This window comes from Chlamydotis macqueenii, chromosome 7 (genome assembly GCF_036417535.1).
Source record: "Chlamydotis macqueenii isolate bChlMac1 chromosome 7, bChlMac1.mat, whole genome shotgun sequence".
Lineage (NCBI taxonomy): Eukaryota > Metazoa > Chordata > Aves > Otidiformes > Otididae > Chlamydotis > Chlamydotis macqueenii.
Window position 1 is genome coordinate 31,379,783 of NC_141562.1, and position 53,362 is coordinate 31,433,144.

At 40.1% G+C, this 53,362-nt stretch overlaps 1 protein-coding gene across 2 annotated transcripts; it reads left to right on the top strand.

The window, feature by feature from the left end:
• The first annotated feature begins 7,231 nt into the window (after positions 1-7,231).
• On the top strand, positions 7,232-35,912 carry TRUB1 (TruB pseudouridine synthase family member 1). Of its 2 annotated transcripts, XM_086752718.1 has the most exons (8): positions 7,232-7,388; positions 9,147-9,239; positions 12,797-12,852; positions 25,654-25,735; positions 31,435-31,507; positions 32,689-32,828; positions 33,952-34,008; positions 35,372-35,912. In XM_086752718.1, exons 1-8 carry the CDS (start codon positions 7,244-7,246, stop codon positions 35,584-35,586), a joined length of 861 nt encoding a protein of 286 aa, XP_086608844.1. In that variant the 5' UTR covers positions 7,232-7,243; the 3' UTR covers positions 35,587-35,912. The 2 variants fall into 2 exon arrangements, with proteins under 2 accessions (XP_086608844.1, XP_086608845.1); XM_086752719.1 differs by lacking the exon at positions 9,147-9,239.
• Positions 35,913-53,362: the final 17,450 nt, after the last annotated feature.

Consider the following 53,362-nt stretch of genomic DNA (forward strand, 5'->3'; position numbering starts at 1 on the left):
ATATTCTTACAAATCCTGCAGGATAAAACAGCCAATGAAAGAATTATACAAATACATGAAAACCTGAAAGAAATGTCAGAAAATTGGCAAATACTCAACTCCATTTTACTTTCCTATTTCAAATAAAAGTACAGGACTTCAGATGTGACAGTCTTATCTTAGGGTTGCTCATCATCCATGATCAAGGTATGGGATGGGATGGGATAACCCAGATGGAGTGGAATATTGATCTAGGTACCTGTGCTGGTCAAAATATTTATCACCTTGTTCACACAGACATGGCAAATATGGAACATTATTTTAATGGTGGCAACCTAGAATAAAAGAGCAGAATACTCATAGTGATCTTTTCGATCTCCTTATTTTTAACAAAGTATCTGTAAAATCAAAGTCTTTCTTTTCTCTGCAATTTTAAGTCCAACTTCACAAAAATAAAAAGCAGACATTAGCAATTTAATCTTACAGTTGATACTTAGCATCTTTACAGATGCCAAAGCCTAAACACTTGAAAGTTGAATAATTTATGACAAATGGAAGAATTTCTGTCAACAGTATTAGAACATGCATTAGAAATACACTTCACTGCCTGGAGCTGCTTGATTATTGATCCTAGAGTTCTCATTAGTGATGCAAGCAGCAGCCCCCGCCCATGGGCAACGGCTACTTCTGTTTGTTTGCACTTCTGAATTAATTGGAACTAATACATGGTTACTCGTGCTTATTTAGGGTGAGATTCTGCCAATAAAAGAGGATGGGGAGGCATGCTATGGTTGCTGTCATGCCAGCATGTTATCTTCCAGGCAAAACCTGCCAGAATGGCCACTGCCTCCTCTGGCTAGGGAACACAGCAAATACCTCCTCGGCTCAAATGTCATTATTGGCACAATGGATAGCAAATCTACAGCTTTGACCTTCTTATCATGGGTATTTGCTTGGGCTGATGATGTTTACAAGCCTCTCACAGCAAAGAAGGTGTTAAGCTAGGCAGATTCTAAGGAGCAGTTAAAAGGAGTGAATGATCAGGTGGAAGATGAACACGGGGAGTGTGTCTTTCTTTGAAAGAGTTAGAGCCAAAAGGACTGAATCTTCCTAAGGAAGAAAAGAAAGAAGGTGGCTTGGAGAAAATTGTCAGGTTAGGGTTATGTTAAGAAAGGCCAGTTTCTGCCTATGTGTGGAATGACTGTTGTCAAGGTGTCTCCAGTTAGAGGAGAGGTTTGTTGATTGAGGTCATGTCTAGGGGAGGTAGTCTACTTAAGTTCCCACTCTTCTTGGCAGGAAGAACCCGAGATACTTAGTCATTGCTCTTTGTAGTATTTCTGGACAGCCCCTCTTCTTCAGTGCGAGGAGAGATATTTATTTCTTCTTAAGAGCATACGGTAGACCAGAGATTTTAAGAAACTGTTACATTTTGGACTGTAACTCCAAGACCCTAATGTGGAGTGAACCTTCATCTCTGAGTTTCTTCTAACTGCCTTTTGTAGAAATGCTTTCAGCTGGCTGTTTACTTTCTTGCTGTTAGCCACTTGGTGTGGGCCATTCTTGGGATGGGTATGAAGACTTGTCAGACCGGGAGGAAGGACTAATAAGCAAATAATGATGTGTGCTATCCTACTTTTGCAGAGAATTATTCTTTGCCCCAGTAATATAACTTGTGTGCTTGTCCAGTAGACCCCCTAAAAGCATCCATGCAATGGAAGATGGAGGATGCAGGGAGAGAGAGAACAGTTATCAGGCATCAGGCAGCTTCACTTGCAATACATGAAGTATCAGGCAGTCAGGAAAGTGTGGTGAGTGCCAGAGACACCTGCTAGCATCTGTCCCCAGCTCTGATAATGCTGCTGCCTGACCTTATTGGTGCAGAAAGAGGCTCTACAGCCCAGGAGGTCAAGCTTTGAACCTCATAAAGAGATCAAAAAAGTAAATCAGGGGCTAAGAATTTTGGGAAGGAACAGAAAGCACAGCAGAAGGTCTTGTCATGCCATGCTATAAAGGCATAGTATGGCCATATTTTGACTGCTTAGTATAATACTGGTCACCCTATATCAAGAAGGATGTTGTAAAATCTAAAAATAGATGGAGAAGATAGTTACAATAATAATGAAGATTATAACCAACAAATAGCCCCTGTCCAAGGACTGACTAAACAGAAAGCTTCACAAAGATTTTACAGGATTCTTCACATTGAGAAGAGACAGATGAGGGGAGAGTGAGATATAATTTAAGGCCTTTCATATCATGAGAGAGATGGAGAAAATAAATTAGTGATTTTTTCATTTTTCATTGTGCTAGAACCAGGAGGTACCTAGTGCTAGTCAAGGTAGCTCAAAACAAAGGACAAAATAAATAGGACTCCTTCACACAATCTCCAACTAAGTTGAGAAAGTCATTGAGAAAGTAAGAGCTGAATGTACCTATGGCTTCAAAGCAATTGGGCAGATTAGACAATAGATGGAAGATTCATTGATAACAGTTAAATACAATAGTTCATATTGAAGCTTTGGCTAAAGACACCTCCAGTTGCTGACAACAAGAAGCTGGGTATGTAAGGGAAGAAGGGAACTCCTGGCAGTCTTCATTCTTATGCTCTCCCTAAGCATTTGTTACAGGCTTCCAGCTTCCAGGCTGAGGACCTGAACTGACCCAGATTTTTGTGTGGAGGAAATTGCTCTGCCACTGCTGAAGCCAGAGCATGTTCAAACTGGAAGTGCAGGAATGATTTGGAAGAGAAGCTCTTAACTCTCCACAGATGGGGGCTTCATAGGCTTTAGCTTTCTTTTGTCAAGAAAATGACACAATATTTATTTAAATTTGATGTCTCTTTAGTGTTAGATTTTCAAGGTGGCTTTTCTTCTGGAGCTGTCACCTGTTCCTGCACTCAGTGAGTACAGGAGGAAAAGAGGTTATTTGAGGTGCCGGAGCTCAGGTATTCTCTTTGCTGGGCATCCATCTCACAAACCGTTTCAGAGTCTATATGTGGGCCCACAAGCCATGAACAACTCACCAAAGTGCTGATTACGAACACATTTATCTAAATGCTGAAATTGTACAAATCCAGTTGAGAAAACAGATATATATTTGAACTAGTAGCGAAGCTACAAATCTATCTTTTATTTTTCCTGTCTCCCAGTATCTTCAATCCAAGATTGAATGTTTTCCAAGAAAACACACTTCAGTTCAACTCACACTGCTGATTTGTTTTCTAGCTGTGGCATTTAGCAGCTTCTCAGATTTAATAGCATCTAGGTCTTATTAACCTTATGTTCTGAATTTACAGAGGGGCAGGTTGCACTTGAATTGTCCATATAAACAATCCCTCATGTGATTCCTTCTTTCATATGCACATCTGGTGAGTTCTTCATTGTTCTTAATTAGGATGCAGCTTCTTGGAAAATTAGTACTTTGACAGCAACTATAACAAGAAACTGTGCAAATTTAAAGAAGAACTGAGAATTCCACTGAGACTTTTATTAGCAACAAAATCAAAGATCTGCAAAATGTATTTTGTTTTTCTTCCCATCAGTATCACTGAACCTTTTGATTCCAGACCATGCTTAGTCGTCTGTCATTACAGGAACGCTTGGGCATGTATCAGAGATTAAAAGTAACTTCCCAGTTCATAATAGATCTGTCCTTACTTACTAATGCAATATGTTTAGAAAGGGTCTGTAAGTAGCCATTGAAATCATACCTGTATCATATTTCTCCATAGCTCTACACCATTTGTGACCTACCAGTTATCAGGAAAAACTGCTGTTCTCTTGTTTAGCTAATTGCCGGAACTGCATTTCACATAAAGAAGGAGTTGCTAAAAACAATTGGATCCTAACATATTCTGTCCAGTTCGACTCAAATTGACACTGTAAATCTACATTAGATCAGCTAACCAAAACTTCTTCTTGTCTAAACTATTCTCAATTAAATATAATCCCTCTAATATCAAAGAAGCCAGAATAAAAGTGGAAAGAAAATATTCCTAAAAACAAACAAAAGCCTAGACATAAAATCCAAATTGGTGTAAACATCAACTACCGATCTTGTTCTGAACAAAATACAAAAATCTATTCATGAAATACTTACAGTTTAGGAACCTTTTCTCATGGGAAGAATGACTAACAAATATTGCCAAACCTAGGATTACTGTATCTCACGGGTAGTTATATCTTTCCCTTGCATGCAATAGTTGACATTCTTTTTTTCAAAAGTGCTGCAGTTCAACAAGACACTGAAGAACATACTTTTGTCCAGAACCACTCAAACATGATGAGTTATGTGCCTTGTGCCCATCTGAACGGGACCGAATGAACTAACAAGTTGAAGAGTTATTTATCTATGCCTTATTATCCAGACAGGTGGAACAGTTAGAGGAAAAATATTCCATTTCAGGCTTTGATAGTTCCTATTATAGACAAAATTCCACTAGCTGACAAGGGAATAGTTTACACATCTAAGACCTAAACTTTCAAACAGAAGAACATGAGCTGTGATTCATTGCAATTATTTGATCTGATTTATCTGTCTGTATCCACAGATGATAAAGTTGGAATCATAAAGTGAACACAAATACAGAAATGGCCTGCTGCTACTGAATCTACTTTAAAAACTGTAATGCAGCATCATTTTCTTCTGCATTGTGGTCTGTGAGCATTACCTCAGAAAAAGCCAGTCAAAAAGCATACAAAGAAGTGAGCATCTTTCTGGAGAAAGTAGAAGGAAATTGTGCATCTCCGTTCTGCACGAGCAAGTCTTCTGCAATAGCACTCATCTGCCGTTTGCACATACTACAATGACTACCCATTATCTCTTCTCGATAAAGCGTAACTGCAGCAGATCCTCAAGACATTACTTTATGCAATTCCAGTGACCTGAGAGCAGGATTTGGCCTGCCCCTACTAGACCTACCATGTTCTGTGCATAAAGCAACATCGTCCCTTCAGCCACTTACTGAGCCCCTTTATTAAGGTTGCAAATAAAGTCAGTAACCGTAATCATGTTTTTGGTTGTTGTGGATCCTGGCTTGGCTAGGAATCATTGGAGATAAACATCTCATTTCAAATAGGCTACTGAGCAGATGGTAATGACTTTTAATCACAAGCAACATGAGGCAAATCTGAAATAATGCCCTTGAGATGAACAGTTTGGTACGTCATTCCCACAATTTTGAATGCTGAATAACCTTGCCCCATGAAGAGAGCCATGTGTGATTTACGTACACTTATACTTCCATCTCACTAATGTACTGACAGTCATTAATAGTTTTTCACAATTCTTATTTTGGGCCCTTATCCAATGCCCGCTGAAGTCAAAGCAAACCTCTTCTCTCTAAGCTTTCAAAGGTTCCATCTGCTGCAATAACAAAGTGTTGTGTTTTAATTGCTGAGGCAGAAGTTTGGGAGACCTACAAGAACTTCCTGCTCAATACTAAAAATATGAGTAGGGGGGAGTTTATTTAGATACCTGAAATCCTGTCCTTAAAAAAAAAAAAAAAAAAAAGCTTCCTGTAATTTTTGGAAACAATACTGGGGATCTGACACTGACCTTCAGCTTATGTCTTGTGCCCGTGTCAGGTTAATTACATCATTTTAGACAATTCTCTGCTTAGGTCATTCCTGAGAAGGCAGTACAGGGAGTTTTTTCACAGGCCCCATCTGCCCTGCATTATTGGAGGTGAGGTGCTCTTTGCACAAAAGGACATCTTTACGCCAGTAGTGGAGCTTTCATTCCTGCATAATGTCCCTCTGATCCTTTGTGATGTTTTCAGAGCAGTCTGCTGGCCAAATGATACTCCTGGCCATGTCAGTGTGGCAGGTTTGCATTTCAGTCCTTGGGCAGCAATCTCCTTGCTCAGAAGCTTACTAACACCATTTCTTAATAGTCATGTTTAAATAGTTTTGCTTGAGCTCACTTACAGAGCAATCTGTGTTTAAGCTCTTTTTAGCAGGGAATTGGCAAGAATAGGTTGCAAATGATTGGCCTGATTAAACCACGTCTGCAAGAAAAACTCTGTCACAGTTTACAACATGCCTTCCACAACTCTGCTTAAATTTTAACTCCGTCAGTAGCAATTTAACTATTTTCCCGCTGACCTTTCACCCAAGTGTGGCTTTCCCATTTTACCTGCTGGAGAAGGATTCTGACACTACGCTGCCATGTCCTGCAAAGACGGCGTCTTGCAAAGACGGCCGCCTGTACCACTCACCAGGGAAAGCACCCTCACATCTTATGGTAGCAGCAAATATTTCCAGAGCCAGATTACAGCTATATAGATGAGATCTACGGAAACAAGGTGCCTAGTTAACAACAGGCACCAGAGGTGTGCAGGGGAGGCTGGTTGGCATTGCTGGTGACAGGATGCCGTTATCCATCTCACGGACAGACGCGGCGGTGGCAGCCTGCAGCTGGAAGCTCTGGGCCCCGTACAGCTGCTGCAGAAGGTGTGAGCGGGTACGGAGTGAGCCGCTGACTCCGGTACAGGCTGAAAAACCACACAGGGGCCTTGATCCTGCTCTGTGCAGGGGCAGCCATTGACTTCAGCAGGAAGATTTGCTTCTCTCAGGCTCTGGGAAGGCCTGGAAACACGCGTAGCCCCTGTAACAGTGTCTCTTCACGGTTTCATCTGCAGGCTGTAACAGATGAATAAATGAAATGCATGAATGAAACATCCAAGCTCTCGGTGCCTTGCTCGAGCACAGCTTCCTGAAATGCCTTGGGAGTGTTGTCAGAGAAATGAGTCTGTACAAACCACGCCTGCAGAAGAAAACGCACACACTGTACTTCGGTACGCAGGTGAGAGATCTGAGGGAAGCCTGCCTCCCCAGTGCTCTTACATGACACGTACAAGGGCAGGAAGATTAATGGGCTCAGCAACCAGTCAGCAGAATATAATTGATTCAAGCTGGGCAAGGAAGGTACAACGACAAAAGTTGTGATGGGTGAGGCATACTGGTTAGCGAACTTCCCTGCAACGCCTGCAACGAGCCCCCGTGTCTGGTGGAGCTCCCTAAAGCCACCTCGTTTGTACTTGAAGGGCTCCCAGCCGCAGAAGTCCCACTCGAGACACCCCACGGCCAGCCCTCCCCTAGGATGCGTCCCTGTTTGCGGTGGAGGTGCCCGTTTTGCCGCCCGCCGGCCCCCCATCACGGCCTCCCCGCCGCCGGACTACATATCCCAGCGGCCCCCGGGCGGGGCGGAAGGCGGGCGGTGGCGGCAGGACTGGCTGCCCGGGTCGGCGGGGCCTGCCGGGAGCATGGCTGCCAGGGAGGCGGGCGGCGTGGTGCTCGGGCAGACTGCAGATAAGCTGTTCTCTCTGAGTGGGCTGTTCGCTGTGTACAAGCCCAAGGGGCCCACCTCGGCCAGCGTGCTCAACCTCCTGAAGGAGCGGCTGCTGGCAGGTAGGAGGCCGGGCTGCGGGTCGAGGTGAGGGGCAGACTCCCCGAGTTGGGCCTGGAGGCCCGAGGTAGGGGCTTGGTGGTAGAGCGAGGAAATCGTGACAGGGAGGTGGCGTAGGCCCTGCTAGGGCAGGAGCACGCCGGCCCGAAGGGGACATACATTCAGCCCTGGAGTGTTTTGGCCAGGGACGCTCTGCCCGGCATGGCTGTGGGCTGGCCATCATCTGGGAGCCTCTGTGTTTGTTAGGGTGCCAGAACCACAACCCTTGCAAACGCTCTGTTTCTCAGCATTCAGAAACCTAAAGGAAAATTGGTTGGTTTTTTTTTTTTTTTTATTTTTGCTGGGTTTTGTTTGTTTGCTTGTTTGTTTGTTTGTGGTAGTTAACAGCCGTGGTGTGGCTCAGATTGGGGAATGGAGGCGTTCCTGGATATGTTCAGGCTTGCTGTGTGGAGCTGCAAGACTCAGTGTGTTGGTCATGCTGTATGGTGAGCTGTAAGGCCATATTCGCCACTTGCTCCTTTGGGGCAGGCGTCTGTTATCGCCTAAGGTGTGGCATGAAGTGAACGTTCCTTTTGAATGGGTATGAGACTTGCCCCGGCAGAAGGCTCCAGTCCTGTAGTGCACAATGAAGGGCATCCCAGCTGGCTTGGAGAGCTGCCGAGCGTGGTCTCAGGGTCAGCATGCACCCATTTGCCAGAATGGCTGTCAGCAGCATCTCTGCGGCACAGCAGTGGCAGGGTCCTCTGCTTCAGTCCCACCGCCTATTGCCATTTAAAAAAAAATAAAATTGCCAGATGAGTGAAAACCGCAGTGTTTTGAGGAATTTGAAAGTCCTGGACCCAGTCTGCAGAAACTGCTTTTTCTGAGTACAGGGAAGCCATGGTGTCAGATATTTGGGGAAAAAAAGTGTGATTGTTGCAAAAGTGTGAGGGACTGTGGCCTAGATTCTCTTTATAATGGATATGAGGACTTAATCATCTAGTCTGGGCTTTTGGCATTTGCTGATGAAGTGAGAACATACTTTCAGATTGGTCAGTGCTTATTTGGGCTGATTTACTTTGTAGTGAACTGTAGTGTAGGCGCAGGTGTCAATTCAGCTTTGTATGGAAGAGATTTAGCTGGATCATGTCTGATTTCCTCATGTGAAAGGCATAATGAAGAGATAATAGAAATAGGTAAGGGGAGCTTAGCACGTTTGTCATATTTAATACTAATAAGTAAGAGGCATTGAACTCTGCAAAATTCCTGGAGTCATCACCAGCATAGGAAGTATTGTGGGTTGAGATGCTCTGATGACTTGAAAGCAGCAGCGAGCGAGTTCAGTTCGTTGCAGGGTTTCCACAGGGCTTTGTACAAGCAAATAAACATGACCTGTTACATGGAATTAAATACAACAGGAATTGCTCAGATTATGTAGGATAAAATTTGTGTATAATAGATGGTTTTGGGTACTTTACTGCTAGTTCTTGCATGCTTTGTTAATGAAACTTCACAGGTTTTTCTAGTAGTATTTCCTGAACACCATTTATAACAATCTGTAAGACTTGATTAGAATTTAAGTGAAAATAGCTTGCGAATTGTTGGAAGTTGGGAATAGATCTAGATGAATCATTGGTCTCGTTCAGTACAGCAATTCCTGCACTGCTAATTCATAGTTTAAATAATTGGTTTTTATCTCCTCTAGCACTCTGGAAATATGTGCTATTTTTCCAATGTTCTAAGGTTATCCTGTAATGTGGCCTTTCAATTTCTGTTTTCAGAAGCTGGCGTGCAAACAAAAGGGAACAAAAGAAGTCAGCTTTTGAAAATGGGACATGGTGGAACTTTGGACAGTGCAGCGGCAGGAGTTCTGGGTAATGAAAAATATAAATACAGTAATCAAAAGATGATTTCAGGAAACATTTTCATGCCTACATGAAATCGGACGTGGAGGAACAATTTGGGATACAGATGGCAGACTTTGTGGTTTTGGGGGAAGGACAGGTTACTGTGGAAGAGTGGTCTGGGTTAAATTTCCTACATGCACATAAAGTGTTTCTTAACAGAAGGCTATCTCTGCACCAGCCCTCCTCCAACTCCTGAAATAACTTGTGTGTTATTACATGAAAATACAGACTCTTGTGTAATGAATTCTAAATTACCTCAGAAATTGATGGTCTTTTTTTACTTAAGCTGGGGATTTATAGTCATCATAATTTTCTAAAGTATTTGTTCCTAAACAATTGCTTTTTGGGGATTTTGAGGGAACCTTTTGGGTTGTAATACTCTCCAAATGAAAGATGTACAAGAGCAATTCAGCTGCTGCTTTTTTTGAGGCTCAGTATGGAAACAGTTTTTGCTTCCTGTCTTATCTTGCTTAATAAAGAAGAGTCATCAAAGAGATTTTGTCTTTTCGTTTTGATAACAATCTGTTTATCGAATTACTTTGTTCTATTAAGGAGCAGGATGTGTCAATTGCTGGTGTTGAAAACTCAGCTGTGAGTGTGATTATTCCCATATTATACATTCCCACCAGTAGTTTTGTGATAAGTAACATGCAAACTACAGTTTGCTTAAATCGTAGCCTTGTAGCACTACTTGGCTAGAAGAAATAACAACAATACTTTTTTTGGTATTGAAAATCAACAGGTGCAACTACTGAGTATACACTGGAAATAAATCCACTGAGTTTTGATGTAATGACTTCTCAGGAAGAGCTGTGATTCAACGGGGTGTTGTTTGTCGAGACTGTTGCTAGTAGAAACCTATAGGCTGGTAATTGTCTTTCTCTGTCACCCATGAATATTGCAAAAATGTAACATTCTTGGGCTAGAAGTAAGCTTATTTTGTTCCAATTTCCTGGGTGGCTCACCAGAGAATACTATGTATATTGCTGAAGTGGACATTTTCCTTTTACACAGATGTTCCCTTTGAGCATACTACTACTCATTGTGGGAAGTCAACAGCATTGATCCATAGGAGAAAAAAATCACTTGTGCTTCTTAATTGCTTCTACTGTTCTGTGATAGCCAGCAGTCTCCAAAGCCTGCTCCTGTGGCATGACAGAAAGTACTTGGGCTGGATGTGCTTGGTAAAGACAGAGATGTGCATCACCTTAATATGCTACAGGTCGATTAAAAAGGGCACAGGATCTTTCATTCCACTGCCATACAAAACACACAGAGAAAAATCGATGGTAGCTAGATTGGAAAGAACAAAACTGGAGAGGAGTGGGAGAGGGAATGTGCCCAGATTTCTTGTGGGTTCCGTTAAGGTAAGTTTAAGAGGGGAGGACACAACAGAAACAACAGAAACTTATTCAGAAAGTATGTGCTGCTTTTTGGCATGGGGTAGTGGGGCAGGAAGCTTTCTTTCCTCATGGACATAATAGAAGTATTTCTTTTTCTTAAACCTCTGACCTTTCTTTCTTGGTCTATACTGCTGTTTCCAAAATTCCGTGTACTACATATCTAGAACTTTATTCATGGGAACTAGTTGATACAGAGTTTTGCTTAGTGAGCCAAGCATACTGCAAATAACTGGGCAGTGCTTTTAATCAGAAAATAGGCTTTTGTATTTCTTTTCCTACTGACACCAGTTGTAGATGAGGAAGGACGTTGGAGACAGAGATCGGTGATCTATGGCTTGTGAGTGAAAGGCACCTTGAAAACCAGGTGGCATGTGATTGCCCTACACTGGTGGGAGCCTGGAGTGACTGCTGAGAGGAAAAATCTTTTGTCTGTCCTCATGTGTAGTTTCTGTTGCATTTGGAAAGTAGTGGGACCTGGAACTCAACTTCTACATCTCACTGTTAAATCTCATATTTTAGATACAAGAAGCAAGGGATTGTAGGTCAAGTCTTAGTGAGTATCTTCTTTTATTATCTGTCTAGAGCTGTAGTTCCAGTTTAGTATTTCTTGCTGTACAATGGGAATTGTAAATATTTGGCTTGTTTCTATGGGACGGTTTTAAATGATGCTTCCATAGTAGAAGAAAAGATGAAAAGGTATCAAAATTAAAACCTAGTGGTAAAGTTGCAGAGGAGAGCTATGATTACATCTTTTGAGAATGAGCACATTTCTGTAATATGTGCTCTACCTTATGTAAGGAAGATTGGAGGCCCTCTGTTCTAGGGGAGTCTAAGCCATTTATGAAAAGGTAGAGCTGCGTGAGTGATGCTAATTCTTTTGAAGCTGAAGTAGATATTATTTAAGCCAAATAGCAGATGCCATTCAAGAAGTGATTTAGAGGCTGGTAAATTTAAAGGTAAAAAAATTCAATTAAACCTTGTTACGCTCTATATCACCTTTCAATAATACACATGTTACACAAGCTGATGATTAATTGGGAAAATAGTTAGTGTCTTGTTCACAAAAGTGTTCAATGTCTCTTTAAAATTATTCTGTTGAATCTTGACGCTCCACAGCAAATTTCAGCTCAGCATTTGTGTTGAAGTGTAGGTGATGTCATCACATTGCAAGGGAAGTGCTTGGTTATAAAGTTTTATCTGTGTGCTTATCTCCTTTTCTCAGCCATGTTGCAGCTCTTTCCAATCTGGTGACTATGATAGGAACAGGCTGAACTGAAGATAGACGAAAGTGCAAGCACAGGGACATGTGTCACGAAAAACCCTCAGGAACAAGAGAAGTAATTGAGAATAAGAAGTAGTCTGAGTCTCAGGACGTAGAGACTGAAACTAATTCCCTTCTAAAACTTTCATAGTTTCCCATCTTCCTTCTGTTATTGTTTTTTGGATTGCTGTATGTGGAGAAAATCAATAGAAAAGATATTCAAGGAAAATACCTTGTTGTAAAAAGCTTTAAAATAAAATATAAAATAGAGCTCTTTTTTCCGTCTGCTGCTTTTATGAAAAGCTGACTGATTGTTGCTTTACAGAGTACTGGTTTAAGATTGAAAAGTCAGTGGTCTGTACATAGATAATAATAAGAGAGTTTGATTACAAAAGATTTTTGACAGAGGCAGTTGGGCCTTTTGGTGATTTTACTTTCTTGCTGTAAGCCTGATAAACAGTTTCATTATACTATCTTGGTCACTATCAGCCTTTAAAAGGGCTATTTACTTACAGTGAAGGCTGGATTCGTTACTAGGGAGCCGAAGCCTTCATCAAACCAGAGATGGAATTAATTGCACTATCTGTTTCTTTCATAATTAGAAGAGAAATAAATGTAAGGGTTAAATTAAAACACTTTAAGTAGATGAAGCTTATTTATTTTCTGCTTTAGACTGTTTTCCTTTCACTGGTCTGGTATTGTTTGAGCATCAAAGATACTTTCTCATAAGCACTGACACTATGCTAACATAGCACGAAAGGCTGTATTTCTGACTAGCATAATATTTAGTGATGAACGGTGCTGAATGAGGGAACTTCAGAGCAGTTGTTGAAGTGGCATTTCTCCTTCTGTCTTTGCAGTGGTTGGTATTGGAAAAGGAACAAAGATGCTGAGAACTATGTTGGCAGGTTCCAAGGTAAGGAGTGCTAAATGCCTTGTATTAGTGGGGTTTTTTTTGTTTGTTTGTTTATTTTCTTTTTTCTTCTAATGAGGTGCTGCATCAACATACAAATATCTCAACCATTGTGCATATTTAGTTTAAATGTGTGCTTCAGTTCCTCTTTGCATTTAGTCAGAAATTTGATATTAAGACTTTTACTTCTGGAATGATTATTTTAAAACCTTTGTTTGTCTTGTTTTTTTTTCTACAAAATGCTAATAAAGACCAAACTCCTATTTTACTGGAAGATAATAATAATCTATAATATCTAGTGTTTTCAACCAAAAAAAAGGAGAAAAACTATAATGAAGATGGCACGGTGAGTGCTGGTTTTGGGATGTAATTTTGTATGACGGTTCTGGTTTTTGTCATTTTCCTTACATGTAAATAACATAACTGTTATTTAGCTTGCAGTAACAGATGGTCTTTGTTTCTTTTCTCTCTTCTTAAATACCATGGGGCCCTAAGAGGCCCTTTTGGAATTAAGAGTGTTTTGCATTCGTGATAGTAGCTATCATTCCAGATTGCACCGTCCTGTAGATGGGTGCTCTACAAACACATGGATAGGAACATGTAGGAAGCCAAAGGTAACAAAAGCCCTGTGGCTGCACGAGGTAATCTGGACAAGAGCCTTGACAGACAGCAGTCTTGTTCATTGCTGCTTTTGATTAGTTGTCTATATCTTTGGTAAGTGCATTCCAGATTGTAGGTGTGACGTGCACAATCAAGTGCATGTACTTCCAAGAATAATATACCAGTGTTTATTCCTTATTTGCAAGAAAAATTCTATGGTTTGAGCCATTATTTTTAAATGAGAAGTATAGGTAAGAGAAATCAATTAAACCTTCTAGAGTTCATCTTATACTCAGGGAAAGTCAATAGTGGGCTCAGCAAATTGATAGCCTTTCTGATGCATTTTATTCTGCTACTTTTTCCCATTCTCTTCTGATCTGAACACTTAACCTCTGTATAGATACTGAACTGATAACTTGAGGTAGAATTTGATTTACAATCTTCATTTCAGCTCAAAGGAAAATAATTTGACAGACGAGAATACAACCAGGATAAAAAGACGTAGCTGTAGAGTCTGATCCAAAACTTACTGTAGTCAGTGTCAGTCTCTGCACTGACTGTAAAGGGTTTGCATTTGGTTTAGAGGACCAGATTTCAGAGGCATCTGCATTTTGGAACATGCAGTAAGCAGCTGGAGCTGGATTTACACTGGAAGTGTAAGCAGTTACCAAGAACTTTTAAGTTAAAAAATGGCATTGAGGTACTTCAGCTAAATTAAGTCATCATAGCTAAATGTGTGAAAACTGGTCACTTAAAAACATGTCAAGGAATTGAAGTATTTCTTAAGCTGATGTTCACAGTGGGAACAGCTGTAATGGATGAAATGGTTTCAACCTTTTTGGCAGAAGAGAGTATATGCAAGCTCCTTGGCAACTTCAGTGTGAAGTCCTGTAGCTTGTAGGAGTGTTACGTTGCCAAATGTTGTGCCCAGATTGCTCAAGAAGGCTTAAAGCTGCTGCTGAGGGACGTGGCAGGGAAACACAGAGGAGAAAAGGACAGTGAGGGCAGTCCGGTAAGCTACCCCAGCTAGAGCCAGCTGTTCTCACCTGGCTGTAGATTTGTGTAGACTGTGGGCACTTGATTCAATGAGGCAAGCAAAGTTAAATCCTTAGAGTAGATCAGCTCTTCTACTGCAACTGTTTGCGTATTCTGATGTGTTGCGGAGTGTGAGGTAGCTAACATCTGTACCAGTCATGAGCCGTCATTTGGAGCTTGTCTTGTCTCTGCTTTCCTATTGTCTATTTATACTTCAATAAATAAGGCACATAATAGTTTGAGAGGCTTAAGGAAGTTGAAAGATCTCCCACAGATATCTGCCTATTTGGTTTTTAGACCACACTGACAACAATGGCTCCTAATGTAGTGAGAGATCTCATACAGGTAAGTCCATGACTGTCTAAATAGGTTTGAGTATCTTTTTGCATCCCTTGCCATATGCTAGGAGTTTATACTTGTATTTAATCTTTTTTTTTTTTTTTTACCATTGTGGATTGCTAAAATGTTTGTTGAAGTGTGATGTTTTTTATTTTGTTCCTTTTATTAATATAAAAAAAATATTAATTAAATAAAGATTCAGATGAACTGTCTGAGCCTCTCTGGTTAGGATTTACTCTGTGGTTATAGGAATGTGTCTTGTAAAGAAATAGTTCAGTCTATCATTGTTGGCATCAGAGCTATGCTGAGTGGCCAAAACGTATGTTACTGCAGTAAACTCCATATGGTGGCTCTGCCAGAGATTGGATGATTTCTGATTTTTTTCCCAAACATTGTGTGAAACTTTCCTGACTCTGTGTGGCAGCTCTGAACATTATCAGTCAATTTGCAACTCATACGTATTACAGAAGGAGTGTTACTCTTTCAGTATAAATCTGGTTCTCCATTGGTTTGACCTCCTTGTGAATTAACTCAAAACAAATAAAAATGTGGAGCCAAGGGCAGTACCTACTTAGTGTTCCAGATTTCTCATTGAATTCTTAATATTTATCCAGAAATTAAAATATGTGCATGCTGGCTTAGGTTTTGTTTGTTTGCTTTATTTTGTTTCAAATGTTCCAAGTGAGGGTGAGAAGCTGAATCCTCTTGGATCTGAAATTTAAATACTGAACATTTAATATATGTTCCATAGGAATCACTTTTCCTTCTTGCATTCTGGGACTTTGACTCGGTCTTGCTTGGACTTTTTGCACTGCATTATTTTGAGAGGAGTTGTTTTCAAAATAAAATTAGTAGAAAGAGAAAATATTTTCTGCTTCACCAGTAAAATGAATATGATGGGAGTGGACCAATTTTTATTTTGGTAAATTGTTTCTGAACAAATCAGTCTTATGAGTGACTAGTCTGTGTCAAACACAATGTAAAAGTGTTTAATTTTTTTTTTAGGGGGGGAAATGCTAGTTGGCAGCACAGTTTCTGAAGCAGTAATCCTGTCTTAAGACCTCTCTTCTACCAGAATGTGCTGTTACATAGAAACAATGGGGGAGGTGATCGGGGACTCACCAGAGAAGAAAAAAAGGAAGAGTAATAAGCATTGAAATTCTTCATTATTCTAATACTTTCCATTTGGAGGAGATGTCTTCCAACATGTACAGCCTTTATTTTTAAGTGGGATAAACCAGAATAATTTAAATTTTCAGCCTCAGTTCTGTGCTTAGTTTGCATATTTTTCAGTGAGATAAGATGTGGGTTCACCCTAAGAGAATTTGAGTCCTGCTGCTGTGAATGAAGCCAGACCTTGGCCAAACATCAAACTGTGTTTGAAATTGCTGCCTCTTTACGAGCAGAAAGTATGGGCTTATTGGTTTGATCTGAGGATGCAATTTGCTGTCATGGTGCACATATAATCTGAAACTCTACGTGCTCGTTGACGTGAGGAGAATGGCCCCTGTATCCTATGATACATGGACTTGCCAGAGGAGGAATGGGTTCGAATTGCGTAAGAGAATTCCTGAGACACATGTAAGATACCTCTTGCAGCATGATTCTGGGATTAGTTTGTATATTGTAACAGTGTTTCTCTAGAGGGTGGGCACCAGATGCTGTGGAACAAAGTGTCCATAAAGAAGGTTGGTTTTTTTTACTTCCTATGATTATTGTACTGTCCAAAAATTAGACTTTAATTTGTATCCCTTAACTTCCAAATATAAAGGTTGCTAACTTTCTCCGTGAATTTTTTAATTGAGTCCTTAGCTTCCATCTTTTGGCAATAAGTTTAGTGAATTATTAATGCATTAAAAAGCACATCTAGTAGTTCTATAAGGAGCAGAACTAATGAACCCTTTTCTTGTGACCTCGTTTGTTTACAGCTCATTAGACACCAAAGTCCCATGTGGACTCTTGGTATCCAGTACAGTACAGTGGGGCTCCCTCTGGAGCTTTTTTCTTAGTGGAAGCTGTAATGTATGTATTTCCTCTACCCGGCTGTTTTCAGGAGGCTTATAAGAACTCGACATCTGAGACCTCTATTCTTCTGCCAACGTTTGTGTGTTTGCACATGAATATGCACATCACGATGGTGTAAGTGTTATTTCTTTGGAAGTCTTAATTTTATTTTTAAAAAGCCTCACTGGTTTTCTTCTTTTTTTTTTTTTTTTTTTAAATGTATTTCAAAAGCAGTTTGTGCTCCGGATTGTATATTTGACTTACAAGTGAAAGAAAATTGAGTTGACTTCCCTTTTGAAGAATCCTCTTGATGGTGTGTGCTCTTACTTTTAATCTTAAAAGTTTCTCTACATTATCTGAGCTCTTTGCTTCATTTTGCTCTTTTGGAGCCAGTAAAACCAACACTACTTATTCATACAGTCCATAGTGATGTGTTCTGTTTTCTTTTTCATATTCTGGTATTTTTAACATTTTTTGGAAGGGCAAGATTTGTGAGTAATGGTTATTTTTTTTTTTTTTTTTAGACTAATTGGTATAGCACAGGAAACTAGGCATTTGGATATGCAAGCCCTTTCTCAGATCTAAAATAGAAGCCGTGGACTTTAAAACTAAGTGTATTTCAGATTTGTTTAGGATTTAGTGAAGTAGATATCTTCTAGACCATTTCTGAAAGAAAAAGGAGTTAATCCTTGTGAGTGTGGTACACCAACAATTCTGGGTGGGCAAGCGGTTATAAGTAAGACCACGAGAGTGTTCCACGCAAGTGGGCTATATTTTATTACCTGCTTTAGTAAAATAGCATACAAGAACAATTTATCTCCTGTGTGGAGTAGTAAGGATTTGTTCACAACTGATCATCCAAGCCTCCAGTCACAAGGCGAGGGGGACTGTTATTGCTTGCGTGATTCTTCAGATCCCATCTTGCTTGTGTTCATCTGTGGTTTTAGTTGGGCTTTTTCTTCCGAACTGCAGTATTATCATATCCAACTGTCTATATTTGTCTTGGAGGAGTCAGATTGTTGGGTTAATGGTGGGACTTGATGATCTTTGAGATCTTTTTCAAACATAATGATTCTATGATTCAAGTAAAAATGGTTTGTTTGTTCTTTAGCCCTTTCCCCAGGAAATTTTTCATCTTCAGCATCTTATTTTTCACTCTGTGGTTCATGCCCTTGACATTCTCACACCTCTTTGTTTATCCCATCCACAATAACCAAGGGTCTGACTGAGTTTCTATTTGTATTGAGATAGGAGAGGTAACAAAAAAAGCGCATAGTATGAGACCTGCTCATTTAAGCAAAATGGATTGTAGCTACACAAAATGTCATTACTTTGCTTCTGTTCAAGCCCAAAGAAATTATTGTTTCCTTACAAGGGAAGTAGGAGAGGGAAGAAAGAGATAAGGTTCTCGCCTAGGGGAAAGAGAGAGCCTGGTAGATTATCCATTGTGGCATGTGAAGGGGTTAGTGTGAGGTAACGTTATAGTGTGCCATAAATCCAGTATCTCTATTGAGCCCATGCTTTTTTTTCTTAACCCAGTGGAGTTATGAATTTTAGTTCCCAGGCTTGTTTTGAAAGGTGTTTCCCTTGGGGAACAGGACTGGTAGATCAGAAATGGAGCAATTGTAGTATGAGAGATGTTAACCCACAGGCAGATGGATGCATTTCAGCCTTTGTAGACTGGCTAGTTGAATTCTTCCTGACAGATAGTGGTTGCTTGATTTCACCCATTTAATTAACACTTTGTGTGTTAGATGAAGTGTATTACATTCCTGAAATATAGGTATAGGACAGAAAAGTCTTGACGTTTCTGTTACATGGTACTAGTTAAGGTATTGTGCAAACGTTGAAGAAATACTTCTTTGTATGTTTGCACAATACAGTGCAAAGATGTCACGTCTATTAATAAAACTTGTCCTACTTATGTCTGTAGTCTGTAACAGCTATATCCAAGTAGCACTGTAATACTCTGCTTTTTTTTTTTTTTTAACCACCACTGACACCTGAGAGAGTTTTTCACAGAACCAGATCTTTCTGTTGTAATTCTACGACCTCGTTCGACAGCAGAGGAGGTTGGTTCAGAGACCCATCATTGTTTATGCAAACTTAGCATTGGTTTCTATTCTGTGTGTGTTATTTTACATTATTGACAACAAATTTCTTGTTCCCTGAATGCCTCAAGATATGAACTAGAGATCGGTGTCAGTTCATTAAAGTATGGTCATCTTCCTTATTTATTCACAAGGAAAATACTTATAGAAAAGAAAAGCTGGGAAAAAAACATGAATTATGTTGTTTTTGATGTGTCTTGAGAATGTGTAGAAGGTGTTATCAAAACTTGAAATGGTGTCTGTATAAAACAAGAGGCACTGAGAGAATGTTAAACCTGCGCAGTGGAGGATGCAGAAATTACTAAGTACTAAAGTGTTAGCTGGATAAAATGGTCAGAAATGTGCCCTTCACATGTTGCACACTGTCATCTTTAATCATCTATTACTGCAAAATATATGATAAATTCTTTAACCTGTTTTTTTTTGGTAGCAAATCGTAAGAAAAGAGTCTGATTTGAATATCTACACTTTCCTGCCCTACCCAATATCCCCGAAACAAAGTTGTAAAAGAAGCTATTAAATAGTATAGATGTATACTTTCCTGCAGTGATGCCATTAGTAAGGTGATTAACATGCTGTATATTCCTGGAGTCTCTTTTATGCTTGCCCCAGAGGCCTAGTCTATTAATAGCTCAGCTTCATGCTCTATTAATATTCACACTTTTTTTAAACTGTTGAAAGTCTTGAGGAGACTGCACCTATTATGCTGCAGATGCTTTTTCCTGCAAAAATGCAGAATATTTTAAGAGTGTGCTCTAGTGTGATTTTTCTGTTCTTCCATTCACAGGTCAGTGTCACCTTCTTTCCCCTTGGCTTTTCTATAATTGTGTATATGTCTGTGCTACATGTACAGTTCTTGCTTTCATTCATTAAAAAAAAAAAAATATCAAGACTGCAACATGGCAAAGCTTTTTTTTCTCTTTCTTAATAGTAATCACAAAGGGAAAAAAAAGATGTTAACAGATTTAAACTAGCCATTCTGCTTTGTTTGGCACTGCCTTTTAGATTTTACTGCATCTGAGCCTTAGCAGTGTCTTTGAATTCACCTAAAGGCTTGCATGCATTCCATTTTATCTGTGAATTTGTATGTACCTATGAAGTCTTACCCCTCTGGAAGGACTGTCTTATATTTGTGGGCAGAGAATTATGAATTTCCTTAAAACTCTGTTTCTCAGTTTCTCAAATAGAAGCTGAAGGTCGTCTTTCTTTATTTTATATAATCTGTAGGTGCTAGAAGACAGAATGAGGAAACAGGTAAAGAACAGTTATGAAGCTGAAGATGAAATTTCAGAGCCAACCTGAGACATTTTGGTGAGTGTGATAGGTTTCCACAGAGAGCAAGCATCAGAAAGGTTTGCATAAAGAGGCTGTGGGTTACAAGCAGCCACTTTAACAGTTGAGCCTGCATCCCCTCTTGGATGCTGTGAGCCTGTATTGTGTTTGTAAGTGACGTGTGGCTGTGGTGCTATCTCTGGTGACCTAGTGTTCCTGTTACTGTTGGGATTGTTCCCCCTCCCACTCCCTTTCCTGCCCTGCCTCTAACACCAAAATTTAAACTTGCTACAGTTTTTAGCTTCCACCTTAAAGCTTCTCTGAACTTCAGGTAAAGTATCTTTTGTGAGTTCCCCTGTGACAGGTGGTTCTAGTCCTTCACATTGAAAATCTAATAGTCTCATATGTTTGAACTTTTAAAATAAGCTGACATAAGAGGTCAGAAAATCCCGTTAGTCCAAGAGTAAAGATCAGATAGTTCTTCAGCAATGACAGTACAATTACAGCATCTAGCAGTAAATAGAATTTAGTGCAGGCTTAGAACAAAGTCAGCTTTTTCTTTTAGGAGAAAAAAAATGAATGTTAGAGAAGATAAGTTGTAATGTTTGTGTATATTAAAAGGACATGTTTGGTGCTGGATAATTTTGAATTTGTAAAATATGGAACTTCTCCCTCATCTTGCAGTCTTTATTTTGCCTCCATGCAACCTGCTTTTAAGAGATTAGGGCTCTGTGCTTTTAATATATTGGAATCTGCTTAGAGAGAGTGCTTTATTTTGGAAAACAATCGAAACTATGGCAACCATCATTTTTTTTCAGCTTATTTGTCTACCTCATGTACTCCTCTGGTTTGGTGGATGATTAGTATACTGGAAACCAGTGGTAGCTGCTAGTGTTATACAAGCAACAAATAGAAGTTATGTAAGTATTAAATCCAGAGCACCTTAGTTGTGCTTTAGAAATCATTATGCAGAAACTGAATGTCACTGTAAAACTGAGAGTTTAAGGCCTCTTCACTGTCTCAGTGGCCTAAGTCTACAAAAATGTAAGTACTCACACCAAACATACAGACCGAATGGGTTAGGCACAGTAGCAGAAATTCTGATCAGCACTTGCCTACTATATGCTTGCTCTGATCTCCTTCAGGTTCTTCAGAGCACTTGTTTTTTGGTTTTGTTTGTTTGGTTTGTTTCGGTTTATGTTTCCTTAAACTTGTCAGCCCCACACAGACCTAAGTTTACGTGCATTGACTTTCCATTTCTATTGAATACGGCTTCTCTTTCTCAGCTTTCAGTCTCTTGCACAGGGGACTGTAGCCTTTATTTATTTATTTTCCTTTTACACTTCTGTGTTCAGTTGTTGCTGTGATGAGAAAATGGGTCATCCTTGGATGAACTCTTACGAACTGCCTCTTCAAGAGAGCTTACTTGCCTGGGAAATTCTTGCAGTGGGAGCCATCTTAAAATCTTCCTGACAGCTACTAGTGACCTTATTTCATAATTACTTGTGTTTCTGTCTAGCTCTTCCAAAGTGTTGCTTCTCTATGTTAGAAAAAGCTTTTAAAACTTGTTATAATTTAAGATTTCAAGTCTCTGGCTTCTTTCCAAATAAAACTTTGATATATTAGCAGTTAAAACTGAGAAGTTCCATCCCATGGTCTGTCTGGCATTTGCACTGATAAGTGGGGCGGACAAGACTGGCTGTCAGCCCAGGGGCTTCAGCCTTCAGGAGCTCCCCTGGTGGGTTTTGCAGCTAATAGCTATGCTGGCTGTACAACCCCTCTAATGGGAGGAGATTCTTCTTTCTTCTCCTCCTCTTCCTCCTTTCACAGTTAAATATGTATTCTGATCAAGTCTTGCATTTTTCCCTCTCTTTTTATGGATTTCTCTGAAATTGGATATGAAATGAAAAAGCCAAATGATAGCTATTCTCTTACTAAAACATTATTGTAAACATCTTATGGTTTATTGTTTGTGAGAATTTTGACTGTGCCCTGTGGTTGTGACTCTCAAACAAAATTCCTTTTCCCAAGATCTGTCAGATTTATTAGAGGATTCGTAATTTGTTTCTTAGGGGTTCCTGTCATCTTGATCTTTTTTCCAGTCCTGGCTTTCATGGCATGTTTCTTTCTAGTCATGAGTGTGGTTGTCTTTTTGGTCTTGTTGAGGTAACATCCACCACGTCCTGGATTCTGTGTGACGGAGTTTTCACATTGCACCATCATTGACAAGAGAGCAGTGGTTTATCACTGTAAAGCATCTTCTTAAGGCTATCTCCTCACGAGTGTGAATGAGAGAGTTGCTCATACTTGAGGGCTTCTGATCACTTTGCTGCCTTTTGTCTGAGTTGCCGTAACATCAAGAAAATGGTTTTCTAGACAGCTGAGAGACATAGCCATTCCCTAATGCAGGACAGTTTTGGGAAGGCCTGTATGCCATCAGGGTTGTTGTACTGTTGTACAGTTTTGAGGCTCTGCTTTAGGACCGCACAGACCACCATTAGAAGTTGGAATTAATGCATGATGCTGCTGTGCTTGCAAGTTATGGGAATGCTTGATCTTGGCTTTTAATCTGCTACACTTGCATATTATGGGATTCCTTAGGAAAGCTGAGGTGCTGCTTTTAATCTTTAAATGGTGTGGGTCCTGGTCTCTTGAGATGAGTAAGGGGTGAGGACACAGGGGCTATTGATTGGCAGAGCGTTCTCTGACGAGCTACTGATACAGGGACGTTTCCTGTCACAGTCTGCACTTGCTAGGCTTTTCCACTGCTTGCAACACCTACTACCTTGTTTTTTTTTCTGTTTCGGGTTGAGTGGGTTGAAGGCAGCGTGGTTGTGAGCAGTTGCTGTCCGTGTTCCTGCAGTGATTTGTAATTTAAGAGTATAGGAAGAGTGCCCTTAGATGTAGTTTATGAAACTGAGAGAAATAAATGATTGCCCACACAGGTAAGAAAAGGTCAGCAAAGACTTATTAAATGACTCGGAATCCATTGGGCGCTTCTGAGGGCAGTGTGAGTTAGAGTCTGAAGAGAGTTAATGCTGAATGTTGACGCAAAATAAGAGGAACAATAGATTAAGTGTGGACTTTGATGTTATCTTCTACAAACTCCAGGTCCTGCATGCTCACAAAGGGGAAGTAAACTCTATTAAGTGGCTAGTAAGAATTATGATATATAATTGTAGATACCCAAGGGCACTCCAGAGACTAATCATAAACCAACTGTAATTCTTAATTTCCTGACCTGTTAAAGTTTTCTTTGTGGATTATTGTACCTCTGACTTGAGTCTTTTGTGACTCTTTAAAGGCTCCGGTAAGGAATGGGGATTTGTGACTAATTTTTAAGGACGCTCTTTTTACAAATTGGATGGCTTTTTATCTGTTTTGCAGAAATTAAAGGGGAAGTAAATTGTTGAGATTTGGGTTGTATTGTTCAGTTTGTATAAACAGATGATATTATCTCTCCATTGCTGGGAGCTCAAATATGACGTGTTATTGTAACAGACAGTCTCAAGCAAGATAGTCAAACCAGAATTAAGAGGAAGAAAGTAATTCAAACTGAAGTAGTATCAGTACTTTGATTTGGAAACCTCTGAAGATGATATGTGAGATCTCAGACTTTAAGATTTAGAGTTTTGCTGAACAGCTAAGATCATTCATCATGCTAGAATTATGAAGATCTGCTCACATGTTTTTATTAACCTCTAGAATAGTTGCTGAACAGTGTCTCTTTCTAGCTATGCTATTAAATGTTAAGAACTAGATCATTAAATTGAAAGCAGGCAATTTTATGGTGCTAAATGCAGATAATGTACTTGGAAGTTTATTTAAATATTTGTTGTGGAGCAGCTTTCATCCATTCTTATTTTCATTTATTTTCCATGAATTCCAAACGTATGTAAACTTAAATAATTTTATTTTGATATGCCTGATTTTGCAGAGCTGTCAGGGGATTCAGATATCTGCAGTATTTAGGAAAAAGGTAGCCTTAATGTGGTAAGCGAAGAGTACAGTTATTTTTATATTAAAGTCTGCAGTCCACTGCCTTTTGTCTGAGTATTCCTGCTGCTTCCATTTCATGGCAGTTGCTTGAAGAAATACATTCAAGTGACAGGTTGTCACACAGAACAAAATCAAGGCATGTCTTAGTACTCCCATTTTGTGGGTGTGATTTGTATGCCTACACTATTATTACTTGAGCTTGTTTGTACTTTGCAAGTACGTGAAATCCTGCTTGGATGTGTTCCAGTAAAATTTGGTCAACCAACTTTTAGAAGATATATCCTTTTATGACTTGGCTCAAATTTGCATTAGCCTAGTTGGGACTAAGTTCATTGAAACCTTACAGGGAGCTAGATGTGTGGAACACCTTGATTTTTCTCTCCCAGGCTGTGTAAATGCTTTCCTTTGAAGGCTCCTGGACTTAACATAGGACTGAAGGACATGGAATGGAACGGGGTGGGATACGCAATGCATCAAACTGCAAATTTTAATACCTGACAGTATCTCCAACTTGACCCAAACTCACGTTACAGAGTGGTGGCAGCTTTGTGAAAAGACATGGGGCAGCTGGTTCATGGAAAGCCTTTTGTCAACATGAGCAGATTCTGCTGTAGGCCCATAGCCTGGCAGTACTTAGGGTGAAAACATGAAAAAGGACATCAGGTGAAATGCAGTGAGGACAAGAGCTACTGTCCTGGTAACAGGTTAATTCCTTCTTACAAGCTACAAACACATACACTGAAGAATTCTTTAGAGAATAACTCTGTAAGGAAAAACCCTGAAACAGAAATATTTAGAGAACACATGATGAGCAGAGATATTACTCAGTGACCTTGCACTCCTTGTGCTGGTCACAGGGTCCTTACCAGATTCTGCATGTTCAAAACTCCAGTTTTAGACTATTGCATATCATTGCATTTTATGGCAGAACTGTTGTAATGCTTTGCCTTCTAAGTGGTGTTTTACTTGCAGAAGTAAAGGTCTTTGTTTTTTGTTGGTTTTTTTTGTTTGGTTTTTGTTTTGTTTTTTTTGTTTTGTTTTTAAATTGTGAAGGAACAGAAAAATTGTGTATGAAAGGTACTCTACATGCTTTGCTTAAACAGTGACATATGACACCCCACAGAGACTTTGATTTTACCACCCTATTATTTTCTTTATGGTATTGATGTATTTATAGTAAAAATTAGATTCCATATTGCTTCTTCGTGGGGTTTCTAAAACTGAAATTATAGGCACATGTAATGCAGGATTTAATTGTTATTTAGTTCCATGCCTTTTCATCTTTTGTTTACCCAAAGTTGCTGGATTGACTTATTCAGATAGTATTCTTCCTGTCTTGATTTGAAGTACTTGCAATCTTTCTTTTTTTTTTTAAAAAAAAACAAAAACAAAAACCAAACATCCTTGAACACATGGCTCACTAATCTCTCCTTTTCCTTCCCAGAAGTACACTGCCATTGGACTCCTAGGCAAAGCTACTGATACATTAGATGCTACAGGAAAAGTAACTGAAGAAAAACCTTATGGTAAGTGTAATATATCTATATGCTTAATGTGATTTGAAGGCATAAATGGTCTCTATCATAGAAAAGTGGAAGAGATGCTTGGGACTCTGTGAATTAAATTTAAGTGTGAAATCAAACCAAGATTATTTCACGTTCAACTTCAGTGATTATATAATTCAGACCAGCGTCGTGCAATTATGTCCACCACAAGTGTTCATTTCTGTTGGGGAAAAAAAAATCAAACCAGGCATTAGATTAGGAGGGAGAAAATAGAGTTGGGCAGGACTCTGTCATTTTAAATCTCTGACAGGCTGACAAATGACATGTTGTGTCCGGTAAAATTTTCCTCTCTCAGTGTATAGCCCTTTTAGTAACACCCTTCAGGGCCAGTGGAGGAATAAAGTACTTAGATCTTCCCTCGAGGATGCCCTTTTAACTACAGACTGCTCAACATGAAGTAAGGATGGCATCAACTACTTTCTACGTAAGTTCACCTACCAAATCTTGCTCTTGCTTGCAGTCTCTCTCCTAGCAACTTTAATAAATGAACTTTTCTGACCCAGAGACCACAGTGTAAGAGTTAAGGCTTCAGAACGAATTCTGACTGTGGTTTTGTTGGAGTGGACATTCCACAATACCCAAGGGGTCTTAGAAACAATGTAGGACTAATCAGGAACACACCAAACGTATTTGCCATTTAGTTCTTTCACAACCTGGGGAAAAAAAGAAAAACATTAGGTAACTGCTTGCTTACCAATTCTTGTAGATCCCACAGTGTTTGTGGTACCTGTAATAGGTACATGAAGTAAATGATCTTTTTTAATAGCATGATGAAAAAGGTAGCCTGGATTCCAGCCCTCAACCCCAATCTCCTTTCTTTTGCAGTTTTTCTTTTTGCACAAGGCAGGCAAGTGTGGCTTTCTTATCCACATTAACTTGATGGATCATTTTAAATAGTATTATTTACTAGGTAATGTTATTTAGAGATGTTGGATCATGTGCTTCTGCTTCAGGATCAAGTTCTAAGTCTCTCTCAGCTTCTGAAGGACTGAGCATCCACATGGTGTTAGAGTTGCCAACAGTCATCATGGTTGGAGAGAACACTTTCTTGGTTGTTATGTATACCTCTTAGAAAATGGAATGTTGTGGTTCCGTTGAATGAATACTACTCAGCGCAATGAATAGTATTCATTGTAGATACTAGCTCACATATAAACTGTGAAATATAATTTCAAGTAGATACAATTATCAAGTAGATACAACTCCCGTGGTCAGTTAATCTAAAAAAACCCAAACCTGTTTCTTGAAACACTGGTTTTGCTTTTTAATTTTGTGTTGTTTACTGCAGACAGAATCTAAAGTGTTGTTTTTGTGTGTGTCTTTCTTTCAGTGGCAGCTCTTATAGTAGTTCCCAGCTCTATGCCACCTCCTCTGCTATGGTGGCTTAGCTTTCTGTTAGACTGTGTGCTTGGGGAACTGATCTAGTTAAAAATACTCCCTTTTTTGAGTTGCTTATGTTTTTAAACTGAGATCAGTTGCATGATCCAGTTCATCATGCAGTCTCATGAAGAGCAGTATTGGCATTGCTGGGGCAGTGCAGTTTTGGGTGCTGGATGGTTTCTTTTTGCTGAATCTGACAGCTGAAAGAAATGCTTGTGAAATTGGTCTCAGTTGCTTTCCGTATTAGTGCAAATCGGTCAGATTTGAATTTTTCAGAAAGAAGAAAGAGCTACCATGCTACCTACGTATTTTGCATTTCTTCTCTTCGTCCTCTTCTAATAAAGCAGGTATTTCTCATCTTTTCCAGTGTCTTTTCCAAAGCAGCTTAGTCTTCTGCAGGATTCTCTGAGTGGCCCGCCATCCCTAATCCCTAAATCCCTAAATCTAATTTGTACTCCAAGAACAGACAAACCAGATATCTGAGCTGAATTTCAGCTTTCCTTTGATACCTACAAAGATCCTGGGAGAAGGAGAGCATCTGCTAGGGAACAGAAATCCTGGAGTGCCAGCAGCATCTGGGATTGGGCCTTAGTGGAGAGAAAATGGCACTAAACCAGCTTGCAGTATATATAAAACTCCTCTTGAATGACTCTGCTGGACCACAAGAGGAAAGTGCCTGCAGAAAGTTGTCAGCTATATTAACTCTAAGGAAGTGGTGCATTTTAGTCCTCAAAGTGTCCCTAGACAGCAGTTTAGAAAGCAAACTATGGTGCATTAAAGTTAGTCACAATGAAAAGATGTACTGAAGAGGTCTCTTTTGGGTTTCACTCCTCCTGAACTTTTCAGAGTTTTTTGTTTGTTTCTTATCAGACAATGAGTTTGCATTTCCACGTGAAATGAGATTATGGTTTCTTACTGCTTCCAGGCTATCGGATGCTGACTTTGGAAGCAAGTAGCATTTAGCATTCCTCTGATGCTTTCTTGGGAACATTAATGTTTGCCACCCTTTTTTAAAATGTTTGTAACTATGCACAGGAATGTGCATTCTGAAACCTGCTTCCTCCCAGCAGCCTACAGACTATATCCAGACATGGAGAACAAAATCCACAAGGATTTTCTGCAGGTCTCTGCTGATTATGCTGAAATATGTGTTTAATAGAGCTACATGAATAATTTGAACAAAGTAGTCCTTTCAGCACTCTGCTTATCTGTTTGCAAATAATTTATGCTGGGCCAGATTGAGTCAAGGTCATCTGCTATAGTTCTGCTGGGCTGTCAGGAATAATTCTTGTGTTCTGTTTTCATGTAGTTTGTTAATGAGTGCAGGGCAGTATCACCCTTCACTGGAGGCTTCTTGAGGCTGTGGCACAATTGGAACCTTCTGGTTTGGTAACTTTAATTAACTTGCTTTATGATTATAGCAGGAAAATCGATCAACAGTCACTAGTGTTCAGAAGCACAACTGTTCTTTAAAATTTTCATATTGGAAGCTAATAGACAAATTTTCAATGTTTTTAGAAGCATTGGAGGACTGAAGTTTTAGGTGCTTTGAGATGCTGGTAGAATTGTAAGGAATAGTCCACTGAAAGACACATAGCCTGTAAAGAGATCACATAACCCCACTGTCGGCTTAAAGGCTTAGCAAGAAACTTAGAAAACAGTGTTGAATTGAATGTATTCTAAATAGTGTACTCACAGAGCAGGTAAAAGCATTTTGTTCTAAGGCTGGCATTATTCCTGGGGCCTGTATGCAATTATCCCATGGGCCAGACCTTGACAATCCTCACTGAAATAATGGTGAAACAGAGTGGCAGCCTCCACACACCTCCCTGGAAGGACACAGAACAGCAGTTTTAAGTCCAGCTTCTAGCTGCTCCACGATACAGCAGATGAGGTTATTTGGTATTTGCAATGACGATATGGGGAGGAATAGGCTAACTCTTGGTAGCAAGGGCAGTGACTGATGTGTCCTGCAGAGAGGTCTCTCAACCCCTTACTCTCAAGGAGTGGAGAAGGGCAGTGAAATGGGGAACGTTTTGAAACTGTTGATGCTAATTAGCCTCTGTGAGTGTGTTCATATTTCATGTTTAATGGAGGGTTGCGTCCAAATGCTGCCCTAAACTTCCTAACCAGACAAGCTGTTAATCTACTAAATACAAGCCCACAGCTGGGTGAGGGAGACTGGTGGGCCAAGGGCCTGAAGGGAAACAGTTCTCCTTTGTAGCAGGACTGCCTTCCTCCCTACCTCTGCTGTGGGTGTAATGACTGTGGGAACTGAAAGGCGCTGGTTCCCAGTGTGGGCTGTGCGTCCTGCAGAGCCACAAGTCTAAACTGATGCCTGGGACAAATACACAGTTCAGACATCGTGAAATTGTTTTGGATGAGACTAATAGCACATTCTTTATGACTGAGAGCTGGATGAAAGCTCCACCAGCTTGTGTGTTGTTCTGGGAGAGAGCAAGAATCCTATACAGTCCAAAGGCAGTGCATGCTGGAAAAAAAAAAAGCACAGCACATGATTTTAGATTTTCAGAATGCAATACTATCCAGCTTATGCCACGATGTATCGCAGAAGACAAATATGGTTTATTTCAGATCTTAGCAAACCCATCTGTAAATATTTACTTTGATAATGCACCATACAACTTGGTTTGTTAATGGCTTAATACATCATTCCTCGCATGGGGAATTTTTTTTTTTCCTGAGGTAGAGATTGCCTATAGCATGAGTGATTTCCTCAGAGGCTAGATGTAACCTGTCAGTTGGGAATATGAGATCAGAGGAGAAACTGAACTCCAGTGTCTCATTAAATGACCTAGCCACAAACACAGCTTATGAGGTGAAAATTCAAAGAGAACCCCAAAGTGACACTTAGGCGTAGATCTTAAATACTAAATTCTAGCCCGAAGCAACCTGGGGTGCACAAGAAGACTGCCAGGATCACCAGCATGGAGCTGGGTCATGCTAACTTTCCACCATATAGATTTGTTGTAGTATGTTGCTAAACAAGAGTAATATGAACAGAAGATTGAAATAACCATCTAAGAAGCTCTTGAGAAGAAGATCCAGATGCACTAAACAATTGATTTTGTTGTTCCTACCCTGTATTCTGATGTACACTGGTCTCTTAGCATCTCTGAATGACTCTTGTGCCTTGCAGCCTTGCTGTAATGATGCTTTTTGAGGCAGTTGCTGGGGCCTAGGGGTGGCAACTGCTCTTGAGGCTGCAAAGTGTGCTTTGTGAAAGTGAGGTGCTGCATTGCCATGATCCAAAGCTGCTGTTGGAAGAGACGTCGTGTTTTTTTTACTTAAAGCATAAAGTATACCTGTTTTGTAAGGTTTGCAATTAAGTGTCTGTTCCAAAACATAATGAAGGCTTAACAAATAAATTTGGTTGGTTTATGTTCCAGGATGTTGTTGACTTAGCAGAGTGACACTGATTGAGTATAGCTTATGAGAAACGGGACTAGTCAAGTCCTAGACAGTAGAAATACACTGAAGTGCACTGAAGTGCATTGTGATTACAGATTTTACATTTGTACTCTAAACAAATTAAGGATGAATGTCATCTCTATTGAATAGCATTTCAAAGGACTCATGCAATCAGCTCCTTAGGTTACAGCCTTTTAATAAATGTGGGGCAGATGTGTATGTGTAGTCTTAAAAGAGAGTAGATTGCCTAAAGCAGCTATCTTTCTTTTACAGGATTTCTTCCATTAAATTACCTTATTTAATATATAACAGTACCCTGGTGTGCATTTGCAGGTTAGTTGTTTGATACAGAAATTTGTTGTGTTGTTCCAGATGCAGTAATTTTCTTCACTAAAAAAAAACCAAACATGATACTTTTGTTCTCTAATAATCTGTTGCATTTTTCCCTGCTCCTAAGGGCTCGTAAAGAGAAGTTGCCAAGGTTAGATTAGCATTTTATTCTTTTCGGTCCTTTAACGAAAATTAGAATGGGAGAAATTTTTTAGTTTTTGCATAGTTCCCAAGAAAAATTAATTTGCAGTCGCAAGAGAAAGAAATTGTAAAAGAAAACTGTATATTGGGATTTTTGCCCTTCTGAAAGTGACCAGACTGTCTTAATCACCTTGAACAGTTTGTTCCAGTCTTTTTGTGATAATTCACACTCCTACCTACATTCTGGTTTTTATCTCTTCTCTTTGGTGTTTTTCACCCAATCTACATTCAGATGTATCTGTTTGCAGCACATGATTGATGCCGTTAGTGCCACGTGAATAATCAATGCTAACACACTTACTGTTTTCTTTCTACAGACCAAATAACGAAAGGAGATCTCGAAAATGTGCTGCAAAAGTTCATAGGGGACATCATGCAGGTTCCTCCACTGTAAGTTTCCCACTGTTCAGACACTCTTGGCAGTTGTCTTCAGCTGTCATGACATGGAAACAGAAGTCAATTATCAGGAATAAAAAGACACGTTTTGTCAAGAGGATAGAGGCAAGGCAGACGTAGGAGTTCAACGTTTGCAACTGCAGATCATGCCCATTTCAACATCAAGCACAAATGATAACCTGGAGTCTGTTTTTTTTTTTTTTTTTATGGTAAATATAAAGTAGCAAAGCAGACTTAAATAGCTTTGCAGGGCTCGGTGGCTTCTATCCTGTCTTCCAATTAGAAAGGAAAGCTCTGAGTCTTTAATTTTAGTTGTGGGGGTAAGGGGAGGCTTTCTGACATCTCTGTGGAAGTGCCTTAAATAATTTCAAATCAGTTATCTGAAAACTTAAAGAGCATGAATGAGTGATTAGTGACTGAGCTTCCACAGCTTAGCAAATTTCTTTTAGTCAGGTGAGCCATAGTAGCTGGCAATATGCAAGCACTTAGCTTGTGACAGATGGCTGTTATGGTGATTTAAGCTAACATGCTTTCCTTTGCTTTTTGCAATGCGTTGGTTACTGTGGTTCCATTGAGAGCCCTGTAAGGTCAGTAATTCAGTAGCTATTCTGCTTCATGGACCTGTTTTAAATTACCCTTTTTTTTTTTTTTTTTTTTTTTTTTTTTTTTTTGTTCTGTGGTGGTCCCTTAAACACTCTAGAACAAGGCTACATAACTTGGCAGTTGCTCTTCAGGGAAGACCCTGGTGTGAGACAAATAAAGGTGCAAGGCAGAATTACACGAGTTGCCTGAGCAGCTCCCAGTGCCCAGCTCAACATACCGCTGAAACGTACACCCTGCAGATTTCTGAGAGACAGTATGTTTTACCCCCAATAGAAACCCTTTGTTTTCATAAACTACAAATTGAGAGATGAAACACCTCTAAATATGCACAGCAAGAGATAAATACAAGAACGTCTCTTGTTTTCCAGTTTATGTAGCTACTGGTGAATGAGATAATTCTGTGTCTAAGAGATTTCAGAAGCACTTACTAGGTTGGGGTTTTTTGTGAGCACTTGGAGAGAATTAGAAGGGTAAAATGTATGCTACTGTAGTACAATATTAACAGGATCTGGAGGATAGGAAGCTTGTTCTATTACAACCGTATAACATATTTTCATGCTCTATCTGATCAGCTATTCTGCTTTGAAGAAGGATGGAGAAAGGCTATCAACTCTGATGAAGAGAGGAGAAGCAGTTGAAGCAAAGCCTGCTCGGCCAGTAAAAGTGTACAGCCTCTCTCTCCAACAGTTCCAGCCACCACTGTTCACACTGGGTAAAGGCCAGAGATTATTACATAGAGTGATACTCCCAGCTTGTTAGTGTTTATTTACACTCAGAATGGGAATAAGATAGTGAAATGAGTTTTGTTTCCCTCAGCTTCTTATTCTGATGCGAGCCCATGTGCAGAGACTTTCACTTTACAGTAAAAGCACCATATTTTGCTTTTAAGTTAAGCTGATTATATGTAATCTTTCTGTGAGGGAAAAATCTGAGAGGCTGGTCAGGGGATTATTTGCATCTGTCCATGATTTCGCAACCTCCAGCTCACTCCTCCTTTCTCAGGTCTGCTTACTTCACTTTGCCCCTTCTTTTACCCAGATGCCCAGACCTGCTGGCATCTCTCCCAGGGCGCAGCAAGGACCAGTATTGGTTACTGTCAGACCTCTTTCTTGGTCGACGAGGGAAGATCTTACCCTTCCCTCTTGTCATACATGAAGAAACTTGGGTAGTATGTTAAGAAGCACAATAATAAATAAACCAAAAAGACTGTTGTGAATGTTTGCTGCTGTAAGGTCAAGATAATGTCTTGCATTGATCAGCCACCTAGTTGACCCATAGTCCTCTGATGGACCAGACGACGTATGATGAGCAGGTATGAGTGCCAGACCTCAGTGCTGTGTTCAACCCTTACTTCATGGTTAGGTGAATAGCAGCTGAGCACTTGTGGAGGGGGAAGGGAAGGCTTGAGAGAGCATGGAAAGTTAAAGGTGAATTTTAAAATTTTATTGGAGCTGCCAGTGTGGAGTATGTTAAAAACATTGATAGTCAGTTTAAACAATTGTTGAAATAACTCATTTTCATCATTAGAAATATGAAACGACCTTCTGAAATCTTTAAAATGAATAGGGCTGAAGCATTTGTTAACATACCACAGCAAGTACTTATTTTCTAGTGAGTTAGTTCAGTTGCCATTGTATTTGCTTTCCCTCCTGTCTAGCTTAGCAATCTCACCCGCACATATGTTACAGGATGAATAATTGATGTTGCATCCTATAAATATTTTATCACTGGGTTGTTTGCTTAGCACATTTTACATTTATGTGGGGGCATGGTTTCTATGTAAAGTAGATTTCACATGGCACTGGCAATTTACCATGTCACTATTAACATTCCAGATGTCGAATGTGGTGGTGGCTTTTATGTCAGGAGCCTGGTCAGTGACATTGGCAAAGGTAGGCACAAAAAATTCCATGATAGGTAAGGAATGATTGTGTCCGATTGTGGAAAAGAATTGTCTTTTTTTTTTTTGTATCTCTAGTAACTAGACCTATGTGTTATTTTGCAGAATTTAGTGCTATCACTTGTTTTTATGTACTAAGGTATTTTCCTGGGGAGCATGGGGGAATGAAGGCTAAATAATTGCCAGAGGACCTTGGGGGCTGGGGGATAAAAATGGAGCAAGTAATAGCACTGAGCAAGGTAATACAAGGCAAGGTGGGGTTTTTCTTTTTCCTCCTCCATATGTTAAAGCTAACTCAAATTAAAGATGAGAAGAAGAAAGACACTGTCTTTTTAAACATTATTCATCACATTTTGAAAGCAGATTGCACAGAACATAACCATGCACATAATAAACTTTATCTGCTGGAAAGACTTCTGTATTTGTGATGATTTTTCTAGTGCTTTCTTTTTTTTCTCCTTTACGTGAACTGGGAATGGTTTTGCCTTCCCACAGGGTTATTTGTCTTGCGCTTTTTATCTATCAAACTGCATGATGGAGAACAGATAACCTATTTCAAATTTTTAAAAAATGATATGTTTGCAGATCAAGAAAGCAAGTGATGTGGGATAACCCTGTGAATGTCAATGTTGTTGTTTGTGCTTAGGCAAGTCAAGGATTCTCTTTCTGTTACTGCTTTCTGAGCATACTGGCTTATGTTTAGTCCTTTAATGACAGACTAGGATAAAGTCTGTCCTCAGCTGGTTTCTTTTCAAAAATTTAAAATGTAGTAAAAATCTTCCTGCATCACAAAGGATGGGAGAAAATATTTTAATATACCTGTGCACTTAGAAGTCAGCTGTGGTTGCTTTTATGTTTTGTAGCCCCTCATTATGTAATTCTCTCCTACTGGTGTTTGTTTAACATATTAGAGCATTTTTAATAAATTTTTTTTTCTCCTTATCTTAGTTTATATTATCCTGATAGGCGGCACAGGATAAAAAGGTCAGAAATCCTTTCTGAGGGCGAGAAGTGCGAACACCTCAAAGTCTGTGGAAAAATAGCACGTCATCTTCTAAGTCTCTTGTGAATACAGAATGTTCTGCTTACATTTTATGTAATTATTTCCTCTCTTTTCACTTTGATTTAAATCTGGAAAACCTTTTGACAACTTTCTATCAGATTTTGAACTATTTACTCCACTGGAGATCTACTGAAATCAAAGGAATTCTTTGGCTCAAAGTTGAGTGAACTTCCTTCTCAAACAAAGCAGAATAATGTAGAAGGCTACATGTAAAAGTACATTTTAAGTGAGTTGCAAATAGTTAAACTTGACCATGTAATTTTTCAAAATCCTCTTTTCTCCTTTACTGTAGAACTCTCTACCTGTGCCACTATGCAAGAGCTGACCCGAACCAAGCAAGGGCCATTTACGCTAGAGGAGCACGCCCTTTATGAAGACAAATGGACAATTGATGAAATTGCACGATCCTTAGAGCATTGCACATCTCTTCTCCCAGGAGAGCCATCTCATAAAAAATTGAAGACAGAGCATCCTAGTGAAACTGCTGTGAGCTGTGAAGATAAGTGATAAGTTGGGTCAAGAAAAAAGACTGGATGATTGAGACATTTTAAGATTGGATTGGGATTGTTTTGCCTCCTGTGTAAATTTACAAGTCTGTACTGGGAGAGTGACAAACTGCAGTGCAAGAAAAACAATTCTTTTGTTTTCTGGGGTTAGAACATGTACTGAAAATATCCAGCGTTTGCTGTTTCCTGATCTGTTTATTTTCTTCCTCCTTGCACACTGTAAATGGGTCTGCCACTAATGTCGCATCTTCATAAACTTTTAAAGATCTTGTAGGGTGCAATACAGCTGTTGTTGCTAATCCCTCAATAAAAAATTATACACCTTAAGGTCTGATAAACGTGCTCCAAAAAAAAAAATTCTTTTTTTTTCTTCATAACTGCTTTTTGAACCCTGAAATAGCATGGTGACAAGACTGTAATAGCTTGAAGGATACAAGATTGTGGTGTGACAGTTTGCTTTCTTGAAATCCATTTCAGGAAATGTCCATTTTACTGTAGTTTTTCCTGTGCAGATTATTCTTTCAGACAAATGTTATCCAGGATGCATTAAATGTAGATGCTAATAGTTTACATTAAGTCTGAAATACCAATGTCAGTTAATAGTTTTAAGTATAAACAAGCCCTGAAGATGTCTGATAACAAGCGCTCTGAATAGTGCAATCATCATTACAGGTGTACATATCTTTTGCTGTATGGTGTCTCAGTTGGTGACCATCCATAATTTAAAGTACAATTCACTGTTATGCCCTTCATAGTGTTTATGGAATTTACTTTTGCTGTGTATTGCTTGAGCTGTCTCCCATGGATTGGGTAGAAGGCTGATGTGCTTCTGGGCTTTGAGTGATTGGGTCCTGACTAGAAGTTGTATGGGCAACAGAGGGATCCACCATCAGTGATCCTTGCTGGAACCTTTTTAATTTACTGGGGTAGTGAGGGTCTGTTCCGCAGTTCATGTAGTCAAGAGAATCTGATTGCACTGATTATTTTGCACCACTGCTTCCCTTGGGATTTTCAAAATGACTAAAAGGCAGTGGTCTGAAAATGCTAGCAAGCACCCTGGTTTGTTTCCATGTGTGTAATGGACTTATGTGTTCCCATACCAGTTAGTAGTGCTTCTGTTTTCCTCTTGTCCTAATGAGGAACATGAGTAGTTGAAACATGCGAGTGATACCTGAGAGAAAGCCCTGCTTTTGAAATTGTCACTGAAATAGCACCAGAAGAATGGACTGGCTGCTGTTACAGTTTGCTGCTGCTGGTCAAGTGGCCTGCTCTGGCTTTGCAAAGCTCCTGCTCCTTTGGGTTTTGGTTCTGGAGTACAGGGACTTGACTCCCTTACTCTGAGTGACTGAATGCTGTAAAGCCAAGAGTTTTTGCTTATATTAGAGTATATCTTTTACAGAGAGACGTGAAAATTTTATTTAATGATTTTATGTTAATGGCCTTGCTATTTTCTATGGTAAGCTACCTTGATAGCTAATTACCTCTGTTGCTTAAAAGAAGCTGTGTTTTATTCCCAACTTGACTTGAATCTCCACGTGCTGCATTTTATGTCTTTGTCTGCACCTTACAAAAAGCAATTTCTCTGTGTACTGCTATTATGTGAAATGATCAAATTCCAACCTTACTTTCAATCAGAGAAATGAAATATCCTGAAGTTTCTCATTGCAGGATACCTTTCCAGGTGTCTATAGGGTTTTTTTTTTTGTTTTCTGTACAATAAGAAACCAAAGTCTATGAAAGATTACCAAAGCTTTTGTTTAGAGGAAGGATAGAGTTTGTTTTATTGTTCAGTAAGCAGGCAGTTTTGTTCTTTTGCATATTCTTATAAAGAACTTAAGGGAAATGTTGAAAGTATCATAAGCAAATTGAAATGTTAGAGCACTTAATCAGCAGCATATTTAATGTACAATGTGGATAAGCAACCATTGTAAGAAATTCTGATTTCAGAAATGGGAGAAGAGAGTTATATTCAGTAAGAGAACAGTGGGAGATTTTAGTGGTGTTTTGGGGGTGGGTTTTTTGATAGTTTGGTTAGAAACAGAGAACAGATTATTTCCTGAAGAGATCAAATAAAGCAGAAAATTTCATTTTCCAGTATACTTATCTTTAATGATCAAAGACTATGATTGAAACACAGTTTCTCTTATGTCTAAATCTGTATTTTTCCAAGAACCTAATTTATGTTATCCCAGTGGTCTTCTAGATTAAGTTCTCATTTTATTTATCTTTCTGCTTTTTAAAAAAAAATAGCTCAGTGGATAATTCTATTAATAATTCTGTTAGTCTCCTTGTTTCATCTACAGGGATTTGTTTCTTTAAAAATTAGTGTAATTGAGAAATCTTTCTATGAATAGGGTACATATGTATACAGTGTTACAAGTGTCTAGCACATTTTTAATCTCATCTGTTTGTTTAATGCTCACCATGGCTTTCTTGCTATTCCATGTGAGACTCCCTGATATTTTTAATTTGAAAAGGAGAATTATATTTTCATCAGCTTTTAGGTTAGCTTGCAACTGGTCTGTTATAAATATTGCTAACAGATCTGTGATCCTGAGAAGACAGGGTTTGTCTCAGTCTAGTCAGTTGAGAGAAATGAAATGGCAATCAAAAGAAAGCAGCCTGTTGGCATCAGCAGGCTTTGGTTTAGGCTGCAAGTCCTAATGCATGTGGAGAGCATAGAGAGAGAAGGAATGCAGGTGTACACGTTCCGGAATGTGCATAAGGTGTGTAGATAGTGTTTCTAAAGACTGGAGATTTCTCAGTTTACAAATGCAACTTCCCTCAATGCATTTATTCTTCTGTAGCAAGTAGAGAGGCTTTCACCAGCTCTAGCTCTTCCCCTTCCCTCCCCTCCCCTGCCCCCCCAGGAACTCTTCTCATCTTCCCCCAACGTTAGGTTCCAGAAAAACAAGCAGAACTTATTTCTATCAAATTATGATGAACTTCTCCCCACGTAACTTGTACTGAACTACAGAAGCTATTTCACTCTCAAGTTACGTAGCAGTTATGTTTGGTTGTAGCTGTAAATGGCTGGATAGCACACAAAACTATGGCAGAGAGCTGATAGGTGTTCTTAGAAAAGAGTGCATAAAGTCATGAACAAATTACACAATAACAGCGTGTTTTAGGACCACTGATGAATGCCCCGTTGCAGGCCTAAACAGTTGAGCTATCTTTTCAAATGTTCAGACTCCTCTGGCTGCTTCCCTGTGCCTTTCCTAGGTGCTCAGCCTCACTTGGGCGCTTTTTCCTAGTGCCCTAGGGCTTTAGTGGGTCTCTGCCCCTTGAGCCGTTAGTCCCAATGCTTAGTAACAGGGAGGCCACTGAAAAATCTAGGAATAGCTTTTTTAGATATATTTTAATAAGTGTTTAACCCAGTATCTTGAAACTATCCAGATCTGGAAGTAAGTGTTGTGTTCCCATGGGAACCTAGGGAAATACTCATTTTATCTTCTTTATTGTTATTAATATGCATGTCCCTGAGATACCAGACTTCAGAATTGGACTATATCCACAGAAAAAAAACATGAGTTTTTTTCCAGAACAAAGTACCCTGTGATCCTGGATCTTGATTACTGATAGTCATAATATCTCAACATTAGGGGTTGTTTGGAGCGAGAGGAAAAGTGTGTATACAATATTTCTGAGACTAGTAGAATAGTTGGTACCGAGTGCCTAGTTGAGAGAAACAGTAGTTAATAGGAGTTTTATGCTAGTCTGGCCAGAAAATATGCATGTCTCTGTGATTTACCATTTAAAATATATCAGTGGCGCAGAAGGAAAGATTTGTCTCATTTTAATGAGCATTGTTCATGGAGTAAGTCCTGGTAGAAAAGCATGTCCTGCTTTTTGAGCTGATCATTGTCTGTCTTGAATTTGGACTTGTGATCTTCAGTCCATAGCAGTGTGCTACCATGATCTGGCCCTGACTCTGCCTCCAGTGCTGGTGCTGCTTCACTGAGATTGACAGGGGCTTCATAATTTATCTCCTTCTAATGTCTCTGCCTGGCTGACTCTCTTTGTTCCTTGTTTTAATGGTTATTTTTCTATACACTTCATAATATATTTCTGCTGCCAGCATGTTGAGCACTTTTAAAATGTTGGTTTTTTTAAGCAAAATCAATAGGATCCTCTTTTTTTTATATTAAACAAGTCTGAGCCATTAGCAAAATATTCTAGCAGTACCTTCATCAATAACTAAGCATTTAGCATCTTACCCTGTGGTTCTGTTTTTTATTTAGATATTTAGTAGAGAAAAAAAAAACTTTTAATAACTCCCCAAATTCTGGGATACCTTAGGATTTTATTTTTTAGTGTAATAAAGGGTGAAGTTGCTCTTCTGAGTGTGAATGGCTCTGAGACTTTAATGGCTAGGATCATTCTGTTTGCTTGGCAGAGTTAAGGAATCAGTTGGCAACAGTATTAATTTCATTAAAAAAGGCCTTAGAGACGCAAAGCCAGAGCGCGTGAGTGTGACTACAATATACAACCAGAGGGCAGTCATAGAGACGGTGAATGGATTCAGCCAGCCTGGGCGAAATTACTGTCCCATTAAAAAGCAGTCATTGTTTCTAATAGCCATGGGTTTAATTTGCTTCTTTGTGAGACCTGATTAAGTAAATCACCAATACTTAAGAGCATGTCAAACAAGCAGGGCTATCATCTGAGTGCTCGTCTCCACTCGGGAAGATGAGATGGCACATCTTTTCTTACTGTCTCTGAGATCAACTGCTGAGATCGTATAGGTGTTAAACAGGTGAAGCAACAAGTTGGTAATTGGGACCAGATGGTTTCAGTGCTCAGGACAAAAAATGGACTATATTGCAAGAAGGAAACCAAATTTTTTTTCCAGTTCTGCTTTTTGCTAAGCGTTGGAGACACTGCTATGGCTCAGAGAAAGCATCATCATGGCTGCTCGAGCCAAGCCTAACATTTTTGTTATGGGTGTGAATGTCTTGGACTTCAATCCTTGTCCCTCCTCACCTCTAGCTCAAAGAATTGGGGTTACATCAAAGCAGCAGCCTCTCCTCAACTTTTTTATGTCACATTGGTGTGTGTGCTGTGGATGCTGAAACAATCCTGTGCTGAAACTGTGGGCAGTAAAAGGGCTTGTGTAGCTTGTCCCAGGAGTTAACAATAACTGAGACTGAGTAGGATGAGAAATGAGGCAATGAAATTTGTAGTGTAAACATAGACATGTCTTTATAGCCTTCCTCTTACCAGATGTATTCACATTAGGTTACAGCTCTGTGTCTGGCCTTTTCACTTTGCATCCCATTAACTTACCTGCTGTTTGAGAAAGTTCGTCCTAAAACTCTCATCCTCTCTTTTGAATTCCTTTCCAGGTACACGTGGGCCTTGGGAAAGTGTGGAGCAAAAATGTGTAGCTTCTCGGGGGGCAGGAAAGCTGGTAACAAAGTAGAACTGAAAATGAGGTGTGCCTGATTGGTTTCTTACCCTGCCCTTCTCGTAAGAAAGATGTAGTCCTGCATGCTTTAGTGCCATTTCTCTGGGACACAGGATTATTTTAGATATTTCAGAATTAAGTACTTCAGTGTCAGATCTGCAGCTGAGTGCATGTATTAAACCCAAAATACATCATTTCACAGATGTCACACTACTTTTAATGGCTTCAGAACATGATTTTACAGCTTAAAAAGAAGGGAGTAGAGAAAGAACGGCAAGACGAAAATGCTTATTTCAGTTACGTTTTTGAAATAGATGAACTCATTTTAGGTAATCATGTAAGAAAATACATTAAGTATTCTATCCGAGAAAAGCTAAAGAGAAAAAACACAATTTTCCCTACCTTTTCTGTTTCTTTTAGCACATAAAATAATTAGCTTAAATACATCATTTCAAAGCTTAAGAAGCTTTTATGTGGAGATGTATGAGAGATTATTATTGTGTGCTGATGTGAAAAATGGCATTTATTTTCATTTCAGCAGTTGAAAAGATAGTTTTCTGTGATGCCCTTCAGAAGGCAGTGTTTTGTTTTGCTTATATTGAATTGCTGTAAATCCTTAGCGTAACTGATTTTTTTGTGAGGGGTATGTTTGTATTAAATCATTTCCTGCAGCTGGCTTTTGTAGGGGTCAACAAAACTGCTTCAAATTCTGCAGGTACATAGTACGCATTCCCAGTGTAAATGGAACACTGTGTACAAACACTAAATGTATTTAGAAAACTAGGTTAATTCTTGGTAATCTTGGCTATGCAGATTGCTCTTTTAGTAAAACATTATCCAGGCTGCATTCAGCCTAGCTGCTGCTTTGCTGCGTTGCTTTGTGTACAGTTTCTTCTTACTTTTGTACTCTTAATTTGACAAAGGGCACTGACAGACTCTGTTGATTTCTTGTCCGGGTGATTAATTTCCCCCAGCTGGTGCTCATACACTGGGAGATGATTGGCTTTAACTTCCGTATGTACTAGTTATGATTTCCTAGTACTGTGCTCAGCACCTCTGCCAGAGACTCCCCCCGTAGCGCCAGCAGAAAGAAGCGTGTGTCCACCTCATCTGTCCCTCTCATGGACCGGCACGTAAAGTGTCGATGGTGCAAATTTTGTGCAAATAAACTAGACTGTGTTAGGAGAAGACCATATGTCTCATCGTGTTGCTCAGCTGACCTCCAACAAAAGACAGCGTGGGCAACAGGGGATAGTAATGTTGTGGTAATCCTCCCTCCAAGCAAGGAGTTGGGAAAATGTCAGCAAGGTGTGCGGGTACCCAGCTAACATAAAGCATGCGATTATTTCTCTTGAGCTCAGTGAGAGGGCTCCTGAACTGTTTTACTAAATGGTGTATATTATTACTTGCTGAATTAAGGCCTTATGTATTTCATTTTCACCTGTCATGGTTTTTTGTACTTTTTAAATTTTCTTTTTGGGGGGATTGAAAAATTGTATTTTTTTACAGGAGAAAAAAAAAGAGTAAAATAAATATTAATGGTGTGGCACGACACTTAAGAGTTGTTCTGTGTCTAATGAATATGTAACAGTTCTGTTTTCTACTTAAACATAAACATTGTCAGAATAGAATTAGTGTTAGTTTTTTAAAAACGTGTTATCTAGGAAATGCATTTCTCTAGAGAGTGCTGTTAAAGGTTATGTAGAACGGGTAAATCTATTTGAGTGTGTCAGTGATCTGTTTCTAGAGTTAGGAATGTGTAACTCTTATTGAATTGTATACCATTTCCCTGCACCAGTTTTATTTGTTCTCCTCTGCTGTGTTGTAGATGTTTATTACTGGAAAGCATGTCATCCTACAATCTGAGTTGGTATTCAGCCATTCCTTTCTATCAGTGGACATACGATGTACTCATCTCCATTCTGCTCCCCTGCGTTAACAAATCGAGGCTGGTCCTTCAGAATGGTACGGAAACAACCCAGACGTAAGCCATCATGCCACAGAGAAGGCAGTATATAACTAGAATTTGAGGAGATGTTTTATGGCTGCAAAGAAAGACAGAAGAAAAGTCCAGCAGGATAGCCTTTTCCATGCATGTGCAGTCTGATCCTGAACATATAAAACCAGACAGCTTTTCTAAGGAAGTGCATCTTTGGGAAGAGAGTCCAGCCATTGGGTCACAGGAGTACAGCTCCCACCATTTTTCTGTGTGTCAAAAAAAAAATTGAGTAAACTTTCCACCTCTCTTCTGCCAAAGGCACTCACTGATTCTGTGTTGCTCTTGCATTGCAAGGTTGTTTCTCAAGCCCTTCAATCAGCTCTTGAGAATTCTACAGTTTTTGATACTGGTATACACACCAGATGTGGCTGGGAGAGCTCCTCTGACGCTCCTTTTTGGTTTCCTTAGCTCCTTTAGTTTGGAAAAAAAAAGAGAGGGAAGGCCTGGCAGCATCTCTCTTGTTACAGGCACAGACTTTCTGCTTTGTGCCTGTTCTTGAGTAAGATAAACTCGGGAATAGGACAGGGCACTCCACAGTTGGATCTCTCCTGGCCTGCCTTTCTAATTTTGTGCAAGAAAACCACCACCTTTCTCTTCTCAGTTGTGGAAGATCTGCATGCTTGTTTTTCTTTAGAGTTGGACAGCCTTCCCCAAGCCCTTCTGCTCCTCGGTACCCGAGAATCATTTATCTCTCACTGCAGCAATCCAATGGTTTCATAACTGGCCCGAGGCTATGAAGCAAAGTTACAGTCTAGGGATGCTGGCCAGCAGCAAGTAGTTGTTGAGTGGCAGAAACAACTGGGAGTTTTTGGTAAATCAAGAAAAATGGCTGCTGTCTTGTCTGAAAACACTGGTGTGGTACAAGGCTGGGGAAAAAAAAGTGCGCTTGGGTTTTCTGATGTGTTTTTGTAGCACTTAGCTTTGCTCCAAACCATGTTACAGCTCTCTCAGAAAACTGGTTGTATTGGTATCAAGTGAAATCCAGTTGCAGTTTTTGGGGAGCTCAGTTGATACAGCATTTCTTTATTTTCTGGCAAACTTTCATGTATTTATAAATCCTTAAATAAAATGCAATAGGTAGTCAGTAAAGTTGAAATTCAAACTTGCACACGCACCTTTTCCACTGCACTTTGCAAGGACCTCAGCTCCAAGAGGAACGTGTCCCCTGTGGGTCCCTTGCAGCTCCTTTCTGTGGGGGACAGAGGAATTTCTCAGGATAGTGTGGGCTTTTTAAAGAAGGGGGTGGCTGTGAGGAAAAAGAAATCTTCAGACTCCATGTTAGTATGTTTAATCCTTCAGTGAGGAAAACATTTTTTCAGTGTTCATTCTGAAGTAAGGTCAACCCAGTGACTTTTTAATTATATATAAGCCAAGCAGCATGCTTCGTCTTCCTTTCTGCAGATGTATTTGACCCAGAGAGACCAGTGAGGAGCTGTTGTCAAGGGAAGAAAACACTTTGTGTTCCACAAAACTGGTAAAATACTGAATGTTTGCCCATGACAAAAGAAATTTTAGGCTAAATTCAGATTTACATTTACCTGAATTGATTGACATAAAGGAATAAGAAACTTTCTAAAGTGTCTCATTTCCCAGAATGTTTTATCGTTATGGGGAGCTGCTTCACTGCTGTAATTTAACTCCATTGCTGTGTGCATCACAGTGTATGACTGCTGAGAGAGACTCAGTTCTTACCTCTAAAATGTACACTCTGTACTGATGACAGCGTAGGCATCTGACCTGGTGAGCTGAATGGCAAACTTCAACCAAGCACAGATGTCTTTGTTATTTTTTTTTTTTTATTTTGAAGAATATGAAAAGCCTTAAAAAGAAAGTGAGTATCAAAGAATGATTTGAAAGAGGAAGAAAGTATTTGTATTTTGAAACTCTTGCTTTGGGAAATAAACCTGTCAGTAATCTCCTGCGGTTAGAGGGAACTTTTCCAAAGCATGGGTTAATGTCTATGTAGAGAGTAGGATTATGAGACTCGCTGTTGAATATTCTGGTTGTTTGGTTCAATGAACCGTTGCTCTGTGGGCCTGACTGGCAGATAAGGGGTTGTTCCTAACTGAGGTCCTGCTGAGTCACAAATACTTAATTTGAGTTTCGTGTTTCTGTCATGCTGAGTTGGTCAGCGTGTTGGCCAGTCTGTCAAGGTTACAGCCTGATGTATCAAAGCTTGAAAGCTGCCACACAGCTGGCTGAATGTAGATGATCAAAATTAACTCTGTGGGAAAGATGCAGCTTTTCAAAGAGCACAAGATGTACGAGGCATAAGGGTACGCAGAAAAAAAAATGTGTGAAGAGAAGGGAAAATTTAGGTTTTGCTTTAAGAATCTATTTTGTTATACTTTATCTGACTTTGGTTGATCAAGCTGGCATTTGTCTGTGCAGTGTATTACAGGCTGAAGGCAGAATCAAAAGAAACTGCAAATTCACAGAAGTTCTCCGGGACAAAACTATGATAGATGATTTGAAGAACTGTCAGTGTCATAAGTGTGCATCATATAAAGGTGCTTTTGAGAATTACTTAATGCCTACCTGCTCATCTTCTTTCACATCTGAAAGTTCTTCATCTGCCCAGGTACAGATCACAAAGGGCAAGCCCTGGAAATGAAGATATTATTATTATTCTGCTTTAATTTTAGAAGCAAAGGGTAGAGTCAGGACTGTTGACTCCTGGTCACCAGGGTGTCAATCAGGGCTTTAAGGCAATTATTGAGGCATTTCCTTTACTTAGAATAGGACCTGGCATGTGAATGTGAGACAGCATTAATGTTCCTTCCCAGACTATTTGTCTGCAGCAGATGATAACTTTTACCTCTCTGTAAGTTTCCCAGTATAAGTAAAAAGCCAGGCAGATCTTGAGAAGAGGAAATAAACTCCAGCATGATGTTTATGGATGTGAACTCTCGCAACAACTAAACTCAACATATTTCTTAGTTGAGCCAAGATTAGCTGCAAATTACCTAGGTTATGGCTTTTGTCACTAAGATGAAATGTTACTTACAATAACTTAGGATTTATACACATAGGGTCATTGGAAATATAAGCTGGTATCTTAGATAAGGAAGAAAACATGTTTTTTTTTTAATTAAGCTAGTTTTAAAATATTGTGAGGTGTAGTTAATAGTTCAGTGTTACATGCCTTAAAAAGAAAGCCTCTGTCTTGCAGGTGATAAAGCTAAATTTGATCAGAACACCACCCTTTTCAGCGCATGCATACTGCTGTGCTCCACTCACCCATTTACTAACTGTAAAATATCTTCTTGTCTCTTCTGGTAGTTAGATCAGTTTTGATCACTTATGCTCAAAATTGTCCTTGCAATGCCCAAATATTTGCATTGGCTTCACTGACATTATTCCAGATTTACATTGGTGTGATGTAGAACAGAAATCTGCCCTGAAGAACGTGGAAAACCAAAGGCATTCGCTAAACCCATTTTTTTAATAATAAAAAAGATGTCGAAGTTGAATGTCATTTGTCATTGTCTCCCATTTGCTTGTATCTGGTTATAAAGGAGGAATGCAAGAAAGCTATCCCATTAGCTGTGAGTTCAAAAATAGTTTAAAAAGAAAGCCCAGTGCCTCTAGGAATATCTTTCTAGCAGCAGTCTGATCTCTGCAGGTTACTGTTCACAGTTATTTTAAACCAGCCTATCCTTAGGCTTTGCTGGCTGGAAGTACCTGTTATCTGCAATCCCGTTTAACTCACAACTTTAAAACGTAATTGAGGATATTACTTCAAAGCACACTGCTTTGTGAAGCTCCAGTGCTGAGAAGGGTTTTGCACTTTAAAAAGTCATCTTCTGATGCAGTGAGCACTGACCTCTGTCCTGCTCTCAGTAAAGGTAAAGCTAACATGGACAGGCTCTGGCATTCTTTAAAATGTTCCAGCTAAATATCATTTAATGTTTCTATGGTCAAAAATGCAGATGTCTTTTATTATTTTCTTTGAAGAAGGACTTGCCAAGGCGCAAATTTTTCCATAAGCATTTCATTTTTCTCAGCACTACTGAAGGAATTCAGATATAAGGGCTGTTCTTTTATTATGTCTCATATTTGTATTGCACCTATCACTTCGGAATATAAAAATAATTTGCAAGTGTTAATTAAGGATTCCACCCCAGTCAAGTGGTAAGACATCAACAGATTTTTCCCTGGGAAAAAAAATGAGTCAGGAGGTGTCTGGTAGATGAGCAGTTCGGGGTCCTAGTGATAAGGCTGGGTATTGTCTTTACTGACCGGCTTAACATCACCTTACCCTTCTGTGTCTTTGCCGTCCCTTACCTGCCTCTTCACTCTGAAGTGATTTATGGCAAAAATAGGTTCCCAGCGTGCGCAATAAAGCCCCTGTTTCATTTTGAGTTTCTAGGTACACTGTGACATCAATGGAGTTCTGCTTGTGGCTTCGCCGTGATGTAGCTGCTGCTGGACCTCTGCGAAGGAGCAGCTCTTGGGCCAGCGAAGCTTAGGCTGAGCCTTAACTCCCTCTCTGCGGTATTGAGATTCCCCATGCTCGGTTCTTAGGTGCACACAGTTGCCTACACAGCCTCCTCCTCTGCTTTGGAAGGTGAGCTGTGTGTCAAGCAGAGGTGAGAAGACATTTGCGTCTCGCACCCGCTGCTGTGAGCAGCTGGGGTGAGGAGCTGCTGTGAGCAGCTGTGGTGAGGAGCGCTGGCTGCAAGCTCAGCGCCCGCAGTGCTAACTCTGGTCTGTGTTCTGGCGTGGTGCTCAGTGGTTACCATGCCTAATAAGCACTGAGAAATGGCCCATTTACGCTGCTTGCTGCTTTGTTTATCAGTAGTCAACGGAAAAGCTTGTATTCGGCTTGCGATTAGCAGGTAGTGCATTTTGCTGAGCAGTGAGGAAGAAAGAACTCTGGTACCTGCACACACCAGCTCTGCAGTTGCACCACTGCAGCCCAGGCTGCACGAGGTAAATGCAGCCATGAGAAAATGGTATCATGCAGAGACCAAAGGCAGGAGATACTCAAAGCTGCAAACTCCTGGAATGTCAGGCTTCTAGGATGTGAAGACACTGAGCAATTCCCAGCTCTGGAGAGGAATCAGGGAAGAGCTCAATGATCCAGCTCTCGCTACCCTGTCAGACCACCTGCTTGTCCAGATCACTGCGGCCACCTCCGTTGTACAAATTGTGGAAGAAGACACTTACGACTCGTAGGAGCTGCGATGCCCTGCAGCATCAGGCTGGGTAAGAAAAGGTTGAAGAACCCTGGAAATGTGCAGGTTGTAAAGGGTACACTTTAGAGCTATTCCATCAGCAGCTACAGCTTTGACCCAGCAGAACATAGAGCAGAAACTTCATGGCTGGGAACTTGGATCTCTAACATCCTCATGGATGGTTTCTGCAGGGGTCTGACCTGAACTCCCTGAGGATCTCCTGCTTTCTCCCTACCGCAGACAGATTTAAGGCCAGTAACAAGTCTATGCATTATCCTGGGGGAAAAGCCTAAGTTCCTCCTAGGTTCACTGCCAGGCTGCAGGATTATGTCTTCTGACAGGAAGATTAAATTTAGACTCTACAGATGACACCTGCAAGCAGAGTTCAAAGGTCAGCCTAGCTTAAATCTCTTTTAGTTCAGGTCCTAACCTGCAGCTCCCTCAGCCTGGAGCTGGAGGCTGTCGCAAGGTTGCACTTGCTGTTAGGCCAGTGCAGGAGAAAAGAAAGAGAAGTCCAATAACATACAAATCCCAGAATGTAAAACTTGGATTTTTCATATGCTTATGAGTGTGATTCTGTTTTTGCAACCATGGCAGTTAAATCACATAACATTCAGGTGATGAGACTGGATTTTCTGGAAGAGAGAAACTGTTTGGCTTCCATTTTATGTAGTACCAGAATGCAGCTATGCTGAGGGGTTTTGTGTCTCTTCGTAAGTACTCAGAAAGTGGAGATGCTGACCTGTCAATTGTACCTGACACTGCTGTTACAGAATTTTTTTTTTTTTTTTTTTTTTTTTTCTGTCAGTAGCAACCACACACTGGCCTAGTTTCCTCCCAGCAGCTGCACAGCACGGCACCAGCAGTGTAATTCAAATCTAAATTTATGAATGTCTGTTCGAGTGCGAGTTGCACTCTCATGCACTGCTTGTTCTCAAACATGTTAAAGCAGTTAGAAAATAAAGGAGCGGATGGAAAGAAGGCACAGTAATGTAATAATAATAGTGGAAAGCACATTTTCCCTTCTAGTCATCTAAGAAAAAAATGTGTTAAAAGATTCTGAGAGTGCTGAAAGCCTGCTGCTGTACTACATGGCTCAGAAATTTTAGAGGGGGAAATGTTCATCCATGAAGACATTGCCTGTTTCACAGTCAGAAGAGCTGGTGAGCTCAGCTACAGCAGCAAAGCATAATCACTTCTGTGCTCCTCCTGTATTCGGAATTATAGTTGAAACCATCAATAATCTGGGATGCAAAGACAATGAAGGGCTTCAAGTGGTGGAGGACAAAAACCTTTCTGAATACTTTTGAAAATCCCAGACATTAACCATCACAATCCTTCTACTAACTGTTCCCATGCACTGGTTATAGCAATAACTGCTTTTGACCCTTTTTAGGGTGAGTTCTGCACAAGGGTCCCACCGCCCCGGAGCATATTTCCTTGTGACCTCTGCTGTGGCACTGTTATTTCCCTACCTCAGCACTTCTTCCTCAAGGCACTTTCTGTTTGTAATGGTTTGCAGGTCCTTCACCCCGCCCCACTCTTTCTTTACACAATTTTTTCTTCGTCTTTTTTTTTTTTCTTCTGTCTTTGCTGGGCACTGTTTTGCCTCTGTTTTTGTTGTTGTTGCTGTAGTAAGGGGCCAAACAGCTGCATTTCCCCTTTCCTGTATCTCTTTGGATTGCCTATTTTTCTTTTCACCTTAATGAGCACCATACTCCATAGATTTTCCTCTACAATGCAGGGTAATTGACAGGGATTCTCCAGTGTTTTCTTACATCATAATGCCCTTAGCTGTATTATTGTTATTATTTATTGTTTTTTCCTTTCTCCTTATTGTAGGCTCCAAAAAGAGAAACAAGATTTCATTTGTGATAGGCATTGCACAAATAGAGAGAGAGACTCTTCTTCAAAGAAGCTGGAACGTGACTGATGAAGGATGGGAGGAAAGAGGGGGCCCAGAGTGGTGGGGTAGCACTGGTTGGTGGTGCCTAGGAAATCTTCTAACATCTGATCTGGTGTCTTTTAACATTGTGTGGTGATACATAGCACTCCAGTCCCTGAGAAGCTAAAGTAAAAATAATAATGTGTTGAGGAGGAAAATACATTCTTAGAGGTGTCTTCCAATGTGCACCCATCTCAGTATCCATTCTTCACTTTGTCTCACCATTGCTTATGATGGCTATACCAGTAAGAGCCCACTGTGGACCAGCATCCCGAAGTCCTAGATACTGGATAAACTTGGACCAAAAATGCAGTCCCTGCCCCAGAGAGCTCACAGGGCCATGCCACCACCAGGCAATAGGCCGGGGCAGAAGAACAGAATGAGTCTTTGGGGTGAACAGGAGTGGAAAAAGCTCGCCGTGGTAAGGTCACAGAAAGGGACTGCAGGGTCTAGATGGGCGTGGGAAGACTGTTTCTTAAGAGTATTACTTATTAAATAATTTGCAAGATGTAGATGTGCCTTGGCTGTCTATGAGAACAAACAAAAGGGCAACCAACTAATGATTATGAATGCCTACCAGGAAGGCGGTGGTGGGCACTGGGAAGAGGAAAGGAACTCATGGGAAGGGGTTGTGAGTGGGAAACGCTGAGCTCTGTTTAGCTGGAAGGGATTGCTAGATATCTGTGATGCACTATTGGCTGTGACTTTGCTTGAAAAAGGGAAGACAAATTTGCCTCTCTAGTTTAGGCCTGAGTCATCGACAGAAACGGCTGCAGAATCTGTGGGGTTTGCAGACAAAAGATTGCCCAGAGATCAAGCATTGAGGGACGTAGGGGACCGATAATACATCTCACGGTGACCTTCTTTTCATTTTACCTCCCTTCCAGACCTGGAGAGGGAGATGAGGGTCCTCCAAAAAGTGTACAGAAGGAGTGATTAAAGATTAAAGGAATACTATTTCCTTCTTTCTCCTTGTTTTCTTCATTTAAGCTCAGTTGTTTTCAGTTCTTCCTTGCCAGCTCGCTACTTCTTCCAGGGGTTCCTGCTGCCTTCTAAATGCTGTTGCTTCTAGCTTGTCCCTTTCCTTCTGTCCTTTACCTGCTCCCTCCCTCTTTCCAGTCTCACTTTTCCTTCTATCAACGACTTTCCCAGAGTTTTATCCCTAATTGCAGGCTGGGGAAGGTGGGGGCAGCTTCCTTTAAGTGAAAGAACCTTAACTCTCTGAAAAATAGGCAGTTGAATTGTCGTTTGTGAGGTTCCTTAGCTGAACTGATGCAAGGCAGTTTGCTATCTAAGGGTGTCACGGAGAGCTGTAGTCTTAAATTTTGAGTTAGAGATGTCAGCAGCGGTTACCAGGGTAACTTCTAAAATTATACCAGCAGTGTCTCCGCTCAAATACTGTATCAGATCTTTGGGAAATGGCACCAAGTGAACAGGCGTAGACTGGGAAAGCAGCACTGTGTGAGACTCAGGGAGGCTTTACATACAAGTGAAATAAAAATCCCTAAAGCTTCAGGATGATATGGGATCTCTAGCTCTGCAATCCTAAACCAGGAAAGTAGCATGGCTGAAGTAAAAAGCATTTGTTTTGTTAAAATTTTATACAGACAATAGCTTTAACAGAATTATATTTGTTAACCTCCATTTTGGGTTTTGTTTTCTAGTACTGAGAAAAGCAGAGTTGTTTCTAACAGGTAATTCACAAAAACTGTAACTTGTTACTAGAGACCAACGGGAGAAGATACCCTGCACTCTGCCATCCCTGAACCCCCCAAACAAGGTAAGAGCGTAGACATGTAGTCATGCATCTTGAAATGCATGCTAATCAGAAAGAAGATTTGGGATTAAAATAAACATCAGAAACCTGTAAAGGGAGGGTTCCAACTGCACTTGAACAGGCTCTTTACCTAAATACTGTATCTTCTCTGGCTGAGCAGGTCTGAGCCACGCGGTACTGTGGATTGGGATAATGTTTTAATCATGATGTATTTTCCCTGTCCTGGCTCTCTTTCTTGGCTATACATTGCTGTCATAGGATGATCAAAGGTTATTGATCGGGCTTGACGGCCTTGGGTCTGACCTGACACAGCTGGGCTTGTCAAGGGACAAACATCTGTCCTTCCGAGAGCTGTCAGTCCATGGCTCCTTGGGAGGGCTGGCCTGTTACCCTGTGCTTGTGTACCCAACGAGAATTTGTCCGTGGCTGGACTTAGATACAAGGGGTATCTCCCACGTATTATGTGTCCAAGTTGCTTATATTTTCTTATTGTCTTCACTCACAGAAGTCTCTGCTTTAAAATATGACCTATACTAAGGAGAAAGGTGTATATTTAATATAATTAACCAAAATAATGTTTGTGTATATAAGGCAAGTTTGCTTTCAAAATTTTTTTTCTGGCCAGGTAAGCCATGTATATTTATTATCTGATAACAGAGATGTTGTTGGATCAGCCACTTGATTCAATAACATTTGTGGAAGGAACAGTTACGTTTCAATACACGTAACAGATCTCTCTTCTTGCAGGGTATTGATGTATTGATGGGCTAACTTCTGTGTGAGTGCTCTAAGAACATAATCTAAAAACATGAGGCACGTACACAGGAATATGCTGCGTGCACATCTAGTGACAGATAATTGGCCAACTTCAGATCTTGGGAATAGGCTGCTGCGAGAAGCTGATTGCTCTGCTGAATTCGAACCATGAAGAGTGCAAGTAATTAATCACCACATGATTAATAAAAAGCTCATCGTGCTCTGATGTTATGCATGAAACAAAAAGCGTCTTAAGTAGGAAATCCCTGTGGGGTTGTGAGCAAGTTATTCTGGCTGCCACAACATGAGGAACAGTGGGGCTGCTGATGGGCAGAGGCGGATGGCTGCTCCAGCCTACAGTGCTGCTGTAGGAACAGATGGTGTTCTGCTTAACCTGGGTGCCCGGATACAGGAGAGTGACTTTTCTTTTAAAACTTAGTGAACTTCAAAGATAATATCCATTCAAAACTATCAATAAAAAATCAAGATCTACTTTTCATTTCACCTGGACAAAATTCTGTTTCTTTAGGTTTTAGTATACATGAACAGCTGGCAGAGTGTTCATGCAAGTCTAATTCTGCGGAGCTGGCAGGAGGAAGACTCCGAAGGTGACTGCTGAGGTACAGTGTGAGCGGCTTGTGGCTGTAGGAGCAACTTCAGGAGTATGTGGTGACCTCCTGATACGATTTCTTTGTGCTTCCTATTGTTTC

Bases quoted from the DNA above. Each gene is read 5' to 3' on its own strand.
- TRUB1 (XM_086752718.1), top strand. From the start codon at position 7,244: ATGGCTGCCAGGGAGGCGGGCGGCGTGGTGCTCGGGCAGACTGCAGAT. The intron at 7,389-9,146 runs GTAGGAGGCCGG...TTCTGTTTTCAG, and splicing joins GAAGGAGCGGCTGCTGGCAG to AAGCTGGCGTGCAAACAAAA. The intron at 31,508-32,688 runs GTAAGTTTCCCA...CTATCTGATCAG, and splicing joins ATCATGCAGGTTCCTCCACT to CTATTCTGCTTTGAAGAAGG.